This window comes from Gopherus evgoodei, chromosome 3 (genome assembly GCF_007399415.2).
Source record: "Gopherus evgoodei ecotype Sinaloan lineage chromosome 3, rGopEvg1_v1.p, whole genome shotgun sequence".
Taxonomy (NCBI): domain Eukaryota; kingdom Metazoa; phylum Chordata; order Testudines; family Testudinidae; genus Gopherus; species Gopherus evgoodei.
The window spans coordinates 6,466,321-6,530,364 of NC_044324.1; the positions used below are offsets into that span (position 1 = coordinate 6,466,321).

The window sequence follows — 64,044 nt, forward strand, 5'->3', positions numbered from 1 at the left end:
CCCTGGGCCAGCACGGATGCTCATGGGATCTCTCTGGCCCGGTCCTTTTTTGGGCATGTTGCTGCCGAGTTATTTGGAGTGAATTCCAGTTTATTTTTACCGGCTCCATCTCTGTCTCCTCTCAGGAGCTGTCCTGCCTCTTTGGCGTCTCTTTCCCTGTGGGAGCAGGCGGGGGGCTCCCAGCAGGGGGCGCTGTGGGAGGCAGGGCAGGAGTGCTGGCTGGGAGCTCCCAGCAGGGGGTGCTGTGGGGGAGTAGTGTGCACGGGACTGCCACAGGCCTCTGCAGGAGAGAGGAAGGCTGCCGTGCTGGTGCGAGCGTGTGCTGGTGCACGAGGGAGCAATGTGCACGTTCAGGACCAGCCTCTGTGTGCCCAGGATCCAATGCAGCTGTTGCCCCAGGCTTGGGCAAACCCTTCCCATGGGGGGCTGGGGGCTCCTCCCCTGGTGCTGGGCGGGTGCCCGTTGGCGAGGGGCCCAATCCCCAGCCCTGGCTCCGGGTCAATCCAGTGTGGCAGCCCTGAGACTGCAGCGTGACCCCCCGCGGCTGAGTCCTGATCCCAGCCAAGAGCAGAGACCCCCCCCCGCTCCATCGCCCCCTCCTCTAATCCTGCCTCTGCCCCTGGCACTCGCCTGGGTATTAATTACCCGGTAACTAAGCAGCAGCTTCTGGTCCTGGTTATTTATCGTATGTGGTGATTGGCTCCTGGCGCAGCTCCAGGCTGTTCCCATCAGAATCTGCCCCCTCCCCCCCGAATCCAGCCCCCCTCCATCCCAGTCTGCAGAGGCAGGGTGGCCTTGCCCATTTCTGTGGTCAGTTTCACCTTGTCTGTGTCCCTGCTCCGGGTGCAGCCTGGTGTGTGTGGAGGGTCACAGCTGCTCCCCCCAGCCAGCTCTGTGGGTGTGAGGGTCCCCTCTTCTCCCGGCCCTGGCCGTACACCCCCCCCCCCCTCATCGCCTGGGTTCCAGCGGAGGAGGGGAGCAGAGGGGTGGCGCTGCGCTCCAGGGGCCTTGTTTGCACGGGGCTGGATCTTGAATTGGGCCAGGCTGGGTCCAAGGAGCTTCCCGTGGGGACTGGTGGGGATGAGGCTGGGGGCAGCTGCTGGGCCTGGAATGGGGGTTGGGGCCACCCTGGCCTCTTCTCGCCCCCCAGATGTTAGATCACACCTTGGGTGTCGCCTCAGTCAAGGGCAAACTCAGTGGTTTGCTCTGGGGAGGGGCACTGTGTGTGTGTGCGCGCGTGCGCGCGCATGCACGCGGGCTGGTGGGTGGTTTTGTGTGTGTCTCTCAGTGGCTGGTTGTGCAGAGTGTTGCATGGGGCTCTGGGTGTGTGTGTGTCTCAGTGGGTGTTTGTGCAGGGTGTTGCATGGAGCTGTGTGTGTGTGCATGCAGGCTGGTGGGTGGTTTTGTGCATGTGTTTTGGGTGGTTGTGCAGGGTGTTGCGTGGGGCTCTGGGTGTGTGGTTGTGCAGGGTGTTGCGTGGGGCTGTGACTGTGTCTCAGTGGGTGGTTGCATGGGGCTGTGGGTGTGTGTGTCTCTTGGTGGGTGGTTGTGCAGGGTGTTGCGTGGGGCTTTGGGTATGTGTGTGTGTCTCTGGGTGGTTGTGCAGGGTGTTGCGTGGAGCCGTGTTTGTGTGTGTCTCTCAGTGGGTGGTTGTGCAGGGTGTTGCATGGGGCTCTGGGTGTGTCTCTCTCCGTGGATGGTTGTGCAGGGTGTTGCATGGGGCTCTGGGTGTGTCTCTCTCCGTGGATGGTTGTGCAGGGTGTTGCGTGGGGTTCTGGGTGTGTCTCTCTCCGTGGGTGGTTGTGCAGGGTGCTGTGTAGTTCTGCAGGGTGTTGCGTGGGGCTCTGGGTGTGTGTGTGTCTCAGTGGGTGATTGTGCAGGGTGTTGCATGGAGCTGTGTGTCTCTCTCTCCGTGGGTGGTTGTGCAGGGTGTTGCGTGGGGCTGTGTGTGTCTCAGTGGGTGGTTATGCAGGGTTCTGTGTGGCTGTGCAGGGTGTTGCGTGGGGCTGTGACTGTGTCTCAGTGGGTGGTTGCATGGGGCTCTGGGTGTGTCTCTCTCCGTGGGTGGTTGTGCAGGGTGTTGCGTGGGGCTCTGGGTGTGTCTCTCTCCGTGGATGGTTGTGCAGGGTGCTGTGTAGTTCTGCAGGGTGTTGCGTGGGGCTCTGGGTGTGTGTGTGTCTCAGTGGGTGATTGTGCAGGGTGTTGCATGGAGCTGTGTGTGTCTCTCTCCGTGGGTGGTTGTGCAGGGTGTTGTGTGGGGCTGTGTGTGTCTCAGTGGGTGGTTATGCAGGGTTCTGTGTGGCTGTGCAGGGTGTTGTGTGGGGCTCTGGGTGTGTGTGTGTGTGTGTCTCAGTGGGTGGTTGTGCAGGGCTGTGTGTTGTGCACACGCCCATCATCGCCTAGGCTCCGCCCATCACCTGCAGTTCGGGGTCCTGCTATTTCCGGCTCTCGGCCCCACTTGGTTGGCGCCAGCCCGGCCTAGCCCCGTCTGTCTGTCTCTGTCTCTTGGCTGGGACCCGCAGCTGGTGCTGGGGGCGTGAGGCAGGCTAACATCTGGGGCGGGGGGATCCAGCTGGGGTTTGCCCCCTCCCAACAAGTGGCCAGGGCGGTTGAGAGCAGCTGGCACCGGGGCTGGTGACTCAGGCGGGAGCGGGGCCCCCTCCGAGGCTGCAGCTGTTGGACACGGCTGATCAGCGTGGGGCGGAGCCCCCTGCCCCCCGGGAAATCCCTGCCTTGAGCCATGGGCCCCCTCCCCACTGTTCAGTGGGGGACAGCCGGTGCCAGTCACCACCCCACCCCATTGCACCCACTCCTCCCTCCCTCCCAGGGCAGGACCCCCCTTGCCCCGATCCCAGAGCACTGGTACCAGCCTGCAGCCTGGTTCCTCCCGCGCCCCCCAGGAGAGCCGCCTGCCCCAGCTCCAGCCCCACCCACCTGCGGCCTTGGCCACCACGAGGGAAAAATCCCTGTCCAGATGTCATGGTTGGGGGACGAACATCCGAGGGGACAGTGATGGGGGGGGGCTGTCCAAACCCCTCCCCCATGGCTCCTCCATCCAGGTGTTTGATTCTTTAGTTCTTTGAGTTTTGAAGGCGGGAATGGCTGGGGGGCGGGGGGCAGGGAATGGGTCTCGGGGTTGCTCCCCTCTAGGGGGTGCCAGCTTGGACTCCGCCGTGGGGCAGGAATGACCCCAGGTCGCTCCCATCTGCCGACGGCACGAGCTCATGGATTGACGGTGCTGGGCGTCTCTGGGGCAGGCCTCCGGCACCATGGGGTGCACAGGGCGCCCCTGTCACTGCCCCACTCCTGGGGGTCACTGCAGCGCTGCTGTCCCGGGGCTGGCAGCTCCTTTCGGCCACGCAGCAGGCATTGACCCAGGTGGCGGGGGGTGTCACCTGGCAATTGTCCATGGGCCCCTTGTACCCCTCACCCCCCCAGCCCGAGGGGCGTCTGTGGCTGATCCCATCTCCCCCCTTCCACTGACACTCGCCCGTCCCCCCCCCAGGATGCTGGTGGGAGCCCCACAGGCGCTGGCCCTCCCAGGCCAGAAGGCAAACCGGACCGGCGGCCTCTACGCCTGCCCCCTGACGCGCGAGATCGACGACTGCTGGCGCGTGCCCATCGACGAGGGAGGTACGGGCACTGTGGGGCGGGCGCCGGGACCTGCTCTTGGTGGCATCAGCATAAATCCGCAGTGGGAGCTGGGGTGACCCTGCCCTCAGCGATGCCAGGGTAAATCCAGGGTGGCTCCATTGAAATGGGGGAGGGGTTACTCCTGATTTACACTGCTGCAGCCGGAAGCAGGATCTGGTCCCATTTCCTTTCACGTGGCCCTTGGCCGAGCTGACTCTGGGCTAGTGCCCGGTGCTGCCCATGGGGGAGTGGGTGGGAATCCTGGGCCAAGGATCTGCTGGGGGGGCACTCAAGGGGAGAGGTTGGGGGGCTGGCAGTGGGTCTAGGAGGGGGGGCTGACTGCGTGGCAGCTGATTGCGCCTCCCCCCAGTGGACCTGCACAAGGAGAGCAAGGAGAACCAGTGGCTGGGCGTGAGCGTAAAGAGCCAAGGTGCCGGCGGCAAGATTGTGGTGAGTGGCACTGCCGGGGGGGAGACGCCCTCTGCTCTGCCCTCGTGGGTGGGGATGGGGGTCTAGTGGGTTAGAGCCGGGAGGGGGTAGGCTGGGGCTGGGCCAGGACACCTGGGTTTGCTCTCTGGCTGTGAAGGGAGTGGGGGGCCAGTGGTTAGACCTGGGGGGTTCCATTCCCAGCTCTACTGCTGACTCGCTGTGTGGCCTGAGGTGAGTTGCTCCCCAGAGCCAGCAGCCGAGAAGCCAGGACCCCCTCGCCGAGCAGCGGGGCCCTCGTGTTTCACAAGTGATGGGGGTGAGCCTGGGAGAGGCGTTGGGCACCGGGGGGAGGGGACGGGAGCCTCTCTAACCCGCCCCACTTGTCATCCCCCGGCTCAATCCCAGACCTGCGCCCACCTCTACGAGTCGCGGAACCGGGTGAACCAGCCGCTGGAGACGCGGGACGTCATTGGGCGCTGCTACGTGCTGAGCCAGGACCTGACGGTGAGCGAGGAGCTGGACGGGGGCGAGTGGAAGTTCTGCGAGGGGCGCCCCCAGGGCCACGACCGCTTCGGCTTCTGCCAGCAGGGCGTGTCAGCCGGCTTCACCGCAGACAAGCACTACATCCTCTTCGGGGCGCCCGGCACCTACAACTGGAAGGGTGAGCCGCCTCGGGGTCCGTGGGCCTGGGGGCGGGGGGGCAGGGGCAATGGGGGGATGGCGTGGGAGGGCAGGGGAACGAGGGGAAGGCATGCGGGGGCAGGGATGGCATGGGGGGATGGGGGTGGGGATGGGGTGCAGGGCAGGGATGGCATAGGGCTGGGGCAATGGGGGTGGGGATGGCGTAGGGGGTGGGGAGCAGAGGAACAGGGGTGTTCTCTCCTCTCCCCCCGTGCCCACAGACGCTGGGGACTGGGCACCCCCCAGATCAGAGCATGGGCCCAGCTATCCTAGGACTGGTGGTAACTCATGGGGGTGGGGAACAGTGCATGGCGGACGGGGGGCAGGATGGGGGAAGGGGCCCGTGGCTGATGGGGGGCAGGATGGAGGAAGGGGCCCGTGGCTGATGGGGGGGCAGGATGGAGGAAGGGGCCCGTGGCTGATGGGGGGCAGGATGGAGGAAGGGGCCCATGGCGAGGGGGCAGGGGGGGGCAGGGGAGAACCATTTCTCTCCTTAGGGAGTGCGCCCACCTTCAGTTCAGACCCAACGCTGGAAGCTCCGACCTCTGTGCCAGGCAGAGGAGGAGCCAGGACTGTCCTCACCCCCCCTTGCATCATCCCTGTCCCCCCCATGCCCTCCCGCCCCCACTAACCCCTCTCTGGTTTGGCAGGGGACCTGCGCGTGGAGCTCGTTAACCAGAGCTCCCTGGAGCTGGTTACGTACGACGACGGGCCCTACGAAGCCGGGGGGGAGAAGGACCAGGACCCCTCCCTCATCCCCGTGCCCGCCAACAGCTACTTCGGTAGGGAGCGCTGCCAGGCGGCGGGCAGCTGGGCACAGGGGCCAAAGCCGCCCCCCGGCCGTTGGCAGCGGCCGCTCGAGTCTTTCGCCCCCAGGGCCTGCGGGGAAGGAACCAGCGAGGGAAATGGGGCCATCGGAGAGTCTCCGTCGAGCCTCTGCTGCTCGGGTGGGGAGGGGTCTCCATCCTTTAACTCTCTCTCTCTCTCTCCCCCCCCCGGCCTGGCGCGGCCCCGCAGGTCTGTTGTTTATGACCAATGTTCATAGCGCAGACCCCGATCAGCTGGTGTATAAAACGGCAGAGCCCAGCGAGCGGCTGCCCGGCACCGTCGGCGACGTGGCCCAGAATAGCAACTTAGGTGTGTAACCGCGGCGGCGTGTGGCGCCCGCCTGTCAGCGGCCGGCCAGCCGGGACCCCGGCTGCCCCCCACCCCGAGCTCGTTCTCCTCTTGGCCTTTGGAGCTGAGGGGAAGTGAAAACTCCATTCTGCTACTGGGCCAGCGGGGGGCGCCATGCCCAGGTCCTGCCCCATAGCGTGGGGGGGGTGTAGGGTACGGGGGGAGAGGGGTGACTGATGCCCCTCCCTGAACACAGCCCCACACACCCGTTCGCACTTACCCCTGCCCCTCCCTAGGCACGTCCCCATGTGCGAGCACAAACCATCCTTGCACAGACACTTGCTGCCCTGCCCGTGCACAGACACACAAACCCTGCCACCTTTCCTCTCTCCATTTCAGAGCCGTCTCTGCGCGGTTTTCCCCCTGCAGTCCCCCACCCACCCTGCTCTGCGGCTGCGCGTGCCAGGCTGGATGCTAGTGCCCAGGGATTTACACGTCCTGGTGCTCATTGCCCGGGGAACATGGCTTCTGCTGGCCATGGCACCAGGGAGGGGATGTGTACCCTTCCCCACTCAGAGGGCATCCCAGTGTCCCAAGGCCCCGAGCAAGGGGGAGGATCCACGGGGACACCTGCTCAGGGCAGCCCCTGCCCCTCACATCTCCAAGTGCTAGCACTGTCCCTTGCCCCCCTGGGTGCCCGGGGGGAGGCCGTGAGCAGGGGCAGCCCAGCACCGGCGAGGCCCACTCTGCTGCCAGGTGTGAGCGTCTTGTGCCCGTGCTGCCAGGGAACATTCCAGGCTCCGGGGACGGGCGCTTGGCCCCATCCGGGCTGGCTGCAGCACTGGGGTGACCTGGGCGGGGGGGTGTTGTGGGGGGCTGCAGACAAGGGGGGGTCAGCACTGCTCCGTCAGCAGCCGTGGGGGGCTGGGGATCCCTGCTGGGAGAGGGACGTGGAGCCTGGAAGGGTCCCAGAGGTGCTGCCGGGGCTGTGTGTTGCATGCGGTGTGGGATGTGAGGGGGTGTCGCTCGGTTCGGGGTGCATGGCTCTCCCCAGTGCTTGCCAGCAGGACGTGCCCCCCTCGCTGAGACCTGGCTGCTGCCCCCACATCGTCCCCACTCCTGCCTGCGGGGAGCCCCCACGCACTGACCCGCTGCCGGCCTAGGCCCCAGAGATGGATTGCACAGAGCAGCACCTGGGTGATTTGGCCGTCGCACGGGCACGCCCTGCCTGGCATCATCCCGGGGGGGGGGCTGCTGGCTTGGCAGCATCCCTGGAGCTGCTGGAATAGAACCCAGGAGTCCTGACTCCTACCTCCACCCCCACCTCCTTCAGTTCTAACCACCAGACACCCCCCACTCTCCTGGAGAGTCCTGGGTGGTCCAATGTGCTATTAGAGAGCACTGCAGGGAAACTGAGGCATGAAGAGGGGCAGCCGGAGGCCCGGACAAAGCAGAGACATGTTAGTGTGGAGGGGGCTCATCCAGCTTCTCTTTTTGAGCAATCCTCCCCCCACCCATTGAGCACTGCAGGGGACTCCCCCCTTTCCAGCACCATCACCCCGCCCTGCCGGGTGTTTGCTAGCTGGGCCTTGCCCCCCGATGCTGGGACCTGGGGACCGGGCGGGGACTCTGGTATCTGAAATATGAGGCGTGTCCAGCTTCCTGGTTGCTCCCCTTGGCCCCCGCATTCTCCCGCCCCCAAGGCTGTATCCTGACTGGCGAGGTCCTCAGGCCCAATGTCTGGGGGGCTGAGCAGAGAGAGATGGACAGACAGACACACGGAGCAGCAGAGGGGCCAGGCGCTGGGGATCGCTGCTCTGGGCCCCCCAGATATGGAGCAGGGGGCCTGGCTTTAGGCCACCCTGTGGGGTTGAGGATGAGTGGGTGGAGTTCACATCTGGTGCCTCCCAGACCCCCACCCCAGCTCTGTCCAGCCCCCGGGAGCCTGTGTGTGGGCTTGGTGTGTGTTAGCCAAACCTCTCCTCTCCCCAGCGGGTGGGGGGTGGGTCTGTGGCTGGAAGAGGCTCCATCCGGCCTCAAGGAACCCCAGGTGTGGGATCCTGCCCTGGCCTCCTGCGGCCACATGCTGGCTCAGTGTGGGATGGGTTAGGTGCCAGGTCCTTCCAGCCTACCTTATGGTGCGGCACCTCCATGGGAATCCCCACTAGCTCTGCGCAGTACAGAGCCTCTGGCACACGCAGGAGCTATGCTGATTGCATCCAGCAGGGGGCAGTGATCTCGGTGCCTTTGGCTGGTGTGGGGCCCACGTCTATTCCCCCCCCCCCCGCCCCCGGGATCTAGCAGCAGGGGGCTCAGCGAGTGTTGGGGGGGGCCTCTCCCCACCCGAGCTGAGAGTAGGGCCAGGGCAGTCCCTGCCTCCCTGCTCCTGAGGAGCCCTGGGGGCCCCCCCCCCCCAACTCCCCAGCAGCACCAACCCTGCCTGTCGCTCTGCCCCCCGCTCCAGGCTTCTCCATCGACTCGGGGAAGGGCCTGACCCGGCAGGACCAGCTCAGCTTCGTAACAGGGGCACCGCGGGCCAACCACACGGGGGCCGTGGTGATCCTGCGACGGGACAACGTCAACCGCCTGGTGCCCGAGGTTGTCCTGCCCGGGGAGCAGCTCACCTCCTCCTTCGGCTACGCCGTGGCCGTGGTGGATCTGAACAGTGACGGGTGAGCCGGGGTCTGGGGTGTCGGGACGTGGCGCCTCGCTGAGCCCCGCAGTGCTGGGGCGGGCTGGGCTGGCGGGAGCTGGCAGAGGCTGAGCCTGACTCTGGTGCCCTCTGCCCTGCCCAGCTGGATGGACCTGGTGGTGGGGGCACCCCACTTCTTCGATCGGCAGGAGGAGATTGGCGGGGCAGCCTACGTGTACATCAACCAAGCGGGGCGCTGGGCGGACATCCGCCCCATCCGCCTCAACGGCACCTCCCACTCCATGTTCGGCATCGGCCTCACCGCCCTTGGCGACCTCAACCAGGACGGCTTCCAGGGTGAGGGGGGATCGGGGGAGCCTGGCTGGGTCTGACCTGGGGTCCTGGGTTCTGGGGAGTCGGTGCCGTCCCTTGGGGGGCTCCCCCTGCGGGTATGGGCTGGGGGCAGGCGATGGGGCTGGTTGCTCAGCTGGGTTACGGGGTCTGGGGAACGGAGCTGCCCCTGCAGGAGGGAGGGAACCCTCCTCCCTGTGGCAAGTATCCAGCCCTGGGCAGGGGAATGGCTGTGGCCCTAGTGGCCCAGGGGGGCACAACCCCCTTCCAGCCTGCTCCAGCCATAACCCTCCCCCCCCGCAGACATCGCCGTGGGAGCCCCCTTTGATGGAGCCGGCAAGGTCTTTATCTACCACGGCAGCAGCCTGGGCATCGTCACCAAACCGGCCCAGGTGAGAGGGCACGAGGGGGGCACCGGGGCAGGGGAGGGGATCACTGAACTGCGGGGTCCACAGGCTCCTAAGCCCCTCCCCTGCTGCCCCCTTCACTTCCTGTCCTAAACGCTGGCGGCTCCACTCTCTGTCCGTCTGTCCCCCTGCAGGTCCTGGACGGGGAAGGTGTCGGGGTGAGGACCTTCGGCTACTCCCTGTCTGGGGGCCTGGACGTGGACGGGAATCTCTACCCGGATCTGCTCGTTGGCTCGCTCTCGGACAGTGTGGTGCTGTACAGGTGGGCACTGCCCGCCGCGCCACCTGCCCCCAGGCCCGAGGGAGGGAGGGAGCCAGGTGGGGCGCGGCCTGGTGGGACTCTGGCCCCTCCAGCCCTGGGCATTGCACCGTGTCCGGCTGGATCAGCCACCTGGGTGACTCTCACAGCCGGTGGCTCTCACCGTGCCCAGTGTGTGGGAGGGCCTGGGCTGCCTGGCACACTGTGGGGCGGGAGGCCTGGTGCAACCGGGGCGCGGGCCAGCTGGGTGCCTTTGCCAGCGGTTTCCCCTCTTGCTTTGCAGAGCCCGGCCCGTCATCCACGTCTCCAAGAACGTCTCCCTCTCCCCCCAGAACATCGACCTGGAGAGCAGGAACTGCCCCCACCACCTGGGCATCTGGTGAGAACGGCCTTGCCCCCACCCCCAGGCTCCCTGGGATCCAGAGCTGTGCCTAGAAACCCCCTGACTCCCACCAGCCAAGCACACTTTCCACACGCAGGGAGAGAGGGAGGTCTAGTGGTTAGAGCTGATAGGGCATGGGGCTGGGAGCCAGGACTCCTGGGTTCTCTCTCTGGCTCTGGGAGAGGAGTGGGGGCTGGTGGGTTGGAGCCTGGGGGGTGGAGGGGAAGGAGCCAGGACTCCTGGGTTCTCTCCTCGACTCTGGGAGGGAAGTGGATCTGGTGGTTAGAGCAGGGGGGCTGGGAACTAGGACTCCTGGGTTCTGTCCCCAGCTCTGCTACTGACCTGTTGTTGGGCCTTGGGCCAATCCCTGCCTCAGTTTCCCCAGGGGTACAACCGGGTTAGCGCTGCCCTCTCGAGGGCAGCAGTGCACTCTGACCCGAATGAAAGGGACAAATGCTTGTTTCCAGTGGCTGCTCAGAGCTGGGTTATGCAGGGAACCTCCTCCCCGGAGAGTGGGATGCTGAGCCCCCTTAGCCGGGAGGCGGCTGGTTTGACGTTGGCCTTGTCTCAGGCCGAGCCTTTCTGTGGTTTCCCTGTGCAGCGTGGAAGTACGAGCCTGCTTCAGCTACACGGCCAGTCCTGCCAGCTACAGCCCCCGTGTCAGTGAGTACTGCTGGGCTGGGCCCCGCACTCCCCCGGGCCTGGCCGTGCCACGCTGCTGCGGGGCGGGGGGAATACCACCTGAGAATATCCCCCCGCGTCAGCCCTGCTCCCACACCCAGCACAGGGAGATGCCCAGAGCACGCTGCCCCACGGCTGTTCTCTGGGTCCCAGAGCCCAGAGGATGCTAAAGGAAGCAGGACACAATCCAGAGCAACCCTGAGGGTGCTCTAAGCTACCTGGGGAGCCCTACCCCAGAGGTGGCTGCATCTCAGCACTGGATGACAGATTCCGTATAAACAGCTGCCGTGCCCACCCCAGAGGTGGATGCATTTCGCTGATGGGTGAGCAATCCCCCTAGGCATGGAAGGCACAGCAGAGCCCATGCTCACCCGCCTTCCCTCCCTCCCTCCTCCAGCGCTCACGTACACCTTGGACGCTGACGTGGACCGGCAGAAACTGGGCCAGGCCCCCAGAGTCGCCTTCCTGGACCGGAAGCCCACGGACCCCGAACACCAGTTCTCGGACGTGGTGGAGCTGCCCCACCAGCGCGCCCCCTCCTGCGTCAAGGCCACCTTCCAGCTGCAGGTGGGTCCTGCTGCCCCAGCCCTGCCCTGCCCTACCCCCGGCCTGCCACAGGCTCACCCCCTGCTCCCTCATTGCAGGAGAGCATCCGGGACAAGCTCCGCCCCATCGTCGTGATGCTGACGTACAGCATCAAGCACGCCCAGAGCAAGAGCCAGGTCCAGGCCGCTGCACTGCCCCCGCTGATGCCGGTGCTGAACGCCCAGCTGCCCAACAGCCAGAGGGCAGAGGTGAGGCGGGTTCCTGGGTGACGGCCCCTGGGGACGTGGGCTCCCGCTCAGCAGGGTCAGGCCTGCTCAGCACATGGGCGGGAGCCCCGCCAGGAACAGGCTCCAGCAGGAGGCTCTCTGCCTACTCCACCAGTGCTACCGCCGGCGCCCGGCCCCTTGCCCTGCGAGCAGCTCGTCCTGTGGGATCAGAGCTCCTGGCGGTGCCGATCCCCTGGCGCCTTTCGTCAGAGTGCCCTGGCCAGGGCCCAGCATGGGGGACTCTTCTGCTCCTCCAGGCGGTGTCAGCCTTTCGGGGGATTGCTGCGTCCTGCTGACCAGCTGCTGGGCCCCGCCCCAGAGGGGGCTGCATGTCGGTGCTGGATGAGTGAACCCTGTGCGGTGTCACCAGCGGCCGGGCCCTGCCCCAGAGGGGGCTGCATGTTGATGCTGTGGGCATAGCTGGGCTGCTGGAGCACACGCAGAGTCCGCGGGAATGTTTTGGGGGACGGCTCTGAGCTGGCGGGTGAGCCTTGCAGAGCCCTAGCTGGGGGGCAGGCGCTGTGCAGAGGTGGAGTAGCGGCCTGGGGGCCATCCCAGCTAAGCCCCGCCCCGGGGCGTTTGTCCCCAGGTGAATTTTTTGAAGCAGGGCTGTGGGGAGGACAAGATCTGCCAGAGCAACCTCCAGCTGCGCTACCAGTTCTGCTCCCGCGTGGGCGACGCCGACTTCCTGCCCCTGCCCAGGTGAGGGGGGGCTGGGGCTAAGCCCTGGGGGGCCCAGGATGGGGGGAGGGGTAATAGACACATACTGGCCCCTCTCAGATCTGCTCTCCCGCCCCCACTGGCAGGGTGGGGCCGGTCACTCCTGGCGGGGGCCCGGGATCTATCCAAGGGGCGGGTCTGGGGGCAGATCCCACCCTCTGGGGCAGCGGCTCCCTGCATGGTGCCCCCCTGCTGTGTCCAGGAGGAGGTGGGGCCTGGGTAGCCGGGGATCTGCCCCCTCTGGGGGTGTGTCTGTGCTGATGCCCGCAGGGGCCCCTCACCGTGGTGCCGGGCCTGCCTCTCTCCGCCGCAGGGACGCCGATGGCACGGCCGTCTTCGCCATGAGCGACCAGAAGGACGTGGCCTTGGAGATCCAGGTCACCAACCTGCCCTCGGACCCTGCGGCGCCGCAGCGGGACGGGGACGACGCCCACGAGGCCCTGCTCACGGCCACCTTCCCCGAGGCCCTGCCCTACTCCGGGGTCCGGGCCCATGACATGTGGGCCGGGCCCGGCCTGGTACGGGGCAGAGGGAGGGGGAGGGGAAGGGGGGCCGGGGACGAGTTGTAAGCCCCGGTCTCTGACTTCTCATCCTTTCCAGGAGAAGCAGCCCTGCCTGCCCAACCTGAACGGCTCCCAAGTGCAGTGTGAACTGGGGAACCCCATGAAGCGCGGAGCTCAGGTGGGGATCAGCCCCCCAAATTCCTGGCCCCAGCCCCCGCACTGCGCCCAGAGCTCGCTGCCCCTCGCTGCCCCCCACACCGCGCCCAGACCTCGCTGCCCCTCACTGCCCCCGCACTGCGCCCAGAGCTCGCTGCCCCTCACTGCCCCCTGAACTGTGCCCAGAGCTCACTGCCCCCCGCATTGTGCCAAACCTTGCTGCCCCCCGCACTGTGCCCAGAGCTCACTGCCCCTCGCTGCCCCCCACACCGCGCCCAGACCTCGCTGCCCCCCAATACCGCCCACACTGCTCCCAGAGCTCGCTGCCCCTCACTGCCCCCCCAATACCGCCCACACTGCGCCCAGAGCTCGCTGCCCCTCACTGCCCCCGCACTGCGCCCAGACCTCACCACCTCCCTCTTGCTCCCGCTGGCCTCTGCCCTCCCATGGCCCTGATCGCTCTGCTTCCCCCCCAGGTGCGGTTTTATCTCATCGTCAGCACCTCGGGCATCACCCTCGAGACCCGGGAGCTGGAGCTGGAGCTGGAGCTGAGCACGTGAGCACCCCCTGCAGGGGCTGGGTGATGTTCAGGGGGGTGGGGGGTTGGCTGTGGAGGGGGTCGGAGGAACTGCAGCTGGCCACTGGGGGGTTGCAGTGGGGGGAGCCCCCATGACGCCCCCCCGTCTCTCTCTCCCAGGATCAGTGAGCAGCCAGGGCTGCGGCCTGTGACGGCGCGAGCACGTGTGGTCATTGAGCTGCCCCTGTCCGTGACGGGGTGAGTGCCCCAATGGGATGGCTGGAGGGGGCACGGTGGGGACAGGGGGAGATGTCTGGGGGCCACGGGTGGGGAGGACCAAGGTGAGGATGGGGACGCGGCGAGCTGTCTGGGGCCTGGGGGTGGGATGGGCCAGGGTGGGGCCGGCAGCAGGCTGAGATGTCTTGGGGGTGGGGCAGGGGCTGGGTGCGGGGCGAGCCATCTGGGGCCAGGAGTGGGGCTGGGGGTGAGGCAAGCTGGGGGTGGGTCAAGATGTCTGAGGGCCAGGGGTGGGGCTGGGGGTGAGGCAAGCTGGGGGTGGGGCAAGATGTCTGAGGGCCAGGGGTGGGGCTGGGGGTGAGGCAAGCTGGGGGTGGGGCAAGATGTCTGAGGGCCAGGGGTGGGTCTGGGGTTGGGGCAAGATGGCTGGGGGTGGGGCGGGCCAGGGGTGGGTCTGAGGGCGGGGTGAGATGTCTGGGGCCAGGAGTGGGGCTGGGGGTGAGGCGAGCTGGGGGCGGGACGAGATGTCTGGGGCCAGGGGTGGGGCAGGCCGAGGTGGGGTGAGCCATCTAGGGGTGGGACTCTGCAGGGCTCCCAGTCGCCCTCTCTGACTCCGTTCCCCCCCCCCGCAGCGTGGCCATCCCGCAGCGGTTGTTCTTCGGCGGCCGGGTACAGGGCGAGAGCGCCATTCGCACCGAGGGCCAGGTGGGCAGCGCCGTGCGCTACGAGGTGACGGTGAGTACCCCGCAGGGGCAGGGGCGGGGGCGGCACCCGGGCCAGTAACCCTTCCCCCTGCCCCGCCCCGCCCCCCCTGCCAGATGTCACCCTGAGCCTCCCCTGCGACCACCCTGAGCATGGCTGCGGGAGGGTTGAGGATCATGGGGCGGGGGGCTGAGTTCAGGACGCCGGGGACCATTCCCAGCTGGGACAGGGGAGCTGGGTCTAGTGCTTAGAGTAGTGGGGGCTGGGAGTCAGGACGTCTCTTCCCCCTTTGGTGCTTCAGTTTCCCCATCTGGGCGGGGGGTGAGGTGTGTGTGTGGCATTTGACCCTGCCCCACAGACTCAGACTGGTGAGTGCCTCCCCCCGCAGGTCTCCAACCGGGGCCAGTCGCTCAACACCCTGGGCTCAGCCTTCCTCAACCTCATGTGGCCCCACGAGATCGCCAACGGCAAGTGGCTGCTCTACCCGCTGCGGCTGGAGTTGGCGGCCCGGCCCGGGCAGCGCGTGGCCTGCAGCCCGGCAGCCAACCCCCTACGGCTGGCACTGGTACGTGGCGTGGGGGGCGAGGAGCTGGGGGTTGCTGCTCAGCTCGGGGGGGTCTCTGGCTCTCAGGCCTCGGGGGGGGAACGAGACCCCCAGAGCTGAGTGAGCTATGGGGATTGGGACCCTGCCCTAAACTGTGCCCAGCCTTTTTCCCCCACAGGGCCGGGGGGGAGGGGGCATCCAGGGGCACAGCTCGTACTGCAGCATCACAGAGGAGCTGGGGGGGGCCCAGCACACGGAGGGAGCCACCCTAACACCTCTCCTGCCGCCCCCAGGAGAGCCACGGGCAGGACAGGAGCAGGAGGGAGGCCGAGCGCCCGGAGGTGCCCAGCACGGGGCCCTGGTGGCACCGTGCCCACTCTGAGAGGAAGAATGTCACGTTGGTGAGTGGCTCTGGGGGGTGGAGATCCCGGCTGGGGCTGTGGGTGAGCCCTGCGGTGACCCTGGCTGGGGTGGAGGTTTGGGGGTCGCTCGTGTGTGTGGGGGTGGGAATCTCTCTCCTCTCTGCACACCATGAAGCACTCTGCAGCCTGGATACCCATGGCTCACCCCTGCAACCCCTCTGGGGTGGAGCAGCCTGGCCACGTCTCCCTCCCCCCGCCCCCCTCCCTGCCTGGAGCCCGCTGACCTGCTCTCTCCCCCTCCAGGACTGTGCCCAGGGCACTGCCCGCTGCCTCGTCTTCCGGTGCCCGCTTCACAGCTTCGACCGCTCGGCCGTGCTCACTGCCTGGGGGCGCCTGTGGAACAGCACCTTCCTGGAGGTGAGCCGGCGCCTGGGGCAGCCAGCTCTGGGGTGGGCTGCGGGGCCGAGTCGCTGCTGCACTGCGCGTTAGGACAGGAAGTGGTGCAGAATCCTGCCCCCGCCTGGGATAGCTTGTGGGGGGGCCGGGCGTGGGCACCACGCTGAGCCATCTCCCTGCCCCCAGGAGTACCCGTCCGTGACCTCCGTGGAACTGCTTGTCCACGCCAACATCACCGTCAAATCCACCATCCAGAACCTGGTGCTGAAGGATGCTGCCACGCAGGTACCTGATTGGCTGCTCCCCCCGCCCCGCCCCCTGCCCCGCCTCGTGGTCCTGATCCTGATCCTGCTGATCCCTTCCCCCCTCAGATCCCCGTCACCATCTACCTGGACCCAAGCGCGGTGGTGGCCCGGGGCGTCCCCTGGTGGATCATCCTGATTGCGGTGCTGGCCGGGGTCCTGGTGCTGGGGCTGCTGGTCTCCATCCTATGGAAGGTGAGAGCCGGGGGAAGGGGGGAGCCGGCTACCCTGGTCCTGGCAGTGGGGCTCTGCTCCAGGACAGACGTGCGCCCAGGGATTGGGCCCCTGCCCCCTACTGCCCCCAGCAACACCCCCTCCCCATGCACCCCCTGGGGGAGTGAGCCCCAAGCAGGGACTCTCTTTCCCCAGCCTCCTCCAGCTCCCCTGCCCCCTCCTGGCACCTAGCCCTGCTCCCCCCCCCCGGGAATTCCTGCCCCATCCGTAACCCGGCATCCCCTGGGTCTGGCTCTCTGGCCCAGGCCTGATGCTCTCGCCTCGGCCTCACTTCCTCCCCAGTGTGGCTTCTTCCAGCGGAGCAGCCAAGCGGCCCCGTACGCCACCAACTATTACCGGGCCCGGCTGGCCGTGCAGCCCTCCGAGGTGGAGAAACAAGCCGGGGAGGCCTAGCGGTAACAGCCAGCCCTGCCGCTCGTTCACGGAGGGCAAGGGGCATGCATGTGTGTGCAAGATCATCTGCAGCAACAGTGCATGAGTGTGCGGGTGGGCCAGGCCCCTTGGGGGAGCAGGGTGTCTGCCAGGCCAGCGCCTGGGTGTGCTGGGGCGGGTGCCCATGGTGAGTGTGCCTGCAGGTGCCAGGCCAGCATCTGCGTGTGCCGGGGCGGGTGCCAGGCCAGTGCCTGGGTGTGCCGGGGTGGGTGCCCATGGTGAGTGTGCCTGCGGGTGCCAGGCCAATGCCTGCGTGTGCCGGGGCGGGTGCCAGGCCAGTGCCTGGGTGTGCCGGGGTGGGTGCTGCTGGTGAGTGTGCCTGCATGTGCCAGGCCAGTGTCTGCAGGTGCCAGGCCAGTGCCTGGGTGTGCCGGGGTGGGTGCCGCTGGTGAGTGTGCCTGTGTGTGCCAGGCCAGTGTCTGCAGGTGCCAGGCCAGTGCCTGGGTGTGCTGGGGCGGGTGCTGCTGGTGAGTGTGCCTGCGGGTGCCAGGCCAGTGTCTGGGTTTGCCAGGCTACATGCCCGTGTGCCATGCGCCCCGACCCAGGGCCGTCAGGCTGGGAGTTGCCAGGGGCGTTGAATGAGCTGGCCCGTCCCTGACGCGTGGGGATCAGCCTGGCGCAGACCTGCAGGGGAGGTGACGCTGTCTCTGGCCTTGGCTTCCCATCGCCACCTTTGATGCACGTGGCCGCCACTTGGGGGCGCCCCTGCTCCAGCAAATGCAGCCTCCGTCTGCCAGGGCCCAGGCTCCTCCCGTGGGGTGGGGGCATCTGGGCCTCTGCCAGGGGGCCGGGCGCCGACTCCGTTTCTCTGGCTTCTTTCCAGGTGGGCTTCTTCAAGCGCCCCCGGCACCAGCAGGCCGCGGTGCCGCGGTACCACGCCATCAAGATCCCGCGGGAGGAGCGCCAGCTCTTCCGCCAGGAGAAGACGGGCGCCATGCAGAAGAAGGAGTGGGTGACGAACTGGAGCGAGGGCAGCGACGGCCACGTGCCCGTCTCGGGCTAGGCACCTGCCGACCCATGCGGGATCCCACTGGCCGGTGCTGGTTCAGACCTCGGGGGGGGGGCGGTCTCTGGGGAGCACACAGAGACGGGGTGACTCTGCCGTGGTGGCCGGGGGCTGCTCTGCCAGGCGGCTGCTGGACTCTGGCCTGGAGATGTGGGACCTGCCCACAGGACAAGGGCATGTCGCGCTGCCTCCTGCTGGCTGGGGCCGGAGCTGCTCAAGTCTGTCAAACCCCGCTGCTCCGGGGGGATCCCAGCCCCACGGGGCCCCAGCCTGGTTCAGGTGGTAAAGCAATCTACAGGGGGCTGACTCCGCCCCCTTGTGCAGTGACCCCGCTTTTCTCCCAGCAGACCCTGCCCCCTACCCCAGGCCCCCCATGTGACTGACTCCATGGTCCGGCTGAGGGGCTGCTGGCCCCTCCGGCTGGGGGTCTCTGTTTATTGTTATTAAAGGGACACTGTTGGGAGAACAATGGCGTAGTGCCCGTGCCTTGCCCCCCCCTGCACCGTGCTTTGCCCCACAAGGGCCCCCTCACAACAGGCCCGAGACACTAACCAGGAACCCACAGAGAATTTTTCAGCGTCTGTGTCCAACCCCTGCCCCAGGAGCTGAGCTCTGCAGAGTCCTGGGGTGAAGGGGCTGGATTTACCCACCCCACCCCCCCACACACGCTGAGCTGAGTCCAGCAAAGGATTCCCCAGCCTGGCACCCTGGTCCCAACTCATTTATTCACTGCACGGCCCTGGGCACAGAAGAGAGGAGATTCCACATGGTAGAGTTGGGGGCAGGGGGAGCTGGGGGCCAGGACTCCTGGGTTCTCCCCCTGGCAGGGGAGTGGGGGCTAGTGGATAGAGCAGGGGAGCTGGGATCCAGGACTCCTGGATACTGTTCTCTAGGCGCTGCCACTGGCTTGCTTTGTGCTGTGGGGGCAGTGCAGCCCCTCTCTGTTCCTCAGTTTCCCCAGCAGTGAAATGGCTTTGTCTGGGCTCACCCACCTCCTGGTTAATTGGGGTCTACAAAGATTGTTTCTCTAGACCCCAGGACTGCCCCCCACACCCACACTCAGGCTTCTGCATGAAGAATGTGCTGCAGGCTGCGGTCACTGTGGTGCCCAGCATGGCACATTCCTGGAAGTCGAGCCGGAGGTCGCCGTTGGGGTCCAGGTCCCTGAAGAGCTGCTCCAGGGGCTCGGGGTCGTGGATCTCCTGCAGCCCCGGGAGAGGGAGTTTATGGGCCCCAGACCTTTCCCCTTGAGGGTGTGCTGACTTTGGGGGGGGGGTAAGGAATGGGGCACACTTCCCCAGCAGGACAGTCTCAGCCTGGGGGCTCCATCAGCTGCCCCCAGCCACTCCCCCCTCCCCTTCCTGCCCCATTGGCACCTGTGCCAGGCCAGGTGCCCCTCGGCGGGGCTGGCGCTCACCTGGCTGAACAGCCAGAGGAGGTGTGGAGCACTGCCAGGCCCTTGGCTGCCCTAGAGCACTTCCGCCCAGCCCAGTGCCCCCAGGTCGCTCTCAGTGACCTGCCCTGCACCCCCCCCATGGGCATTATTAACCCTTTATGGCCCGGGGGGGGGCCTCACCCTGATGCTGCTTGTCCCATGGCCCCTTTCCCCCCCACCAGCCCCTCCACCATGATAGCCTCATCTGCAGGTGCCAGGGGGGTCCTTACACGGTGGGGGTGGGATTGCAGTGGAAGCCCCCCACTGTCCTTTGCCCTGCCCTGGGGGCCCTGGCACTCAGCTGGGGCTGCCAGCCCAGGGCTCCGATTCACAGCTAGTGCTTTGGGGGACGTGGACGTCCATCCCCCTCCCCAAGACCCACCAGGCTCGTCTCACCCAGGAGCCCTTGGTTCCCAATGACCCAGCCCAACTCCTGTCTGCTCCGGCCCCCTGGGGATCCTGCCTGCCCCTGCCTGTCTCTCCAGCATGCTCTCTCCTCCCCAGAGGTGGCTGCATTTCGGTGGGACCAGGCATATAGGGTTCTTTGCAGTGAAAGGGGGGCATATTATGGGATGCACAAAGCCCTTGGTTCCATGCAGCTCCCAGGTGCTGTCCCTATCACTTGAGTCACCCAGGGAGGTGGACGCAGCTCCCCAGCCCCACACACCAGCCAGCCTTGGCGGAGGCTGGAAGCCATGTCCAACAGGCAGCTGGAGCGCTGCATAGAGACTCTTGGAGCTGCCTGTGCTCCGCAGCTCGGCTCCCTCGGCATGTCTGTGACTCTGCGGAGGAGGGATCGCGGCTGCTCCACAATCTCCCTGCGCACTAACAACTGGCCGTGCTGCTGCTGGGGCCTCGCCTCAATTATTCAGCATCCGCCCAGACATTAAAAAGCTCTTAACTGACTCTAATGGAGCCCTGGCCGCTGCCGAGCCATTAGCGGCTGGGAGAGGGGCTGGATCGGGCCCGGCTTTCAGCTAGCGCTGCGCACTGAGGAACCTGAGGCTCGGGGTGTCTTGGGGCAGGAAATAGGTGGGAGGCTCGTCATCCTAATCAGGGAGAGTGGCGGGGAGGTCAGATCACAGAAGTGTAGGGCCAGGCAGCTCCCCAAGAGGTTCTAGTCCGTCCCCCTAGGTCACCGTGACCTGGCTAGCAGCCAAAGGCCCCTGAGCAGGCCCCATGGGGTTAAGGTGTCCCAGGAGTGTGGCTGGAGGGGTGGGAATTGAGGTCAGGCCTGGAAGAGGCAGCATGCTGCAGCAGAGGGGGCTGGGGCTCAGGACTCCTGGGTTCTCTGGTGACGGGGGCGCGTGTGATTGTGGGGTGTCACAGTAAGGCCAGGGAAGGGCCTGTCCGTCCGTCTGTGCGCTGGCTCCCGGCTGGCCGGGGGCGCGCTGTGACGGGCCGGGCCGGGTACCGCAGCAGAGGGGGCTGGGGCTCAGGACTCCTGGGTTCTCTGGTGACGGGGGCGCGTGTGATTGTGGGGTGTCACAGTAAGGCCAGGGAAGGGCCTGTCCGTCCGTCCGTCTGTGCGGCGGCTCCCGGCTGGCCGGGGGCTTTACTGTGACACCCCACAATCACACGGGATGGGCCGGGTACCGCAGCAGGGGCTCGTGCCTGTTGACTGATGGGTGACGTCCCAGCGCCCAGCGGGGTGGGCAGGTCCCCGGGGAGCCGGGGGGGGGGAGCGCCTGCTGACGGCTGCCGCGCTGGGGTGGGCAGGGGGATGCTGAGCCTGCCATGGCAACGGGAGCGAGGCTGATGGGATTGGGTGCCCCATTGCTATGGCGATGTCACCAGGGCACAGCCCCTATGGCCATGTGGGTGGGGTGTGCGCTGCCATGGCAACGGGGTGCCCCATGTTGCGGCCTGTGCGCTGAGCTGGTGCCAGGGGTGGGGGGGGGCCCCATTCCCTGGTAGCCAAGGAGGGGGTGCAGCACAGGCCATGGTCGCACCCTTCACCAAGATGGCGCCGCCCACTCAGCCGCCAGAGCGCGATGGCGGCGCCCACAGGCAGGGTCACGCAGTTTGAACCGGAAGCAATCGCTCTCTTCCGCTCAGGGCCCCGGAAGTTACCGAATTCTTCCGGAAGTGCGCAGCCTCTGCGGATGGCGGCTCCTGCCTGACGGCCGCCACTGGAGCAGACGGAGCCGCCGCACCGGGGAATGGTGAGATCGCGGGGCTGCCGCGTCCCGGTGAGAGGGCGCCTGGCCGGCGGGGTGACTGCGCATGCGCGGCCTGCAGCGGGGAGTCAGACTCAATGTCCGAGCGCGCATGCGCCTGATCAATGTCAGGGAGAGGATGGGGTTGCTATGGAGACCCCCCCCGGGAGAGACCCCTGCCCCCAGACCCAGCCAGGACGCCTGGGTCCCCCCGAGCTGCGCTGCTGACTCCTTGCGCGATCGGGGTGGGGGGGGGCGAGCGGGGAGCGGCTTGTCTCATCGTGCCTCAGTTTCCCTACCCGTGGCTCCCCGGGCGGCGGCTGGGACTGGGGGGAGGGGTCTGTCCCGGGGGGGGGTCTCCATAGCAGCCCAGCCTGGCGCCGCAGAGCCGGCCGGTGCTGGGGGTCTCTGCGGGCTCCGTGGGGGCGGCTGGCGAATCCGCTCCCACCTGCCCGGCGTCCGCAGCGGCCCCGGGGCAGCGTGTGAGCCCTTGACCGGCCCTGTCTGTGCGCCCTGGGGAGCCCCTTCCCCCTTGGGTTCCCCCTTGGGCCCCGGGGCAGCGTGTGAGCCCTTGACCGGCCCTGTCTGTGCGCCCTGGGGAGCCCCTTCCCCCTTGGGTTCCCACCCCGCAGGGCCGGGGGTCTCCTCGCGGGGCTCAGGTCAGGCGGGGGCGGACGGGCGCCCGCCCTGCTGGAGGTGCCGCATTCCCGTTCAGAGGAGCCCTGAGCGTCCTGGCCCCGCTCCCCTGGGAGTTACTTCTGCTCTGCCAGCCACGTCTCCTGCAGTTCCACTGGGTCTGGGCACCTCTGTCGCTTCCTGGCCTGGATCGCGAGATCTTCCGGGCAGGGACCGTGTGCCCAGGGCCCAGTCCGGCGGGGCCCTGATTGAGTCTTTGGGTGCTGCCACAGTGCAGATGATAAATCGCTGTGCAGTGTTGTTGTGAGCTGTTAGCCAGCGCCGCGTTCCTCTGCAGAGTGGGCTGCATTTGAGTGGAATGTCACGTGATCTCTCTATCAGATCCATGCTGTGGGGGTCTCCCTCTCTGGAGCTGTGGGGAGCTTTGCATTCTGGGATCTCTGGTCTCTAGGGCGTTCTGCCATATAACGTAAGGTTTGCCCACAGCCAGCTGCTCCCTGGCGTTGGGCAGGCTGGCGCAAGGGAGCGCAGGTTCTCTGTGGCCGAGCGCAGTGTGATGCCTGGCGTCTGATTCCTTTGATGTGGAGGGGTGAGGCTCTGTCCCCGTGCAGACGTGCTGGACTCCGGACTGATGGCGTCAGGCACGGCGAGCCGCTCTGAAGACGAGGAGTCGCTGGCGGGACAGAAGAGGAGCGCGTCACAGGTCTTGGGCACCATCCCCAAACGGCGGAGCTCCTCCAGGTACCCAGGAAGGGCCAAGGGCCGTGAGGAGGGGGTGCAGGGACCCCCTCTGCCGGTAAGGATGGATTAGTCCAGGGCAGTCCCAGAGAGGGGGGTGGGAAGGTGGGACTTGGGGCTCCCTGATGTCCTGTGATGAACCAGGTGCTGCTAACTCAACACCATTCCTGTAAAGCAGCATCAGGCCTGGAGCCCGGCTCACCGGCCGCAACCAGGGAAACGCCTTGGCTGCAGTGATGGTTGGACTCGGAGCCAGCAGAGGGCGCCCCAGACCCAGCATGCAGCTGTTTGGGGAGTGGGGAGCTGGCTCCAGGGGTGCAGCGGGGCCGGCACCGGCAGGTGGGTGGAGGGGCCTGACCTGGGGCTGCGTTTGTCCCACTAGGTTCATCAAAAGAAAGAAGTTCGATGATGAGCTGGTAGAGAGCAGCCTCGCCAAGTCGTCCAGCCGGGCCAAGGGGCCCAGTGGGGTGGAGCCAGGCCGCTGCTCAGGCAGCGAGCCCTCCTCCAGCGAGAAGAAGAAGGTGAGGGAGGAAGGAGGATGGGCAGCACCCTGCAGGGCCTGGTGCCCTGTCCGATCCGGAGCATGGCCCTAGTCCCTCTTCTCTAACAGTGCCTAAGGCTGGGTGTGTCGGGGAGGAGACACTATGCTGTGGGGAGGAGGGTTCTTCCTGACCTCTGGCTGGAGATTAGCCCTGAAGCATGGAGAGCCTGGGTGGCTTTATCCCTGAGAGGTGGGGGGAACAGAGAGAGCCGTCGGCCAGTAGATCCTGCAGCTCCCTGGGGGGAAGAACACACACGCCTGGCTCAGCAGAGACACCTCCCCCTGGCAAGATTTGAAGGGGCACAGGGTGGGAGGCTCCTGCATCCAGCTTGGGACAGAACTTGGGAGCCACAGAGCCCCTCAGCGACCATGCCAAAGGGACACCATCACCATGGCAGTCAGCAGCCTTTCCTACCATGCCGTGACTTGCTGGGCAGAGCCTCTGGTAGCTCCTGTTCTCCCTTGTGGGGCCTGGTTCCTCTGCTGGTGGGCGGTGGAGCCAGACCCAGTCAGTTTCATTCTCTGCCTGCAGCCAGTTCGCTTCCTGGCTCCGGCCCCGCTGTCTGGGCTTTGGACGGGTAAGCGTGAAGCATCATCGATGCTCAAACGCCTGCGTTCTCTGGGCATGTCCTGCTCAGGAGCTGGGGCCACGTGCTGCCCCCTGGACGAGGGCTGGCTGGGTTGGGTGAGGGGGTGTGATGTGCAGCCCCCGTCCGCCCATCATGGCCTGCAGCAGTGGACCCCGCTGGCCAGACACAAGATCGCTTTGAGCTCCATTCCCGGCTCGTGCAGGTCTCCAAATCCGTCTCTGCACCCGTCACCCCAAGCCTGGTCCCGAACCCCAGCCTCCCCAAGCGGATGAAGAAAAGCAAACAGCCCCTGCAGGTAACGAAGGACTTGGGCCGCTGGAAGCCTGCGGATGACCTGCTGCTCATCAATGCTGTGCTGCAGGTAATGCTGCCATCCTGCTAAGCAGGGCCTGGCCAGGCTGGCGTGCATGGGAAAGGTCCCAGCAGGGAGTGGGAGGTCAGCAGAGTTCCTGGTGTGGGGCCCGTGGTGCTGGGGGGCTGTTCTGTCAAGGTCTGGCCACCTGCCCAGCACCTTGTACCAAGACCTGGGGTGCTAGGCCCGGTGCCCTAAACCTCAGCCCTGGCTGGTTCCCAGACCCCTCAGCTCAGTCCTCGCTCTGGTGCCTGAGGCTGAGAAGCGTTGCCCGTGGTGGCTGTTTCAGTGACAATGGCCGTGAGAGGCGCTCTGGGTCGGGGGACACAGCCCTGAGTCTGGCCTCTCTTCGGGCCCCTGCAGACCAACGACCTGACCTCGGTCCACCTGGGCGTGAAGTTCAGCTGCCGCTTCACTCTGCGGGAGATCCAGGAGAGGTGGTACGCGCTGCTCTACGACCCAGTCATCTCCAAGTGAGTGCCAGGCCACTGGGCCCGGGAGCTGGGCTCTGCCGGACCGGCCACCCATGGGGCAGGCCCTGCTGCTGCAGGCAAGGCTGGTCACTCACCCAGAGGGGTGGCTGGGGAGTGGTATGAGGAGTCCCCCACCCCCCTGTGATGATGCTGCCTGCGGGAGCCAGCAGAGGTCACTCAATCAGGATGAACTGCAAACAGAACGGGGCAGACAAACCCCCGATGCTGGTGGATCTGCCAATCCTTAGATTTACCAAACCAGCACAAAACAGCTTCCGTGGTATCTTGCTGGTTACTCAGAAGTCCAGTCAACTCAGTTCCCTTAAAATGCCCAGCCTCAGGCCTCCATCCAGACACGTGTCAAATAGGATTTTCAGGAATCATCATCCTATCTCATCGTATAAAAGAAAAGGTTCTTCCAATCCCAAAGGATCAGCCACACACCCAGGTCTAATTATAACTTAGATCTCACCCAAAATACACACTACAGCCAATTCTTGTTAACTAAACTGAAATTTATTAAAAAAGAAAAGAGAGAGAGCGCGCGTTGGTTAAAAGATCAATCTACAGACAGACTTGAATTCAGTTCCTGAGGTTCAGGTACGTAGCAGAGGTGAGTTTGTAGCTGCTAAAAGTCCTTTCAGAAATAGTCCAGAGGTTACAGTCCAGTGTCCATATTCAGGGTGACTCCAGTCAGTGACTGGGGATCTCAGTCCTTGTGGCTTAAGGTTTCCCCCTCTTGAAACCCAAAGCGGATCTGAGATGAAGCAGGATCCTGTCCCAGGGTTTTTATACATTTCCAGCAGCCTCTTGGCCTGAGAAAACAATCGGCTGAACTCTCCTTCTCCCAAACATCCTGGCAATTAGCCCAGGGGAATTTACCCATTAACAGTTCAGATCCAGGTGACCAAAACCTTCAAAGAGACACGGAGACAATGATACGATTTCACTCAAGTATCTTCCTAAATGTTAATATTCCCTTTTTGATCTTGGAATCAGAGCTATAGCAGTAGACAAGGCTTGTTTGGTTACATCTCATGCCCTGAGCAAACACCTCCCCTTCTACCTCTAACAGTGCCGGCTGCATTTCAAAGCTCTGCTCACTTCCATACCTTCCTAGCTTTTGGCCTTGGGTCAGGTGGGTCTTTGAGTTAATTAACTCTGGTCCTGTCCCATGTCAATGAGCTATTATATCACACTCATAATGTCACAGCCCCCCGCTGCGGCTCTGGGGAGCAGTGAATCTGAGGGGAAGAGCCCCTCCCTTTGCTTGGCATCAGAGACATGAAATCTGAGTCGGTAGCTGACGACGTCCCATCCCCTCCCCAGGCTGGCCTGTCAGGCCATGCGACAGCTGCACCCCGAAGCCATCACAGCCATCCAGAGCAAGGTGCTGTTCAGCAAAGCCGAGGAGCAGCTGCTGAGCAAGGTGGGATCGGTAAGGCTCAGCCCTCCCCTTATGCGCAGGGCGCGGTGACACCCGGACGCTGGGCCAGGTGGGATCGGAACAGCCCGGGCAGCCGGTACCCACTCGGCCCTCCCCCTGCGCTCAGGGCGCGGTGACACCCGGATGCTGGGCCAAGTGGATCAGAACAGCCTGGGCAGCCGGTGCCCGCTCGGCCCTCCCCCTGCGCTCAGGGCGTGGTGACACCCGGACGCTGGGCCAGGTGGATCAGAACAGCCTGGGCAGCCGGTGCCCGCTCGGCCCTCCCCCTGTGCTCAGGGCGCGGTGATACCCGGACGCTGGGCCAGTTGGGATCGGAACAGCCCCCCGGTACCCCTCAGCCCTCCCTGTGCGCGCAGGGCGCAGTGCCACTCGGACTCATGCTCCTGGCAAAAGGGAATTAACAAGGGACCCCGGAGTCCCCTCCCTGCCAGCTGGGGGTGAGAGTCTGGACCCGGGAGGCACTCGGCTCCCTCTGCCCCGGGGAGGAAGGGTCGTCTCTGCAGAGCATCCTGCCGGGTGTCCTTTGCCAAAGCGCCCTGCAGCCAAACGGTTCCAGTGCCCCCCAGGGAGCCCCATCGTGTGGGAGCTGCACTGGCCTGGCCTGGATGGTTCCTGGCTCCTCATCCACAGCACAGACACCCCGATTGCCCAGCGCTCGCGCCCCAGCTCTGGGTGCTGCCCGCACACAAATCCCAAGGGGTCGATGCCATAGGAAAGCGTTGAGAGAGTCACCAGGCCATGCTCCGGCCCCATGGCCCTGCCCAGCGGAGCCTCCTGGGCCGAGCCCTGGCATGTTCCCGGGCCTTGACCTCGAACCCCCAGGCTCCCCCTGCCGGCTTGGGGTCCAGCCGTGTCCCGGAGCTGGGGGCTAGTGGTGGTTTATGGAAGCTGCAGTGCCCCGTCTCCCACAGACCAGCCAGCCCACGCTGGACACCTTCCAGGGCCTGCTGCACAAGCACCCCGAGACATTCTACCCGGCGCGCACGGCCAAGGCCCTGCAGGTCTACTGGCAGCTCATGAAGCAGTACTACCTCCTGGACGACCAGACAGGTACGGCCTGGCCAGACCGCCAGCCCCCCGCTCCCTGCGGCTGCCCCGCCTGGCCCCAGAGCAGGGGGCTAGGGCTGCGACTGTGCTAACCCTCCCTCCACCCTCTGCTTCCATTCAGTGCAGCCGCTCCCCAAGGGGGACCAGGTGCTGAACTTCTCCGACGCGGAGGACATGATCGATGACAGCAAGCTGAAGTGAGTGTCCGTGGGGGGGCTTGCTGGGGGCTCTTTCCCGCCAGGGCCAGACCCCCTGGGCAGCCTGGTGCCACCCAGTCTGACCCGCACCAGCTGCTGCCTGGCGCTTCCTGGCCCCTGGAGCCCAGCTCCGGCTGGCTGCAGCTTGGCCCGCTGCCTGGGGCCGAGCAGGCCCAGCTGCCCCTGGCGCCCTGCGGGGCAGACATGGCAGCAGGTGGCCGCAGAGGGCCCGTGCTGGGGCTGGGTCCAGGGGCTGGCGTGTTGGGGATCCGGCCTGTGCGGCATCCCGTGGGTGTGGGTACGAGGGCAGTTACCTGACCCCTCCCTTGTCCCTTCCCCGCAGGGACGTGAGGGATGATGTGCTAGAGCATGGTGAGTCTGGTGGGGCCTTCGCTCCGCTCCCTGCCCCGGGGCGCTGGGTAGGGGAGCCGAGGGGCTCCTGGGAGGGTGGGGGGATACCCCGACCCCTGGCAGGTTTGGTTAGGGCTGTGCCTCAGACCCGTTACCACAGCCCCATCCAGCCCTTCTGCCCTGACATTGGGTCAGCGCCCCCTGGAGGGGACAGGCCCCAGCCCCATTCCCCTCCCAAGCCAGCCAGTCCCCCACCCTGGGGCCGGATCAGAGCTGGTGCCCCCTAGAGGGGACAGGCCCCATGCCCCATTCCCCACCCCCTGAGCCAGCCAGTCTCCCGCCCTGAGGCCAGATCAGAGCCAGTGCCCCTGGAGGGGACAGGCCCCAGCCCCATTCCCCCACCCAAGCCAGCCAGTCCCCTGCCCTGGGGCTGGATCAGAGCCGGTGCCCCCTGAAGGGGACAGGCCCCAGCTCCATTCGCCCACACGAGCCAGCCAGTCCCCCGCCCTGGGGCCGGATCAGAGCCGGTGCCCCTGGAGGGGACAGGCCCCATGCCCCATTCCCACCCAAGCCAGCCAGTCCCCTGCCCTGGGGCTGGATCAGAGCTGGTGCCCCCTGGAGGGGACAGGCCCCAGCCCCATTCGCCCACCCGAGCCAGCCAGTCCCCTGCCCTGGGGCTGGATCAGAGCCGGTGCCCCCTGGAGGGGACAGGCCCCAGCCCCATTCCCCTCCCAAGCCAGCCAGTCCCCCACCCTGGGGCCGGATCAGAGCTGGTGCCCCCTAGAGGGGACAGGCCCCATGCCCCATTCCCCACCCCCTGAGCCAGCCAGTCTCCCGCCCTGAGGCCAGATCAGAGCCAGTGCCCCTGGAGGGGACAGGCCCCAGCCCCATTCCCACCCAAGCCAGCCAGTCCCCTGCCCTGGGGCTGGATCAGAGCTGGTGCCCCCTGGAGGGGACAGGCCCCAGCCCCATTCGCCCACCCGAGCCAGCCAGTCCCCTGCCCTGGGGCTGGATCAGAGCCGGTGCTCCCTACAGGGGAAAGGCCCCATTCCTTGCCCCCCGAGCCAGCCAGTCCCCCGCCCTGGGGCCGGATCAGAGCCGGTGCTCCCTACAGGGGAAAGGCCCCATTCCTTGCCCCCCGAGCCAGCCAAATCCCTGCCCTCAGGCCAGGTGGGAGCCAGTGCCCCCTGGAGGGGAGAGGCTGCATATCACCTTCCCGAGCCAGCCCTTTCTCCCCAGGACCCCGTCACCCTCGTAGGGCCTGTGCCAGGTGCCTGGGCTGGCCCAAGCTGCCCCTGCACTTCCCTCCTTGCAGAACTGACCGTGGCCGACAGGCGCCAGAAACGGGAGATCCGACAGCTGGAGCAGGAGCTCCACAAGTGGCAGGTGCTGGTGGACAGCATCACGGGTGAGGCGTGGAGGGGCTTTGCTGGCCGGGGGGGGATCGAGGGGCTGAGCCGTTGCTGAGCTCAGGGTGTGGGACAAAGTCCCAGCATCCCCTAGGGCCGTGAGCTGTCATCTAGGCTGCAGGGTTCCCTGGGACTCCTGATGCTGGGGAGGGGGTGCGAGGGGTCTCTCCAGCCAGGGCCCATGGGGGGAGGTGGGGGTGGTTCTCTGTGGGACCTGGGGGGGAGGTGGGGGGGTTCTCCCTGGGACTTAGGGAGGGGGAGGTGAGGGTGGTTCTCGGTGTGACCTGGGGGGGGGGGGTGAGTGTCTGATCTCTCCCTCCCTCGCCCAGGAATGAGCTCCCCAGACTTTGACAACCAGACGCTGGCTGTGCTGCGGGGGAGGATGGTGCGTTACCTCATGCGCTCCCGAGAGGTGAGTCGTGGTCGCCCGGCTCGGCTGGGGCAGGGGGTTCCCAGCTAGACGCCCTGAGATGCAGGCCCCCGAGGGGGCTGTGGTGCAGGCTCCGAGCCTGCTCCTGCACACGAGGGGGGGCTGCTCTTGTGGGTGGAGCAGAGGGGACTCACTGGGGGCTGGGCTGGCTGGTGCTTAGAGCCGCCCTGGGGGAGCAGGGCACCTTGCTAACAGACCCCCGACCCGCCCTCCCCGCAGATCACACTGGGCAGAGCCACGAAGGACAATCAGATCGATGTGGACTTGGCGCTGGAGGGGCCCGCCTGGAAAATCTCCCGCAAGCAAGGTACAGGGGCGGGGCTGATAGCTCTGTCCATGGAGGGGCGGGGCCGACATGCCTATCGGGGGCGGGGCTGATAGCTCTGTCCATAGAGGGGCGGGGCCGACATGCTCATCAGGGGCGGGGCTGATAGCTCTGTCCATGGAGGGGCGGGGTCGACATGCCCATTGGGGGCGGGGCTGATAGCTCTGTCCATAGAGGGGCGGGGCCGACATGCCTATCGGGGGCGAGGCTGATAGCTCTGTCCATGGAGGGGAGGGGCCGACATGCCTATCGGGGGCGGGGCTGATAGCTCTGTCCATGGAGGGGCGGGACCGACATGCTCATCAGGGGCGGGGCTGATAGCTCTGTCCATGGAGGGGTGGGGCCGACATGCTCATCAGGGGCGGGGCTGATAGCTCTGTCCATGGAGGGGAGGGGCTGACATGCCTATTGGGGGCGTGGCTGATAGCTCTGTCCATGGAGGGGCGGGGCCGACATGCCTATTGGGGGTGGGGCTGATAGCTCTGTCCATGGAGGGGCGGGGCCGACATGCCCATCAGGGGCGGGGCTGATAGCTCTGTCCATGGAGGGGCGGGGCCGACATGCTCATCAGGGGCGGGGCTGATAGCTCTGTCCATGGAGGGGAGGGGCTGACATGCCTATTGGGGGCGGGGCTGATAGCTCTGTCCATGGAGGGGAGGGGCTGACATGCCTATTGGGGGCGGGGCTGATAGCTCTGTCCATGGAGGGGCGGGGCCGACATGCCTATCGGGGGCAGGGCTGATAGCTCTGTCCATGGAGGGGCGGGGCCGACATGCCCATCAGGGGCGGGGCTGATAGCTCTGTCCATGGAGGGGCGGGGCCGACATGCTCATCGGGGGCGGGGCTGATAGCTCTGTCCAGGGAGGGGCGGGGCCGACATGCCTATCGGGGGTGGGGCTGATAGCTCTGTCCATGGAGGGGAGGGGCTGACATGCCTATTGGGGGCGGGGCTGATAGCTCTGTCCATGGAGGGGCGGGGCCGACATGCCCATCAGGGGCGGGGCTGATAGCTCTGTCCAGGGAGGGGCGGGGCCGACATGCTCATCAGGGGTGGGGCTGACATGCCCATCGGGGGCGGGGCTGATAGCTCTGTCCATGGAGGGGCGGGGCCGACATGCCCATCGGGGGCGGGGCTGTTGAAGGCCAGAGGCGGGGCTAAGCCCCCGGGGCTGCAGGCTGTGGGGCTCCATCCGAAGGAGCCATGGGGTGTGATACGGGCAGCGCCCTGCCTGGTAGCTGGGCTGTGCCTTCCTCACCGCCCCCCGCTGCACCTTGCAGGCGTCATCAAGCTGAAGAACAATGGGGATTTCTTCATCGCGAACGAGGGCCGGCGCCCCATCTACGTGGACGGGCGCCCCGTGCTGGGCGCCACCAAGTGGAAGCTCAACAACAACTCGGTGGTCGAGGTGAGGGGATGGGCCTTCCTGCCGCTAGCCGTGGGGGGGCAGACCCTGCTGCTCCCCTGGGTCAGACGCCCCCTGACTGGGTGCCCCAGGGAGCCCCTGGTGGTGGGGCTGAGCGCCCGGCCCGCTGCCTGAGGGGAGGGGATTGGCCTTCCTGCCGCTAGCCGAGGGGGGGCAGACCCTGCTGCTCCCCTGGGTCGGACGCCCCCGGACCGGGTGCCCCAGGGAGCCCCTGGTGGTGGAGGTGAGCACCCGGCCCGCTGCCTGAGGGGAGGGGATGGGCCTTCCTGCCGCTAGCCGTGGGGGGGCAGAGCGTGCTGCTCCCCTGGGGTTGGACGCCCCCGGACTGGGTGCCCCAGGGAGCCCCTGGTGGTGGCGCTGCGGGGGCTCCCCCGAGCTCAGCTGGGCCGTGCCCAGGCCCTGCCAGCGCTGACCTCCCTGTCCCCTACAGATCGCCAGCCTGCGCTTCGTCTTCCTCATCAACCAGGACCTGATCGCCCTCATCAAGGCCGAAGCTGCCAAGATCCCCCAGCAGTGAGGGGCCCTGCTACCATCCGGCGTCTGCTGGCGTCACCCACTGCAGGCTTCCCTGGGGCTGCCCCCTCCCCTCTGGCTGGGGGCAGGGCCTGGGGCCGACCTGCACAATGTTCCCTTCCAAATAAACGTGTCCAACCTGCTGCTGGTGTCCAGGGGCTGCTGGCATCAGGGAGTGGCTGGCAGCGAGTCCAGCCCTTTGCCCCAGCCCAGAGAGAGGGCACCAGGCTCTGTCCTGCTGCAGTGAGTTCCCCTGGTTAACAGGGCAGGCTCCGCCCCCTCCGTGCCTGGGACCCACCCTGCCTTGCCAAAAGGGGGCCTGTGGCTGGGCCCACCACGGCTGCTCTGCCACACGTCGCCAGGGCAGGGGCCTAAATAGACACAAGACCAGAGATCCAAAGGCAGCTGTTTTACTGTAAAAAGGGAGGGGGAGGGGAAGCCCTATGGACTGGAAGCCCTTCTGCCCCCCAGTGCCTCCCCCCAGCTCCACAGGCCAGGCGGGGCCCTGCCACTGTGCCCTCGGGGGCCCACAAGCTCCAGGGGGCAGCTCTGCTCTCTCCCCCCGCGGCACTGCTGGCTTGGGAACAAGGCCCGAGCCCTGTGGGGGCTCCCTACAGGGGCTGTGCGGCCAGGCCAGGCCCCCTGCAGAAAAATCCCAGTGTGTGTGTGTGGGGTGCAGCCTTCACATGCCTGTGCCCTCCTCCCGGGGCCAGCAGGGGGCACCCACGGCACCGTGGCAGCCCAGCAGCACCATCTCCAGGCCGGGCGGGTCCCAGGGCAGAGGCAAAGCGGCCGGAGCTGGAGGTCCCTGGGGGTCCGTCTCAGCGGCTGGCGGAGCCTGTGGGGGGTGCATGGCCCCATGGTGTCCACCCGGTGCTGCCGTTGGGCCGGCCGTTGGCCGCGTGCTGCTGAGCTCCGCCGGGGCAGGGGCTGTGTTAGCTGTGAGCTCCGCGTCCGTCCCCCCGGCCGAGGTCCACGGGGTGCCAGGCCAGGGGGAGCTGTGGGAGGCGGGCAGGGCACAGGCCCACGGGGACGCAGGCCGGGCGTGGGGGCAGGCTGCGTTGAGACACGGGCCGGGTGCGGAGCTGTGCAGGAAGAAGGCCGAGATGCCCGTCTCCACGCGCAGCGGCTGCAGCAGGGCGGCGCTGGGGAAGGTGCCCTCGGGGCGGGTGAGCGGAGCCGGTGGCTGGGACAGCAGGAAGAGCTGCAGCCCCTCGCGCATCTGCAGGACCTGCCCCGACAGCTCGGCCACCTGGGGGCAGGGAGAGGGGGTGAGTGCCAGGGGCAGAGCTGCCCACCCTGTGCCAGGCAGGGGCTCACAAGCTGGGTGGGAGAACCACGCCCAGGCAGGGCCTTCTGCCCCCTCCCCTGGCCTGGGGCTCCCTGCACCCAGTACCAATGCTCTGCCCCACTTGCTGGGCCCCACCCAGGGCCCAGTGCCAGGGGCACTGGCTGCCTACGTGCTGAGCCCCCCACACGCTTACCGCCTGCCGCAGCTTCTCGATGGCGTCAGCGCCCGTCAGCTCCGCGGGGCCCAGGGGGATAGCGAGCAGCCCGCTCTCTGGGGCAAGGGGAGATGGCAGGTTAGCGCCTAGCCCTCCTGGAGGGGGGAGAGAACCCAGGAGTCCTAGCCCCCAACCCCACCCACAGCAGGGGACAGAACCCAGGAGTCCTGGCCCCCAACCCCACCTAGAGCGGGGGAGAGAACCCAGGAGTCCTAGCCCTCAGCCCCACCCACAGCAGGGGAGAGAACCCAGGAGTCCTGGCCCCCAACCCCACCCAGAGCGGGGGAGAGAACCCAGGAGTCCTAGCCCCCAACCCCACCTAGAGCGGAGGAGAGAACCCAGGAGTCCTAGCCCCCAACCCCACCCAGAGCGGGGGAGAGAACCCAGGAGTCTTGGCCCCCAACCCCACCCAGAGCGGGGGAGAGAACGTGGGAGGACCACTGCCCCCGCACTCCCAGGGAGAGAACCCAAGAGTCCTAGCGCCCAACCCCACCCAGAGCAGGGGAGAGTCCTGGCCCCCAGCCCTCCTGGAGTAGAGGAGAGAACCTGGGAGGACCACTGCCCCCCCAAGCCCAGGGAGAGAACCCAGGAGTCCTAGCCCCCAGCCCCACCCAGAGCAGGGGAGAGAACCCAGGAGTCCTAGCCCCCAACCCCACCCGGAGCGGGGGAGAGAACCCAGGAGTCCTAGCCCCCAGCCCCACCCGGAGCGGGGGAGAGAACGTGGGAGGACCACTGGCCCCGCACTCCCAGGGAGAGAACCCAGGAGTCCTAGTGCCCAGTCCCTGGCGGGGCGCTGACAGTACCTGGCCCGGTGGAGGGGCTGCTGCAGTCCGGGCCTGAGGGGCCAACCTGGAAGCTGAACGTGAACTTATCCGAGCCGCAGGCGTCTTCCTCGATGCCATCCACCACCCTGCAGTGCAGAGTGACACCGTCATGGGGGGTACAGAGGCTCCAATCCCCCCCCCCGGCCATCATCCCCAGGTTCGCCCAGCACAGGGCAGGGGGAGCCGGCTGGGAACCCCCCCACATACACATCAGCCCTGGGATGGCCAGCCTGGTGGGTGGGGGTGCCAGGGGGCCCTGGGACACCAGAGCTACCCAGCAGAGGGGCTCCATCCCTCCCCCCCGCCCCATTAGCCCAGGGCCACCCGGCTAGGTGTCCCCAAAGGGCTCAGGCCCATGGCCACCTTGCCCCCAAACTGCCCCGGGGGGGGTGTCATTGCCTAAAGCCGCATAGCGAGATCTGAGCCACGTGCCCAGCCCCCGGGGTAACCAGCAGGAAACACCTCGACCCCCCATCACCACCTTACCTGGGGCTGAGGTCGGGGGGCCCCATGCAGGGCAGGCCGTGGAGCTGCGGGGCCTGGGGGCCGGCAGCGGGTGGCAGGTGCTGCGTCCGGGGCAGGATGCCCCTCCTGGGCGACAGCAGCTTGGTTCCCATAGCTGAGGGGGGGCAGCCAGGGGGCGGCTGGGGGCTGGACGAGGGCTCCAGGGCTGGGCTGGCTGGCGAGCGGGGTGGGGGCACCGGGGAGTCCTGTGCGGCCTCGGCTGCCTTGTCCTCCAGCAGAGTATTGTCACCATTCAGCGAGCTGGTGTCGGCCTGGGGGGGGCAGGAGGGGTCAGTGCGGGGGAGGGGATCCCTGGCCCTGCATCTGCTCCACACGCCTGGCACCAGCTCACCACCCCCTGCCCCAGGGATTCTCGAGTGATGCCTGTGCCCAGCCTGAGGGGCCTTTTCTCGCTGACATAAGAATGGTCAGACCAAGGGTCCATCCAGCCCAGTGTCCTGTCGGCTGACAGCAGCCAGTGCCGGGGGGCCGTCGAGGGAGTGACCCTAACAGGGAATCATCCAGTGACCCATCCCGTCGCCCATTCCCAGCTTCTGGCAGACACGAGACTAGGGACCCCGTCCCTGCCCAGCCTGGCTAGTAGCCACTGATGGACCCCTGGCCTCCAGGAACTTCTCTAGTTCTTTTCTGACCCTTGTTAGAGTCTTGGCCTTCACAACATCCCTTGGCGAGGAGTTCCACCGGTGACTCTGCGCTGTGTGAAGAAATACTGCCTTTTCTTTGTCTTAAACCTGCTGCCTTTTAATTTCATTTGGTGACCCCTCGTTCTAGTGTTACGAGGAGTAAATAACACGTCCTTATTCACTTTCTCCTCACCAGGCATGATTTTTTAGACCACATCTGCACTCGGGGGGAGTCGTCCCATGGATTTATATAGAGGCAACATGATATTTTCTGTCTTATTATCCAGCTGTTTAACTAACGTCCTCATTTGTGTGTAGTTCCCCTTTCTGAAATGAAATACTACCGGGTTGGGCTGCTGTGGTGTTTTCCCCACCACAGGGATGGTAAATTTAATTATATTATGGTCACTATTGCCAAGCAGTGCAGCTCCATTCACCTCTTGGACCAGATCCTGTGCTCCACTATGGACTAAATCAAGAATTGACTCCCCCCTTGTGGGTTCCAGCAGGACTAGCTGCTCCAAGCAGCAGCCATTTAAGGTGTCATGAAACTTTCTCTCTGCAGCCTGTCCCGAGGTGACATGGACCCAGTCAATCTGGAGCTAGTTGAAATCCCCCGTTACTATTGAGTGTTTTAGTTTAATGGCCTCTCTGATCTCCCTGAGCATTTCACAGCCACTATCCCCATCCTGGTCAGGCGGTCGGTGAGGTACCCCTACCGCTATGTTCTTATGGGTCCAGCCTGGAATTACTGTCCAGAGAGAGTCTGTGGTGCAGTTTGATTCATTTACTATTTTTATTTAATTGATCGGACGGTTTCTTTCACATCTAGCGCCCTCGCCAGCATGACCTGCTCTGTCCTTCCGAGAGATTTTGTACCCTGGTGTGACTGCGTCCCATTGATTATCCTCTTTCCACCAAGCGTCCGTGGTGCCCGTTATATCAATCTCCTCGCGTTCACCCAGCTCAGTATTCAGACTCCCAGCACTGGGACATCAGCACTTTAACCACTTGTCACTTTTCAGCTGTCTGCCATTACATGATGTAACTGAATGGGATTTCTTTTCATTTGACCCTTTCTCATCAGATTCTACCTGTATTTTTCCATCTTCCATCCTCTCCTCCTTACTAGGCCCTAGACAATCTCCATGAAGAGATCCTCCCCTAAGGGATGTCCCTGTTCGAACCACGTGCTCCTTCGCACCTCTCGGCTTTCCCCCAGCCCTTACGTTTCCCCCGTTCCTAATAAATCTAAACCCTTCCTCCCTACACCATCGTCTCAGCCACGCAGTGAGACCCTGCAGTTCTGCCTGTCTAACTGCCCTGCGCGTGGAACTGGAAGCATCTCAGAGAAGGCCACTATGGAGTCCTGGCCTTCAATCTCTTACCTAGAAGCCTGAATTTGGCCTCCAGGATGTCTCTCCTACCCTTCCCTATGTCACTGGTAGCTACATGTACCACGACCACTGGCTCCTCCCCAGCACTACACATAAGTCTGTCTAGATGCCTCGAGAGATCCGCAACCTTCGCACCAGGCAGGCAAGTCACCATACGGTTCTCCCGGTCATCACAAACCCAGCTAATACCTGTCTCAGTGTCTCTTCCTAACAACCAGAGTTCCCTCCCCGGGAGAGGTGTCCTCAGTGCGAGAGGCGCCCACAACATCACCTGGAAGGAGGGTTCCAACTATGGGATCTTCTCCCCTCTGCTCCAGTCGGATGTTCTCCTTCCCTGGGACTTTCATCCGCCCCACCAGCACACAGGCCGTCAGACCAGGGGTGGGACCTTCTCCTGTGTCCCAGAAAGTCTCCTCTATGTACCTGTCTGTCCCCTTCAGCTCCGCCACCCTGGACTCCAAAGCCCGGATTCGGTCTGTGTGGCCCCGTGCCCCAAACGCACATGGATGCCACCCGCCCACAGGGCAGGTAACCAGACGTCCTACATTGGATGCAATAAACTCGGTAGCCCCTGCGCTGCTGCTGGATTCTGCCTGGTCGCCCATTCACTCCTGCAGCCCCTTCCTTGGGTGTTGATTCATTTTTATTGTGGGGGTATTTGACTAAGTTTAAGGAATGTTAAGTGATGGTTGGGACAGGAAGGGAGGGGGCCCCCGGCAGGGGCCCCCCCCATGGGCTCGGGGGAGGGGGGTGTCAGGGAGGCACCAACGCCAACCCCTGCCCTGGAGTGGGGTGAGACCAGGGTGACGTTATGAGTGTGAGACACAGGGCCAGAAAGAGTTAATTACCTCCCAGGTGCCCTGACCTATGGACGTGAGCAGAGCTTTGAAATGTGAGAGGTAGAAGGGGAGACTTTGCTCTGGGCTTGGGATGTCAGCAAACAACCCTTGTCTATGGCTACAGCTCTGATTCGAAGATCAACAAAGGAATATTAACATTTAGGAAGACACTTGAGTGAAATCGTATCATTGTCTCTGTGAAGGTTTTGGTCACCTGGATCTGAACTGTTAATGGGTAAATTCCCCTGGGCTAATTGCCAGGATGTTTGGGAGAAGGAGAGTTAAGCCGATTGTTTTCTCAGGCCAAGAGGCTGCTGGAAATGTATAAAAACCTGGGACACGATCCTGCTTCATCTCAGATCCGCTCTGGGTTTCAAGAGGGGGGGACCTTAAGCCACAAGGACTGGGATCCCCAGTCATTGACTGGAGTCACCCTGAATATGGACATTGGACTGTAACCTCTGGACTATTTCTGAAAGGACTTTTGGCAGCTACAAACTCATAGACTTTAAGGTCAGAAGGGACCATTATGATCATTTCGTCTGACCTCCTGCACAACGCAGGCCACAGAATCTCACCCACCCCGTCCTGTAACAACCCCCTAACCTATGTCTGAGTTACTGAAGTTCTCAAATCGTGGTTTGAAGACCTCAAGCTGCAGAGAATCCTCCAGCAAGTGAAGGACAAACTTTTCACAGGTGGCCAGTTAACTCCCACCCCAACGAGGAGATTTATCTTCCTTTGTCTCCTTCAGCCACTGCCACCTTCTTTCCCACCACCTGCCTCTGCTACGTACCCGAACCTCAGGAACCGAATTCAAGTCTGTCTGTAGATTGATCTTTTAACCAACGCTCTCTCTCTCTTCTTTTTTAATAAATTTCAGTTTAGTTAACAAGAATTGGCTGTAGTGTGTATTTTGGGTAGGATCTACATTATCCCTGGACCTGGGTCTGGGGCTTGGTCATTTGGGACCAGGAGAATTTTCAGAATTCATCATCACGTTTGTCGTGTGTCTGGACGAAGGTCTGAGGCTGGGCATTGTTTGGAGTCTGAGTAACCAGCGAGATACCCCAGAAGCTGGTTGGTAAATCTGAGTATTGGAAGCTCCACCAGTGTTTGGAGTTTGTCTGCAGGTCACCCTGATTGACCTCAGCTGGCTCCCACAGGCAGCACCCTCACAACCAGCCTGCACTGGGCCTGCACGACTGGTCAGGGCGAGCCCCCCCCCCTCCGGCACTGGGGCTGGAGCAGGTCGCCCCAGGTGAACCCCCCACCCCAGGAGCCCAGCCAAGCACTAGGCCCTGCCCCTCACCTGGGCCCCAGCGCTGCCCAGGTTGTAGCTGAGCTCGGCGCAGATCTCCTGGCGGAACTTGCGGGCGAACTCGGGGTACAGCACCAGGCTCTCGCCCAGCCCCCGCAGGCTCAGGCACTGCAGATCACAGTAGGTCAGACCCTTGACGTCCGCGTTGGCCTTGATCACGCGCTCCTGGCCCGAGAGGTCGCAGCCCAGCAGGTCGCCCTTCCCTAGGAGCAAACAGCGGTTTGCTGACACCCAGGGGTGTAGCAGGCCCATAGCCCCCCCCCCGCCCCGCCAGGCGTTACAGCCCATCTGGGGCCCTGGGGGGAACAGCCTCTGCCGCTGTGCCCGTTGAGGTGGGGGGGGTCCCATCCCCATCCCTATACCACAAAACCAGCAGAGACCCCCAGGGCTGGGCTAGCAGGGGGCTGCGGGTCGGGAGTGGGGGGCACCAGCAGAGCTGGGGTGGGGGGAGCCCAGGGCTGGGCTAGCAGGGGGCTGCGGGTCAGGAGTGAGGGGCACTGGCAGAGCTGGGGTGGGGGGAGCCCAGGGCTGGGCTAGCAGGGGGCTGCGGGTCAGGAGTGGGGGGCACCAGCAGAGCTGGGGTTGGGGGAGCCCAGGGCTGGGCTAGCAGGGGGCTGCGGGTCAGGAGTGGGGGGCACCGGCAGAACTGGGGTGGGGGGAGCCCAGGGCTGGCTAGCAGGGGCTGCGGGTCAGGAGTGAGGGGCACCAGCATAGCTGGGGTGGGGGGAGCCCAGGGCTGGGCTAGCAGGGGGCTGCGGGTCGGGAGTGAGGGGCACCAGCAGAGCAGGGGTGGGGGGAGCCCAGGGCTGGGCTAGCAGGGGGCTGCGGGTCAGAATTGAGGGACACTGGCAGAGCTGGGGGTGGGGGGAGCCCAGGGCTGGGAGAGCAGGGGGCTGCGGGTCAGGAGTGAGGGGCACCAGCAGAGCAGGGGTGGGGGGAGCCCAGGGCTGGGCTAGCAGGGGGCTGCGGGTCAGAATTGAGGGACACTGGCAGAGCTGGGGGTGGGGGGAGCCCAGGGCTGGGAGAGCAGGGGGCTGCGGGTCAGGAGTGAGGGGCACCAGCAGAGCAGGGGTGGGGGGAGCCCGGGGCTGGGCTAGCAGGGGCTGCGGGTCAGGAGTGGGGGGCACCAGCAGAGCAGGGGTGGGGGGAGCCCAGGGCTGGGAGAGCAGGGGGCTGCGGGTCAGGAGTGAGGGGCACCAGCAGAGCAGGGGTGGGGGGAGCCCAGGGCTGGGCTAGCAGGGGGCTGCGGGTCGGGAGTGAGGGGCACCAGCAGAGCAGGGGTGGGGGGAGCCCAGGGCTGGGCTAGCAGGGGGCTGTGGGTCAGGAGTGGGGGGCACCAGCAGAGCTGGGGGTGGGGGGAGCCCAGGGCTGGGCTAGCAGGGGGCTGCGGGTCGGGAGTGAGGGGCACCAGCAGAGCAGGGGTGGGGGGAGCCCAGGGCTGGGCTAATCAGGGGGCTGTGGGTCAGGAGTGGGGGGCACCAGCAGAGCAGGGGTGGGGGGAGCCCAGGGCTGGGCTAGCAGGGGCTGCGGGTCGGGAGTGAGGGGCACCAGCAGAGCAGGGGTGGGGGGAGCCCAGGGCTGGGCTAGCAGGGGGCTGCGGGTCGGGAGTGAGGGACACATCCACAGTGAAGCCACTGGCTTAGCCAGCACCGTGACTAAGCAGTGTGCGTGTGGGGCGGGGTGGAAGTGGCCCCGTCCGTGCCTGATTCCCCCCTGCCCCGGCATGCCTCAGACCTAGGATGGCCAGGACGGTGTCATCCCTCAGCACTTCCATGGAGCCCGAGCCCAGGAAGTAGAGGGCCTGCAGGGCGTCGCCCTGGCGGATGAGGAACTCGCCCGGGGTGCAGAACGCCGGCTTGATGCTGAGCGAGAGGGCGCGGAGGCAGCCCCGGCTCGCCGCCTCGAACACCGGCAGCTGCAGCAGCTCCTTGTTCAGGTGCATGGCGATGTCGGCCCGCAGCTCGTCCGGCAGGGTCCGCAGCAGCTGGGTGGGGGCCAGGGAGGACGCAGAATTAACGAACCCAGCTCCTGTTCGGGTGGCCTAGCCCCTCCCGCACACGCTAGCCCCAGCCCTGCCCAGAGACGGCACACACGAACCCAACCCCAGTAGAGACAAAACAGGCTGCTCCCTGGGGGCCCGACTTCCCCCCTGGCTGTAGGCCACCCCCCTGTGGAGCCCCCAGCCTGCCAGCAGGCCAAGGAACACCCCCCCCCGCTCTTAGAGTGAGCGCTTGTCATTTGAACACAGTTTTCAATGCACCTAGGCCCCACCCCCACCCCAGTCCATGAGCCCCCGCCAACTCGCTTCGTTCCCCTAGGAGTCCGGCAGAGGGTGATGCATGGGCCCTGCCCGCCACCCGGGGGGGGGGGTGAGACAGCCGATGGGGCGGGCAGGGGAGGGGTAGGAAAACAAGGGGGCTGGCAGGGCAGCGGGCTCACCTCGTGGGTGTCGATGCCGTTGTGCAGGGCCCAGCTGGTCTGGAAGAACTCCAGCATGCGCTGTCTGAGTGCCTTGGGGCTGCGGTGGATGCGGATGAAGTCCCGCAGGTCGCGGGTGCGGCTGTGGTAGAGGAAACGCCGGGCGTACATGCGCTGGATAATGGCCGTCACGTTCCCGAACACCACGGCGTGCATCAGCGCTGCGGGGAGAGCGGCACCGGGGTCGGGCCTGGCCGGGGAGCCCGGACGCCTGGGTTCGCTTTGGAAGGACAGGGCCCAGGCAGGCGCCGTGTAACGTGGCACCAGAGCAGAGCCAGACTGAACTGATCACTCCCCCCAAGCGCTTGGTAGAGACCCACTGGGGGGCTGCAGGTTGGGAGTGAGGGGCACCGGCAGAGCAGGGGGGGGCAGGTCTGGGCTAGCAGGGGCTGTGGGTGGGGAGTGAGGGGCATCGGCAGAGCAGGGGGGAGCCCAGGTCTGGGCAAGCAGGGGCTGCGGGTCGGGAGTGAGGGGCACCGGCAGAGCTGGGGGGGGCAGGTCTGGGCTAGCAGGGGCTGCGGGTCGGGAGTGAGGGGCACCGGCAGAGCTGGGGGGGGCAGGTCTGGGCTAGCAGGGGCTGTGGGTGGGGAGTGAGGGGCACCGGCAGAGCAGGGGGGAGCCCAGGTCTGGGCTAGCAGGGGCTGCGGGTCAGGAGTGAGGGGCACCGGCAGAGCTGGAGAAGGGGGGAGCCCGGGGCTGGGCTAGCAGGGGCTGCGGGTCGGGAGTGAGGGGCACCGGCAGAGCAGGGGGGAGCCCAGGTCTGGGCTAGCAGGGGCTGCAGGTCAGGAGTGAGGGGCACCGGCAGAGCTGGAGAAGGGGGGAGCCCGGGGCTGGGCTAGCAGGGGCTGTGGGTGGGGAGTGAGGGGCACTGGCAGAGCAGGGGGGAGCCCAGGGCTGGGCTAGCAGGGGCTGCGGGTCAGGAGTGAGGGGCACCGGCAGAGCTGGGGGGGGCAGGGCTGGGCTAGCAGGGGCTGCGGGTCGGGAGTGAGGGGCACTGGCAGAGCAGGGGGGAGCGCAGGTCTGGGCTAGCAGGGGCTGCGGGTCGGGAGTGAGGGGCATTAGCCACCCATGGGGGGGGCAGAGCAGGGGGCGCCTGGGTGCTGGGTGGGGGAGTGATCCCCCTTGGCAGCGTCTGTGGGTGAAGCCCCCGCCCACCCGCCCACTCACACGACAGGCGCTCACCCGTCTCCATGGCAACTGCCCGTTGCCGTATCCAGAGCCCGGGTGAGACTGTGGGGACGGGGTGGGCACAGGCGGTTGGGGGTGGGCACTGCTACATCCCCCCGAGGGCCCCCCGAGTCCATCCCTTGTCAGGAGGCCGGGATGCAAAGTGCCCAGGAGATGAGGTCACTGGGGTCCTGGTACAGAGATCGGGGGGCAGCCTGATCCCCCCCTGCCAGTCACCCCCTGTAACCCCCACACCTCTCCCGCCTCGCCCAGCACCTAACCCCCCCAGGCACCCTCCATGCCCTGCTTCCCCTCCCCGCCAGGCCACCCTCTGCCCACTCACGCCTCTGTCAGCCCCCCCCGCCCCCCGGTGCCCCTCACCCTGGCCTCAGAGCCCTGCAGTCCCCCCCTCAGTGCCCTGCCCCCCGGCCCTGTGTCTGCCTCCCCCCGAGGCTCTGCTCCCCTGGTGCCCCGCACCCAATGTCCTGCAGCCCCCCCGCGTGCCCCCTGCCCGGTGCCCTGCCCCCCGGCCCTGTGTCTGCCTCCCCCCAAGGCTCTGGTCCCCTGGTGCCCTGCCCCCCCAGCCCTGTGTCCTGCAGCCCCCCTTAGCGCCCGCTGCCCAGTGCCCTGCTCCCCGGCCCTGTGTCCTGCAGCCCCCCTTAGTGCCCCTGCCCGGTGCCCTGCCCCCCGGCCCTGTGTCTGCCTCCCCCCGAGGCTCTACTCCCCTGGTGCCCCGCACCCACTGTCCTGCAGCCCCCCCTTAGTGCCCCCTGCCCGGTGCCCTGCCCCCCGGCCCTGTGTCTGCCTCCCCCCGAGGCTCTGCTCCCCTGGTGCCCTGCACCCACTGTCCTGCAGCCCCCCCTTAGTGCCCCCTGCCCGGTGCCCTGCCCCCCGGCCCTGTGTCTGCCTCCCCCTGAGGCTCTGCTCCCCTGGTGCCCCGCACCCAATGTCCTGCAGCCCCCCCGCGTGCCCCCTGCCCGGTGCCCTGCCCCCCGGCCCTGTGTCTGCCTCCCCCCAAGGCTCTGGTCCCCTGGTGCCCTGCCCCCCCAGCCCTGTGTCCTGCAGCCCCCCTTAGTGCCCCTGCCCGGTGCCCTGCCCCCCGGCCCTGTGTCTGCCTCCCCCCGAGGCTCTACTCCCCTGGTGCCCCGCACCCACTGTCCTGCAGCCCCCCCTTAGTGCCCCCTGCCCGGTGCCCTGCCCCCCGGCCCTGTGTCTGCCTCCCCCCGAGGCTCTGCTCCCCTGGTGCCCTGCACCCACTGTCCTGCAGCCCCCCCTTAGTGCCCCCTGCCCGGTGCCCTGCCCCCCGGCCCTGTGTCTGCCTCCCCCTGAGGCTCTGCTCCCCTGGTGCCCCGCACCCACTGTCCTGCAGCCCCCCCCCGAGTGCCCCCTGCCCGGTGCCCTGCCCCCCAGCCCTGTGTCTGCCTCCCCCTGAGGCTCTGCTCCCCTGGTGCCCCGCACCCAATGTCCTGCAGCCCCCCCTTAGTGCTCTCGCCTGGTGCCCTGTCCCTTGGCCCTGTGTCCTGCAGCCCCCCTTAGTGCCCCCTGCCCGGTGCCCTGCCCCCCCAGCCCTGTGTCCTGCAGCCCCCCCTTAGTGCCCCCTGCCCAGTGCCCTACCCCCGGCCCTGTGTCCTGCAGCCCCCCCTTAGTGCCCCCTGCCCGGTACCCTGCCCCTGGCCCTGTGTCCTGCAGCCCCCCCTTAGTGCCCCCTGCCCGGTGCCCTGCCACCCCAGCCCTGTGTCCTGCAGCCCCCCCTTAGTGCCCCCTGCCCGGTGCCCTGCCCCCGGCCCTGTGTCCTGCAGCCCCCCTTAGTGCCCCCTGCCCAGTGCCCTGCCCCCCAGCCCTGTGTCCTACAGCCCCCCCCTTAGTGCCCCTGCCCGGTGCCCTGCTCCCCAGCCCTGTGTTCTGCAGCCCCCCCTTAGTGCCCCTGCCCAGTGCCCTGCCCCACAGCCCTGTGTCCTGCAGCCCCCCACTCCCTTAGTGCCCTGCCCCCCCTCACCCCCAATGAGCATGGTGCAGATGGAGAAGATTTTCTCAGTGTTGGTGTTGGCCGAGACGTTGCCGAAGCCGACGCTGGTCAGGCTGCTGAGGGCGAAGTAGAGGGAGGTGAGGTAGGAGCTGCGCAGAGACGGGCCCCCCAGCAGCTCCCAGCTGCTCCCGTTGAGGCTGCAGTTGGCCCCGGGGGGCCCCCCCAGGCCCGTCCCATTGGCCGGGGATCTGCAGCTCTTCTTCGCCAGGTAGTAGGGGCTCTCGAGACGCCGCGCCAGCTCCTGGAGCCAACCTGGGGGGGAGAGACAGGTCAAAGCCCCCCTGGGGCAGAGCATGAGCAGCCCCCCAGGCTGGGACGAGCTGGGTCAGGGGCCCAGCCCCCGGTGTGAGTGAGCCCAGGGCAGGGGCAGGCTGGCTGGCGGGGGACGGGCTTAGTAGGGGCACCTCAGCCTGTGTGCTGGGGGGGTATGTATGTGCACACACGTATGTCCGTAGCTATGCATGCTCCCCCCACGTTGTACATGGTTCACAGAGGCAGGTGCACACGATTTGTGAGTGAGTGTGTGATCACACGTGTCATGCAGAGCAGCGGGTGTGCGCCTATTGTGACTGAGCATGCGATTGCACCTGCGTGGTGCAGAGTGGCAGATGCGCATGTTGGGGTGTGCCCTTTGTACGCACACATGGTGCAGGTGTATGCCTGTTGTGACTAGGTGTGCAATCGATCACATGTGGTGCAGAGCTATGAGTGCACGCCTATTGTGATTGGCTGTGCAATCGCACACATGTGGTGCAGCACAGCAGGTGCACCTGTTGTGACTGGGCATGCAATCGCACGTGTGGTGTGGAGTGGCAGGTGTCCGCCTGTTGTGATTGGCTGTGCAATCGCACACACGTGGTGCAGCACGGCGGGTGCACCAGTTGTGACTAGGTGTGCAATTGATCACATGTGATGCAGAGCAGTGGGTGTCTGCCTGTTGTGATTGGCTGTGCAATCACACACATGTGGTGCAGCACGGTGGGTGCAACTGTTGTAACTGGGCGTGCAATCGCATGTGTGTGGTGCAGTGCAGCGGGGGTGCCCCGTGCACATGCGTGTGCCCCACATACCGATCTCCGGCAGCTCCGAGCGGCTGCTCTCGATCTCCAGCTGGCCGATGAAGAACCAGACGCAGGCGACCCAGTGGGCCAGCAGGGCGAAGACGATCATGAGCAGCGTCAGCACCACGGCGCTGTACTGCGAGTACCGGTCCAGGTTCGGCAGCAGCCGCAGCAGCCGCAGCAGCCGCACCGTCTTCAGCAGGTGAGCCCCGAAATACTGCGGGCAGAGAGCACAGGGGTGGGGAAGGGCACTTCAGGGGCTCCCCCACCAGGAGGGCTGAGCCTGGCAGAGGCCGGTATGGGGCTGGAGCTGCTGAGGCCCAAGGGGGAGGCTGGCTGGGGGCTGGAGTGGGGCTGGCTCAGTCCCAGGGCCCTCCCCTCCACTCCAGCTGGGGCCGACTCACCACGTTGACCTTGAAGGCGTAGAGCAGGTCGAAGGGCAGGGCAGCGAGCAGGTCCAGCAGGAACCAGCTGGTGAGGTAGTGCAGGAAGATGGAGTGCGGGTCGAACACCACCTGGCCCGACTTGCTGACGAAGGTGGTGCGGAAATTGAGCACGATGTCTGCGGGGAGCACAGCGCCCGCGGGGTTAACATGGGGGGGAGTCACCAGTGAACTGAGCTCAACAGCCTCAGCGCAGCCCCTGGGGGGAGGAGGGGTCCTGCCCTGCGAGCAGTGCCAAGCAAAGAGCCAAGGCTGGGACGGCAGAGGGCTGCAGGTCGGGAGTGAGGGGCACTGGCAGAGCCGGCGGTGGGGTAGCCGGGCAAGGGACTGCGGATTGGGAATGAGGGGCACCAGCAGAGCTGGCAGTGGGGTAGCTGGACAGTGGGCTGTGGGTTGGGAGTGAGGGGATGTGAGGAAGTGGGACTGTTCTTAATGTTTCCTCTGAATACTGTGTGGCTGCCTCAGTTTCCCCAATGCAGTTCTTAAGTCTCTAGGTGGTGGGATTGTGACATTATTGACATAATCTTGGACCATATAGAAGATGGTTGCAACCAAGGTCCTGTAGTGGAACTGAATCTTGTATAAAGGGGGTCAAAAGACCAGGTTCTGGGTTGCTGGTTATAATTATGGTGTCTGTATGTCTGTATCATTTTGTAGTAGAAATTATGAATATTGGCTCTATACTGTCTGTATTTCAAACTTGTGCTGTGCTTCCGGGAGACACCCCAGATAGTGTTTGCTCTGCCTGGCTGCCTGATGGCCCATTAAGGACCATCAGTTACAACTGACCCATTGAGAGGAGGCAGACACGCCTTGTAACTCAGCAAAGTGCCGGGACTGACCCATGTGACCCCAGACTCCATTTTGCGGTAATTTTCCACAGGAAGAACAAAGAGGTTCTTACACCTGGAAAAGCCGATATAAGGCTGATGCCTCATCTCCATCTGGTCTTCAATCCTGCTTCCTACCTCTGGAGGGACTTTGCTACAAACTGAAGCTCTGAACAAAGGACTGTTGACCCATCCCGGCGGGGGATGTTCCAGAGATGTGATTTGAACCTGCAGTTTATTCCATCACTGCTACAAGCCTGACCCAAGACCTTTGCTATTACTGGATGTCATTGATTCCATTTAACCAATTTTAACTCTCACCTCTGTTTTGTTCTTTTTATGAATAAACCTTTAGATTTTAGATTCTAGAGGGTTGGCAACAGCGTGATTTGTGGGTAAGATCTGATGTGTATATTGACCTGGGTCTGGGGCTTGGTCCTTTGGGATCGAGAGAACCATTTTCCTTTACTGGGGTGTTGGTTTTCGTAACCATTCATCCCCAGGACGGGTGGCACCGGTGGTGATACTGGGAGACTGGAGTGTCTGAGGAAATTGCTTGTGTGACCTGTGGTTAGCCAGGGGGGTGAGACCAAAGTCCTCTGTCAGGCTGGTTTGGTGCCTTAGAGGTGGAGAAACCCCAGTCCTGTTTTAAGCAATTTGTCCTGAACTGGCACCTCAGTTAGGTCCTGCCAGAACCGCATCGTTACAGGGATAAAGGCCAGTGCCCATAAACGAGGGACACTCTGTCTCCTGGCAACAAATGGCCGGGGCCCTTCCGCACTGCCAGGGGATGGGTAAAGGTGAACAAAGATCAGGTGACCTCCTGGCCCGGGAAAGAGGCAAAGGCCAGAGAGGAGGGGCTGGAGGGGGTTTCAGTTTGGGGCTGGCTGGGGACGAGGAGTGAAGTGCAGACGTGGGGGTCTGGCTCACTGCCCCCAGAATGGATCCGACTGAGGGGTCCCGTTCTCTGTACCTACAAGCTCTGTTTTAGACCCTGTTCCTGTCATCGAATAAACCTCTGTGTTACTGGCTGGCTGAGAGTCATGTCTGACTGCGCAGTGGGGGTGCAGGACCCTGTGGCCCCCCCAGGACCCCGCTGGGGGGACTCACTGTGGGAAGCGCACGGAGGGGCAGAGGATGCTGAATGCTCCAAGGAGAGACCCAGGAGGTGAAGCTGTGTGAGCTTCTTGCCCTGAACAAGTCTGCTCCAAGGGAGAGGAGGCTCCCCAAAGTCCTGACTGGCTTGGTGGGGAGCAGTTCCAGAGTATCGCCCGGGGACTCCGTGACACAGGGGCACCAGCAGATCCGGCAGCAGGGTAGCTGGGCAGGGGGCTGTGGGTCAGGAGTGAGGGGCACTGGCAGAGCTGGCAGTGGGGTAGCCGGGCAGGGGCCTGCGGGTTGGGAGTGAGGGGCACCAGCAGAGCTGGCAGTGGGGTAGCCAGGCAGGAGTGAGGGGTGCTGGCAGCACGGTAGCTGGGCAGGGGGCTGCGGGTCGGGAGTGAGGGGCACCAGCAGAGCTGGCAGTGGGGTAGCCAGGCAGGAGTGAGGGGTGCTGGCAGCACGGTAGCTGGGCAGAGGGCTGCGGGTCGGGAGTGAGGGGCACCGGCAGCGCGGTAGCTGGGCAGGGGGCTGCGGGTTGGCAGTGAGGGGCACCGGCAACGCGGTAGCTGGGCAGGGGGCTGCAGGTCGGGAGTGAGGGGCACCGGCAGCGCGGTAGCTGGGCAGGAAGCTGCGGGTCGGGAGTGAGGGGCACCGGCAGCGCGGTAGCTGGGCAGGGGGCTGCGGGTCGGGAGTGAGGGGCACCGGCAGCGCGGTAGCTGGGCAGGGGGCTGCGGGTCGGGAGTGAGGGGCACCGGCAGCGCGGTAGCTGGGCAGGGGGCTGCGGGTCGGGCGTGAGGGGCACCGGCAGCGCGGTAGCTGGGCAGGAGGCTGCGGGTCGGGAGTGAGGGGCACCGGCAGCGCGGTAGCTGGGCAGGGGGCTGCGGGTCGGGAGTGAGGGGCACCGGCAGCGCGGTAGCTGGGCAGGGGGCTGCGGGTCGGGAGTGAGGGGCACCAGCAGCGCGGTAGCTGGGCAGGGGGCTGCGGGTCGGGAGTGAGGGGCACCGGCAGCGCGGTAGCTGGGCAGGGGGCTGCGGGTCGGGAGTGAGGGGCACCGGCAGTGCGGTAGCTGGGCAGGGGGCTGCGGGTCAGCAGTGAGGGGCACAGACAGAGTCGGCTCCTTACCCAGGATGAAGAGGATCTCCACGCACAGGTCGCAGACGCTGGGGGGGGCCGCGGCCGGCCGTGAGCCCCTCGTCGGAGCCGGCGCTGACACAGACGCTGTAGGGCACCGTCACGGCCACATAGAGCGTGGCCAGCAGGATGAGCCCGTCCCAGCCGGCCTTGAAGGCGCCGTAATGCAGCAGGATGAAGGGCGACTTCCGGATCGCGGCCACCTTGTACTCGGGGAGCGAGGGTTTGTCCCCGAACACGCCCTGGGCGAGGGGCCAGGGTCAGTGCCGGGGTCAGCCCCTCCCCCAGGGAACCCCCCAGCCTGCCCCAGGCCCCGTCTGACCTAGGCAGCCCCCCACCCTCCTCCAGATGCCATCCGATCCAGGCAGCCCCCCACCCCCCTCAGAGAACCCCCCCAGCCTCCCCTGGGACCTGTCTGATCCAGGCAGCCCGCCCAGGGAACCCCTCCCAGCCTGCCCCCTGAACCCCTCCAACCCAGGCAGCCGCTCACCCTGCCCCAGGTCTCGTCTGACCCAGACAGCCCCCCGCCTTCCCCCAGGGAACCCCACCAGCCTGCCACCCGGACCCCTCTGACCCAGGCAGCTCCCTCCCTCGGGGGCCCCCACCGCCAGCCCCAACTCAGTGTCTTGTCCCCAACCCCCCCCCGCAACCCCCCCCCCCGCACCTTGCTGAGCTTGTGGTTGCTCCTGCCCTGTTTCTGCAGGTGCCCGGAGAGGTGGTAGAGCACAGCCCGGCTCCGGCGCCGGCTGGCATGGATCCCTCTGGCGCCGGCCCGGCCGATCCGGCGCTTCCCACCTGCCCGGGGGGGCAATGGGACGGGGCGTCAGCATCCACGGTCCCTCTAAGCTGCATGGTCGCCCCTCCCCCCAGTCCAGGGGCTGCTGTGGGGAGAACCCGACCCCCTGCCATGAGCCCCCCCACATCCCAAACCCTCATCCCCGGCCCCACCCTAGAGCCCGTCCCCCTGCCCTGAGCCCCCTCCCACACCCCAAAACCCTCATCCCCAGCCCCACCCCAGAGCCCGTCCCCCTGCCCTGAGCCCCCTCCCACACCCCAAACCCCTCATCCCCAGCCCCACCCCAGAGCCCGTCCCCCTGCCCTGAGCCCCCTCCCACACCCCAAACCCTCATCCCCGTCCCCACCCCAGAGCCCGTCCCCCCGCCCCGAGCCCCCTCCCACACCCCAAACCCTCATCCCCGTCCCCACCCCAGAGCCCGTCCCCCTGCCCCGAGCCCCCTCCCACACCGCAAGCCCCTCATCCCCGACCCCACCCTAGAGCCCGTCCCCCTGCCCTGAGCCCCCTCCCACACCCCAAACCCCTCATCCCTAGCCCCACCCCAGAGCCCGTCCCCCTGCCCCGAGCCCCCTCCCACACCCCAAACGCTCATCCCTGTCCCCATCCCAGAGCCCGTCCCCCCGCCCTGAGCCCCCCCCACACCCCAAACCCCTCATCCCCGGCCCCACCCTAGAGCCCATCCCCTGCCCTGAGCCCCCCCCCACACCCCAAACCCCTCATCTCCGGCCCCACCCCAGAGCTCATCCCCCCGCCCGGAGCCCCCTCCCACACCGCAAACCCTCATCCCCGTCCCCATCCCAGAGCCCGTCCCCCCGCCCTGAGCCCCCCCACACCCCAAACCCCTCAGCCCTATCCCAGAGCTCGTCCCCCCCGCCCTGAGCCCCCTCCCACACCCCAAACTCCTCATCCTCAGCCCCACCCCAGAGCCCATCCCCCCGCCCCCTCCCACACTCCAAACCCCTCGGCCCCACCCCCGCCACTTGAATTTTGTGATGTGTCACGTCACCTCTATATTGGTGCATGTAATGAAATCCATTCCACACGCATGTCGTGTGCATCTGTGTAACATGCAACCCCTGCATCCAACCTGGGCCCTTCTCCACTCACGGACTGGGCCCCTGCAGCTCGAGCGAGAGGAGTCGCTCCAGCAGACGGCAGCAGTAGCAGGCTGTTACCCAGCCTCTGAAGGGCCCACGATTTGCTTGGCCAGCGAGCGGGAGTGTCTGGGGCTCTCTCTAAGGCCCAGTTGCCATGGAGACTGCCTGCAGACACCCCCCCCGCAATGCCCCCAGACCCCCCCCCCACGCACCTTCCTTCCAGCTCTCGGCACCCGGCCGGCTCTTGCTGTCGGTAATGTCTTTGTGGGAGACCAGGAAAAGCGCCACCTCGCCCTTCTCGTTCTTAATGGGCACCACGTCCAGGAGGCACCAGAAGGGAGTACCTGGGGGACAGCGGGGAGCTGCTAACGGCCTGGAGCACTGTGCTCACACCCCCTACCCCCCAGGGTGCCGAGGGGATTAGCCCCCCTCACCCCCCTCCCACCAGAAGTGAAGGGGAAACTGAGGCACAGAGCAAGTGAGAGACTTGCCTCTGAGCATGTGCAGCAGGGCAGAGCTGGGGAGAGAACCCAGGAGTCCTGGCTCCCAGCCCCATCCCCCCTGCTCTAAGTAATAAACTCCCCTCCTCTCCCCGCCCAGAGCTGGGGAGAGAACCCAGGAGTCTGGGCTCCCAGCCCCATCCCCCCTGCTCTAAGTAATAAACTCCCCTCCTCTCCCCGCCCAGAGCTGGGGAGAGAACCCAGGAGTCCTGGCTCCCAGTTGCAGCCCCTGGTGGGCACCGAGTCCCCGCCCTGCCCTGTCCTGCTCGCTCACTCACCGCTCTTCCTGTAGAGGATCAGCTCAGCCTTGAACTCCTGGCGCTCGTCCAGCGCCTTGCGGATCTGCTGGCGGACGAGCTGGCGGGTGTCGGGCCCGTAGAGGAAGGTGCAGGCGCAGCAGCGCTGCATGACCTCGGCCCGCGAGAAGCCCGTCAAGTCGCAGAAGCCGTCGGAGCAGTAAACCACTGGGAAGCTGCTGCGCACCTGCGCATTGCCCAGCACAAAGTTACTGTCTGCAAGACACAAGGGGCCAGTGTGGGGACGGGCCCCCGGCCCTGGGGCAGGGCGTGGGGAAGGGCACCGGGGCAGGGCGTGGGGACGGGCACCCGGCCCCGGGCAGAGAGGACAGCACCAGGGCAGGGCGTGGGGATGGGCACCGGGGCAGGGCGTGGGGACGGGCACTCGGCCCCGGGCAGAGAGGACAGCACCAGGCCAGGGCGTGGGGACAGGCACCTGGCCCCGAGCAGAGTGGACAGCACCAGGGCAGGGCGTGGGGATGGGCACCGGGGCAGGGCGTGGGGACGGGCACTCGACCCCAGGCAGAGAGGCTAGTACTGGGACAGGGCGTGGGGACAGGCACCGGGACAGGGCGTAGTGGAAGGCGTCGGGGCAGGGCGTGGGGACGGGCACCCAGCCCCAGGCAGAGTGGACAGCACCAGGGCAGGGCGTGGGGACGGGCACCGGGACAGGGCGTGGGGACGGGCACTCGACCCCAGGCAGAGAGGCTAGTACTGGGACAGGGCGTGGGGACAGGCACCGGGACAGGGCGTAGTGGAAGGCGTCGGGGCAGGGCGTGGGGACGGGCACCCAGCCCCAGGCAGAGTGGACAGCACCAGGGCAGGGCGTGGGGACAGGGCGTAGTGGAAGGCATCGGGGCAGGGCGTGGGGAGCGCCAGGCCGGTGGGTCTTGCTGTGGTTGGTGGGGGGTGCAGGCGGGACTGGAAGGTTGGGATGTGGGGAGGGGCAGCCCAGGGGCCCAGCCCCCATCTTCCAGGGGCCCGGGGGTGTCTGCACCCACAGGCCCCACTCGGGCTATTTTCACCCCACGGCTCCTGGCGCGGTTACTCATCTCTGCGCCATTTGGACAGAACCTGCCTCGTTCGCACCAGCTGAGAGCCGGAGCCCACTTCCAGCCCGGCCTCATTTGCATATATTTGCATTTGAACAGCAGCAAGGGGGGGACACAAGCAGAGGTGGGGGAAGTGGAGAGAACGGCTGTTCCCAGCCTGACCCCCCCCAGGGAGTTTTCAAACCAGGAGGCCCCCCCGCCCTGCCCGCCATCCTGCGACCTTGCTCCACGTGGGAGCCAGGCCGGGGGGAGCCTGGGGGTGGCCCTGTCCTGCTGTGGAATGTAACACGGGTTCCCAAAAGTAAAAGGGATTGCGGGGAAGGGGGCATCGCCCCCCCATCTGATCAGACCAGCCCTGCCCAGCGCTCCGTTCCTGGGCTGCGGCTGTAAATCAGCCCAGGTAACGGCCCCCCTGGGGGCGGCTCCACCGGCTAATTGGGCTCAGCTGCAGGAGCGGCTCCCTCGAGAGGCAGCGTCGCTGCACCCCAGCCTGGCTCAGCTGCAAAGTGCCCCCCGGGGGGGTCCCACATTGGCCCGGTGCTGAAACAACAACACAACTCAGAGCCCTTGGCCTGGCCGCCTGCCCCAGCCAGCGACACCAGCTGGGCCTGGGCCGTGCTCAGACCCCAGTGCCAGGCTGGGCCTGATCCGCACTCAGACCCCGGCTGGGCCTCGGCCGCGCTCAGACCCCAGTGCCAGGCTGGGCCTGATCCGCACTCAGACCCCGGCTGGGCCTCGGCCGCGCTCAGACCCCAGTGCCAGGCGGGCCTGGTCCGCACTCAGACCCCGGGGGGGCTTCGGCCACGCTCAGACCTGGGAGCAGACAGATGATGTGATCCCCTTGGGGCCAAACACCCACAGGGAGCCGGGCCAGCCCGGCTGGCTGCATCTCCTCCCCCAGCTCCAAGCCAGCAGCCAGCCACAGAGGGAATAACCCAGCCCAAGGCTCCGGTGTTCAGAGCCCGGGGCCTGGACCAACACCCTGCTGGGTTACACGCTGCTCAACAGCTGCTGCATCCCACCCCAGAGGCAGCTGCATTTCAGCGCGAGCAATCCCAGGCAGCGTTGCCATGTGCCACTAAACTGCTGCTGCGTCAGTGCCAAGTGCCCCCTTTGCACCCAGGCTGGGGGCTGAGAAGGGCGCAGGGAAAAGCATCACGCCAAGCGGGTCCCCTCCCGCCGCATCGCGCCAGGGCCGCCTGTGCGAACCCCGTCAGCTCTGGAGCCACAAGTTCAGTCTCTGCTGTTTACAGTCAGGCCCCTGGGCCTCCCCGAGGAACCTGGCTCTGGGGATCAGACCCCAGCCCGAGGGCCCCCCCGCATTCCCACCAAGGCTCGTCTTGGGACTTGGCACCCTGCACCCCCTGGCAATTCCAGCTCCTGGCTACACCCCTGCTCACCCAGGCTGACAGCGCTGCGTGTGCCACAGGCGCCCAGGCCCTGCTCTGTAATTTGCCTGCTGATGTTACTTACTGCAAGCTGGAGAGGGGGAAGGGGGCTCGGGAATTTATAGCAATCAACTCCTGGAGCAAGAATCCTCCGTTCCCCAGCCAGTCGGGCAGTGAACGGAGCACAGGGAAACTGAGGCAGAGAGAAGCTGGGAACTGTCCAAAGTCACCCAGTGGGTCAGTGCTAGAGCTGGGAAGGGACCCCACATCTCCAGCTCCAAGGGCTCTGAACGCCCCCCTCCCTGCCCGAGCAGAGCTTCGAAATCCGCAGACTGGGGCAGGCGTCTGGGCATCACCCCTCCCCCCAGGCCCATTTCCCACCTGTCTCCCCTACATCCCACCCCCAACAGAGGCCAGGCCTCCCACAGGCCCCCAGCCAGGCTCAGATTAACCCGCTCGGGCTCCCGGGAGAGGCCCTGGCCCGTGGCACGTGACAGCTGGCATGTGCAGGGGGCGCAGGGCTGGGGGACAGTCACGTAGCTGCTCCCGCCCCCCAGCTCCTGCTTCCCCAGTGCCCGGCCCCAGCACAGGTGGCAGAGCCATTGTTCTGTTCTCAGCGAAGGCTATTTATACCCAGGGACACCACGTGCTGCTGTCTATAACCGTATCCTTCCGCCTACTCAGGGAAAGTAGTGAGTCTGTAGAACAAACTTGGGGCGAGCGCTCGCTGGTCCCCCTCAGCCAGGCGTCCTGCAGCGGAGAGCGGGTGCTGGGGGGGGGTGTACGACCCATCTGCCCCAGCCTGGGGAAATAGCTCTGCCTGGGCACCTGGAACCACCTGACCTCGGGCTAGGGGCTGGCACCTCCGTGAAACACAGTTCATCTGCGAGTTGGCACCCCTAGCGCTGGGGGCGGGTGGGGTCAGCCCCCTCCTGAGCCCCCCTCCTGCAGTACAGGCCCCCTAGGGCCACACTGCCAGAGGAGAGCGCCCCCTGCTGAACCCTTGCCTGCTCCCTGCAGCACAGGGCCCCCTGCTGACCCCCTGCCCAGCTCCCTGCAGCACAGCGCCCCCTGCTGACCCCCCGCCCTGCAGCACAGACCCCCTAGCGCCGCACTGCCAGAGGAGAGCGCCCCCTGCTGAACCCTCGCCTGCTCCCTGCAGCACAGCGCCCCCTGCTGACCCCCTGCCCAGCTCCCTGCAGCACAGCGCCCCCTGCTGACCCCCTGCCCAGCTCCCTGCAGCACAGCGCCCCCTGCTGACCCCCCGCCCTGCAGCACAGACCCCCTAGCGCCGCACTGCCAGAGGAGAGCGCCCCCTGCTGAACCCTCGCCTGCTCCCTGCAGCACAGCGCACCCTGCTGCCCCCTGCCCTGCAGCACAGCGCCCCCTAGTGCCCAGCCCGGAGAACCGGGGAGAGCGCCCCCTACTGACCACCCACCCTGCAGCACAGCGCCCCCTACTGCTGCAGTGATGGAGTGACAAGCTCCCCCAGTGAGTCCCACCCTGCTCCCTGGGTGCCTTGGGGGTTTGCTTAGACGTCTCCCAGCCACAGAGCGACTGGGCTGAGCCTGGCGTCGCTTTGAGGCCTGACGCGCTCGTGGCACAAGGGGCAGCCAGTGCAGCCACAGGCCGGAAGCCTCTGCAGGATTCACCCCGGAGAAGGAGGGGTGGCAAAGCAGGAGAAGGCAGCCTCAGGCCAGGCCAGCTGTGGGGCTGGGGCCCAGGGGGATCCTCACTCCCCATCCATGCACCTCCTGCTGCAGCTGCGGCGCTGCTCGCGGGAGAGCGGGCAGCTGTGGGCAGTGGGCGGAGCAGGAGGACGGGGGAGCCGGCCACCTGCTGTGCAGCCAGATGGGAGGCACGTATGCCAGGCCGGTATTTGGGGCTGCTGCCCAGCTCAGGGCCATAAGCAGAGATGGTGTCGGAGATTTCTGCAGCTGAACATTCAGGACTGTGCCCCAGTGAGATGAGCTAGGCTGGCAGCTAACCCACAGGCCTCGGGAGCCCAGCGCCACCTTGGGCCTGTCTCAGCCCCTTCTTTTGCCTCAGTTTCCCCAGGGATAAGTCTATTGACCTAGCCTAGAGGGGGAGCTCCTGGCACCGCACCCCTGACCTCTCACTGCTGCCTACACGCCATGGGCGTCTGCTCGCTGGGGGTGGCAGGGGCCCCCGCTCTGGAGGACACTCACTCCCACGCTGCCCTCTTTGGTTTCAGGGAGATTGTTCGACGGGTTATGGTAGCACCTCGAAGCCCCACTGGGCACAGAGGAAGAGACCTAGAGAGGGGAAACTGAGGTACAGAGAGATGATGCATCTGTGGCAGAGCTGGGAACCAAACCCAGCGGCCGATTCAAATCTGAACCATGAGCCCAGCCCTCCCGACAGTGGGTGTTTGCTGGCCCCAGGAACTCCAAGCCCCACAGAGAAGCTAAGAACATAAGAACGGCCAGACTGGGTCAGACCAAGGGTCCATCCAGCCCAGTGTCCTGGCTGCTGACAGTGGCCAATGCCAGGGGCCCCAGAGGGAATGAAGAGAATAGGGAATCACCAAGTGATCCATCCCCTGTCGCCCATTCCCAGCTCTGGCAAAGAGAGGCCAGGGACCTCGTCCCTAGAAGCTCTGTTCCTAGTGGAGATTTGGGGAGTGCCTGACCCCAGCCAAGGCCTCCCGCAACACGGGTTGGCCCTGTGGGGCTGGAAGGACCTTGGGGACCTGGCCGAGGTGCTGAACTCATTTGCTGCTCTGCAGAGCAATTGGGGTGGGATCTTTGGGGCTGGGTTTGAATCCAGGGGGCCCTGGCCAAGCTCTGGCGGGTGAGGTGCCAATGCCCAGCAGAGATTGGCACAATCAAGGATCCATTGCAGGACTCTAACAGAAGGGGAAGGGCTGACTGCCGGGAGGACAGCTTGAAATTGCCCCCGAAGGACCCAGTCGCTGCTGTAAAACAGGCCTAAAACGTTCCCCCCAACCCGACCAGCCACCCACCCCAACCTGCAGCAAGGACACCGAAGAAATGAACATCGCATGCCCATCAACACAGGATTGTCCAACTCAGAGAGCACCCCAACTGTGGGATTATACCACATTCTCAGGCACCAGACCCCTCCAGCAGTGACCCTGGCCCGTCTGTGCCCACGTCACAGAGCCCAGTAGCCGGGATGGTGTGATCTCGCTCAGCCCCCCCCCCCACTATGAGGGAGCTGGACGTGACCCCTGTATTCAGTTTGCCTGACCCCCTCCATTAAAAAACCACCTCCATGGTTTGCAGCAGGCCGGTGAAGTGGAGCAGGAAGAGAGCCCTGGGGCCAGGGAAGTACCTTTTCTTTGGCCCATGAAATTCCAGCCAGGTTTGGCAGAGACAGCAACTTTTTAAGCCTCAGCTTGTCTCGCCAGCAGGGCAAAATCCTCATTGAGCGTGAACATTCCCCAGCGCTGGGCCCGTGTCCCGACCGAAGCAGCAGCAGCACTGCACGGGAAAGGCCTGAGAAACAGACGTTTTCTGCGAGGAGGAGGGAGACCCTAGCTGGGCTCTCTCCTGCCAAGCCCCCTGCCCAGCACACAGCCCTGGTGGGCCAGGCCATGGGCAGGGCCCAGAGAAGGAGGCAACTGGTCAGTATTTGTATCCTGCTCAATCAGCAGCTCCTGCCTTTGTTGCAAGGAACAGAAACGGGGTTTTCTCGGGTGCCCTTCTGCCCCCCCAACAGCCCCAACCCTGGCAGCACTGTGGTCCCCCCAGGAGAGCCAGGGAAACAGAGACTTGCCCCAGGCCACAAAGTGAATCAGGGCAGAAGCAGATTTGCCTTCAGGACCACTTGACTCCAAAGCCGGTGCTCACTCCGCCAGGCCAGGCCAACACTCAGCACCGCTGGCTTATGCTGGACACCCAGAACCTGAGACGCCTGCGGGGGCGGGTGGGGGCACCTACCACCAATTTTGCTGTCAGTGACACGCCCGGCACCGCACAGGGACTCGGTGGCAGAGGCCAGGATAGAATCCAGCTCTCCAGGGCAGCATTTGGTTGCCTTAACCCTGAGACCCTGGCTTCACTCCCGGCAGCTCTTCTGGCTCCAGAGCCAGTGACCTTACAGACAGCCCCATGCACTGCGCAGTGGCCCCAGGAGCAGGCCGTCCAGCACACGCAGTGAGCCAGGGCTCGGGCGGGGGGCGTGCACAGGCCTCTGGCATTTCCGGAATGCTTGGCTTTGCACCGACAATGTTCGTGCAATGCAGGTTTGTGTGTTGTTTATATCTCGACAATATACACATCAATCCTGTGTGTATCTGTGTACACACACACTCTCTATACACCACACAGGCACTCCAGTACGCCTGGAGTAGGAATCCGACTGTCCACACATTTGTGTGTGGAGATACGTAACTACTTACACCTCTCCCGGTGAACACTGCACACTCGACACAGAACCCGACGGCAGAAACAGAACCTACATGCACGAGTGTCCCTAAGTGTGCATCTGCCGATCACAGGAGTGGTGCTGCATTGTGTGTGTGGACACACAGACACTCACTCCGGTAGCTAAACGGGATGGTCCATATTCACACGTGCACAACAGCAGAGCTGTCGAATTATTCTTGAGTGTGAATATCACATATTGTGCACCCCCCCAGCCACAGGCTGTGTCTGTGCACACCCAAGAGTATAGCAGCTCGCTGTGTGCGTCGCTGTGTGTCTGTGTCACTGTGTGCGTCACTGTGTCGCTCTGTGTGTGTGTCTCTGTGTGTGTCACTGTGTGTGTGTATTGCTCTGTGTGTGTCGCTCTGTGTGTCACTGCGTCACTCTGTGTGTGTGTGTCACTGTGAGTGTGCATTGCTGTGTGTGTGGCTGTGTGTGTCACTTTGTGTGTGTCACTGTGTGCACATTGCTCTGTGTGTGTGTCGCTCTGTGTGTGCATGTCACTGTGTGTGAACATTGCTCTGTGTGTGGCTGTGTGTGTGTGTTGCTCTGTGTCTCTGTGTGTCACTGTGTGTGTGTATTGCTCTGTGTGTGTCGCTCTGTGTGTGCATGTCACTGTGTGTGAACATTGCTCTGTGTGTGGCTGTGTGTGTGTGTTGCTCTGTGTATGGCTGTGTGTGTGGCTGTGTGTATGTGGCTGTGTGTGTGTGTGTTTGTGTCACTGTGTGTGTGCATGTCACTGTGTCGCTCTGTGTGTGTGTCGCTCTGTGTGTGTCACTGCGTCACTGTGTGTGTGTCACTGTGTGTGTGCATTGCTCTGTGTGTGGCTGTGTGCGTGTCACTGTGTGTGTGTGTGGCTGTGTGTGTGTATGTGTATATATATATATGAGAGAGAGATCTGCCTGGGTTGGCTGGGATAATGCTCGAATTACCGATCAGCCCTGCTGCTGTGATGTTACCACGTATTACACAAGAGGACCATGTATTTATAGATTATCGCGGGTGGGTTTTTTGTGTCTCCAGTTTAAAAACCCCTTAAAAGACACAGGATCTAAAGACATTGTCACTCCGCTCAGCCAGGGGGTGAATTAAATTGCTCCTCTGGCCCCCCAGACTTGGCTACTCCAAACACTTGGGGGACAGACCCGAGACTGCGGCTGAGCTCTAAAAAAGCCAGGAAACCAGTCGCCACTGGGCTCCCTGAGGGGCCGGGCCTCAGGCCTGACCCTGGCCAGCAGAAGTGGCCATCAGGCCAAGGTGGTTTTAGATCCCGCAGAGCAAATAAAATTGGCCTGAAAGTTCCCCTGGCGTCAGCCACTGGGACCTGGGTTCTCCCCCCACCGCCCAGCAAGGGAAACCCCCCAGCGTGAGGCCAGCTCCCAGTCTGTGCTCTGCAGGGAGCGCCGGCTGTCCACACTCTGCGCTCGCTGGGTCGATGTAAGTTATGTTACTGGGTGTGAAGAGGAGAAGCTGGAAATAACCAGATGACTCCGGTGGGTTTCACCAGACTTTGGATCTGGCCCCAAATGTCACCTACGCACACCCCCCCTTCCCAGCCCAGCCCCGACAGCGGGAGCATTTGGGAGTTTGGGGGTCAGAGGGTCCCACTGAAAACAACCCCCCAGTTGAACCCAACGAGCCCCGTGGCCCAGGGGCCAGCCGGCTCCCCCAGCACGACCCAGGGGCTGTGGGTGGAAGATCAGCCCCGGGCCAGTGCCCGGCCGGACCCCGCCCCAAGCCCGGAGCTCGGTTCCCTGCCCGAGCCCGGCGAGCGGGCCATTCGGGGCGCCGCCCGGACGCGCGGGTGATGGGCGCAGGGGCTCACTCACGTGTCCCATTGAAGCGGGTGGCGATGGTGTCCAGGAAGGTGTTCTGGGGCGCCAGCAGCCCCCGCATGGCCGCCGGCATGTCAGGACGCGGGGAAGGCTCCCTCCATCCTGCCGCGGAGCCGCCCCCCCGGGGGGGGTCGGATTAAATCTGCAGCTAACCCGACCCCCCCTCGGCCAAGCGGCGGAGCCCGAGCCCCAGGCTCCCCCAGTGCCCCGGGCAGGGCGAGCGGAGAATCCCAGGCTCGCAGCCCCGGCCCCAGCGAGCTCTTCCCGAGCCCCCGGCCAGGGCGCAGCGCAGCGCAGCCCGCCCCCGCCGAGCTTCCGAGCCCGCCCTGCGCCCGCTCCCGGCTCCTGCCCCGCGCAGGTCGGTCCCCCGCGCCGTCCTGGCTCCGGAGCCGCGTGGAAACGCTCCCGGGCGGGGCGCGCCGCCCAAGCTGCTCCGCGTGGCGCCCCCGGGAGCCGGCCGGGCAGGGGCAGAGCCGCCCCCCGCTCAGCGGTTACCTGCGCCCGGCCAAGGGCTCCCGGGCTCCCGTCCCGGCTCGGGCTAGGAGATGGAGTCAGGACTCCTGGGTTCTTCCCCTGGCTTTGCCACAGACGGGAGTGTGGGGGGGTGACCCCAGGGGACCCCCCTTTGCCCGGGGCCCCCCAGCGGCAGGATGCAGGAGGGGCCAGCCCCCCCGCGTCCAGCCGGGGAGCATCGGTCTGCCAGGGCCTTGGCCCCCACCCCCCAGCCGGGGCTTACTGCAAAGGGGGGGGGTCTGGGGTCTCCCCTCTGGTCCCATTGGGCGCTGGCAGGTTTCAAAAGCAACTTGGCCGGGAATTCTGTAAACACCAAACACCAGAGATCCAGGACCCCCAGCCCAGCCCCGGGAGCAGGGCCCCCCTGTGCCGGGCGCACAGACCCCAGGTGACAGCAGGGCCCGGGGTGCCGGATGCTGCCCAGAGCACTGCCACCGCCGTGCGGCAGGTGGAACGGGCAATGCCCAGGGCCAGTACCCCAGGGCCAGCCGGCCAAGGGCTGGAAATCCGGCACTGAGCCTGGGGAGCGCCCCCCCCGAACAGGCTTCTTCCTTCCCACCAGCCTCGGGCTCTGCTTTACTGACACTGCAAACGCCTGGGGCGGGAAGGGGTCACGCTGGGGCCAGGCAGGGTCAGGCCGTGCCAGGCCAGGCCCTCCTCGCAGCTGAGGCTGGGGTTCAGGCTGACTAAACTCCTGCGGGCAGGACCCTGCCTTCCCCACACAGCAGGGCGCTTGTGGGCTGCCAGCAGAATGTGCCCCCTGCGCTGGGCACTGCCCGGCAGGCTGGCTCCAAGCAGGGCCAGGAACGGGGGGGTTTGCCCAGGCTGAGCACCACGCAGGGTACGGCTCTGCCAAGGCTGCAGGGGGAAGTTGGCCTCCTGGGGTTTTGTGCTGGGAGCTCCCAGGCCCAGCGCTGAACCCTTGGGCCCTGGTGGTGAAAGGGGCTTGGGGGGAGCTGGTGGGAGGGCATTACACCATGGTGCTACCTGGGCCCGGGGAGCAGGCCCAGGGCTGCTCTAGCCCACCTGGGGGCCAGCCCCACCCTACAGGCAGCTTCCCCTAGAGAAGCTCAGAATCAAGCCCAAGGTGGTTTCCTGGCAACAAGTTACCCAGGTGATCCCAGGGAGAAAGGAGCCTCCTGCCCAAACTGGGCTCGGCGCCAAGCTCTGTGCCCCGGGGAGCTCCCCGCCCCTGGAGCTCCAGGGACGCTGCCCCCGCCCTGCACACCTGAACCTGCCCCCCACCCTGCACCGCCTCAGAGCTCCCCCCGAGGTAGCAGGGAGGCTGGGGGCTCAGTGGAGTGAGAACATCCACTGGGACAGCAGACAGGAGGGAACTGGCCAAGCATCTATCCCCTCGCACGTCACTCCTGGGGGTGGAGAGGAATAACTGCCCCGGGGCAGGTCAGCCCAGGGCTTCCCCCTGCAGGGGCTCTTGCACCCCCTCTGGAGCAGCTGAGCTGGGGGATACTGGGCTCGATGGGCCTGGCTGGGAGCTGCCTGGCAATTCCTGCTTTAGCAAAGATCTGTCTCCAGGCCAAAGTGCAGCCTCCACTGTTGCTATCCCTGGAATTGTAAAGGTGGCAGATTAGGGACCCTCACCGCTGTTACCCTGCAACCCCCCGTTTTCTTCTCCTTCAAACCTGCCCCCGCACCCTCCGTCCCCAGCATTCTCTTGGACCCCCAGCGGCCCTGACCCCAGCAAACCGATGGCTGCAGACCCTCCCGCCGGTAGGGCGACTCGGTCCAGATCCGTTTGCAGGATCAGGGCCTGGCAGGTGGTTAGAAGCCAAGGGCTGTAACGCGGGAGCCCGACCAAGGTAGGAGAAAACCCAGTGCCTGGGACTGGTGGCCATCAAAGCTCACACAGGAGAGCGGCCGCACAGAGCAGGAACTGCTGAGTGGTTTTCTGGCCACAGCTCAGGACAAGCTCCCAACGGCCCCTCCTGGCTTCCAGGGCCACCAGCTTTAGCAGTAACCGGGCTGAGCCCCATAGTTTGTACTCGACGCTGCGGGCACCAGCCCTGCGGGACTGAGCCAAGCCAGCTTGGATCGGTCATGGTGCCAGGACAGAGGGGTCGCCCTGCCTCCTGCTACCTGCTCCCCAAGCCCCCTGCTGGCATGGGTGGCACCCAGCCTTTGTCAGCCAACGCAGGATCCAATTCCCAGCGCGCTGCGTGGGCTGGACCGTGGGCGAGCCAGCTCGGCCGTGAAATGGGAGAGAAGAAAAGGCAGCTTAGGGAGCTCCTGGAATGAGGCAGCTGGTGTCAGAGGCAGCACAGCAGGGCTGGGGGCAAGAGGCCTCAGGCCCTCCCCTCAGGTGCTGACGGCCTTACCTGGCAGCCAAGGGGGTATCACAGCCCTCCAACGCATACCCAGCAAGCCCTCTGGCATCACCCAGAGTCCTGCGCAGCCCCGGGGAGATGCAGCTGCAGCCTGAGAGCTCGCAGCTCCATGCGCCCTGCGGGCTGGGTTTTGAGATTAAACATGCGGGGTTCACTTTTTGAGTGGGGGCCCCCGTCTCCCAGGTCAGGTGAAGCTCCCCAGCTGCTGTTCCCACTCGAGCAGAGAAAGCTGCAGGCACCTCGGAGTCCTGGGGAGGGTGCATCCTGGATTAGCCCCGGGTGCTGGAGGGAGAGGGGGGTAAGAACCTAGACAGGAGGGAGATTTCCACATTACCAAGACTGAGCCCAGTGTCCCAGGCACTAGACTCAGGAGCTGGGTGAGAACTGGTCCCGGGGTCTGGGCCTCGCTCCAGCGGCTTGTGCTGAATGTGAACGCAGGCAGGGATCTCCCTGGCTTAGACACGCAGCAGGCCAGCGGGCAGGGCACGGATTCTACAGCTGGCTCTGCCACCAAGCTGGCAGGTGACCTTAGACAAGTCATTTCCCCTCCTGTCCCGGAGCTATACCATGAAACCCTCGGGGCAGGGACTGTCTGTGCAGCCCTCGGCAGAGCGGGCACCAAGGTGGGTTGAGGCCATTGGCCATTAGCACAGGACCCGCCCCCAGCGCTTTGCACACCCAGCGCTGCACCCCACCCACCTTTTCTGGGGGCTAGGAGCAGAGATGCGGAATTTCTTTGGAAACCCGGAACACATGAAAGCCAGGAAGACACGCTGACAGGCCCAGTCTCACTGGCTGCAGCTGGTGCCTTGAGGGCAAACCCCAAAGCGACGCAGTGATGAAAAGTGAGATTTTGTACAGACCTTGCAGTTCCAGTAGCTGAAGGCGGGATTAGCTACAAGAAAGGCCAGTTTAAACTCCCTTAATAAGAGAATGGGGCGTTCACCTGGGACTCGGGAGTGCTCGGGGCTATTCCAG

The 64,044-nt window shown here is 65.5% G+C and overlaps 3 protein-coding genes across 10 annotated transcripts in view; 2 read left to right on the forward strand and 1 right to left on the reverse strand.

Moving 5' to 3' along the window:
- ITGA7 (integrin subunit alpha 7) overlaps positions 1-17,954 on the forward strand; it is a 21,594-nt gene extending 3,640 nt beyond the window's left edge. The window contains exons 2-27 of one of the 5 annotated variants that reach the window (XM_030554735.1): positions 3,506-3,633; positions 4,004-4,083; positions 4,468-4,723; positions 5,394-5,525; positions 5,761-5,880; positions 8,324-8,531; positions 8,655-8,848; positions 9,146-9,234; positions 9,384-9,511; positions 9,792-9,887; positions 10,492-10,553; positions 10,969-11,138; positions 11,216-11,365; positions 11,973-12,085; positions 12,417-12,621; positions 12,704-12,784; positions 13,239-13,318; positions 13,460-13,537; positions 14,149-14,251; positions 14,607-14,783; positions 15,056-15,163; positions 15,428-15,541; positions 15,707-15,805; positions 15,892-16,017; positions 16,339-16,451; positions 17,312-17,399. In XM_030554735.1, the coding sequence (XP_030410595.1) occupies positions 3,506-3,633; positions 4,004-4,083; positions 4,468-4,723; positions 5,394-5,525; positions 5,761-5,880; positions 8,324-8,531; positions 8,655-8,848; positions 9,146-9,234; positions 9,384-9,511; positions 9,792-9,887; positions 10,492-10,553; positions 10,969-11,138; positions 11,216-11,365; positions 11,973-12,085; positions 12,417-12,621; positions 12,704-12,784; positions 13,239-13,318; positions 13,460-13,537; positions 14,149-14,251; positions 14,607-14,783; positions 15,056-15,163; positions 15,428-15,541; positions 15,707-15,805; positions 15,892-16,017; positions 16,339-16,449 (3,208 nt within the window). In that variant the 3' untranslated portion in view covers positions 16,450-16,451; positions 17,312-17,399. Of the gene's footprint in view, positions 1-3,505; positions 3,634-4,003; positions 4,084-4,467; positions 4,724-5,393; positions 5,526-5,760; positions 5,881-8,323; positions 8,532-8,654; positions 8,849-9,145; positions 9,235-9,383; positions 9,512-9,791; positions 9,888-10,491; positions 10,554-10,968; positions 11,139-11,215; positions 11,366-11,972; positions 12,086-12,416; positions 12,622-12,703; positions 12,785-13,238; positions 13,319-13,459; positions 13,538-14,148; positions 14,252-14,606; positions 14,784-15,055; positions 15,164-15,427; positions 15,542-15,706; positions 15,806-15,891; positions 16,018-16,338; positions 16,452-17,311 lie in introns of all 5 variants that reach the window. The other 4 variants (XM_030554734.1, XM_030554739.1, XM_030554736.1 and 1 more) reach the window with 4 other exon arrangements.
- Positions 17,955-21,005: 3,051 nt separating this feature from the next.
- On the forward strand, positions 21,006-31,704 carry MCRS1 (microspherule protein 1). Of its 4 annotated transcripts, none has more exons than XM_030554793.1 (14): positions 21,006-21,094; positions 22,211-22,465; positions 22,845-22,983; positions 23,796-23,954; positions 24,309-24,418; positions 25,748-25,856; positions 26,777-26,915; positions 27,034-27,109; positions 27,453-27,481; positions 28,776-28,868; positions 29,199-29,281; positions 29,519-29,606; positions 30,903-31,030; positions 31,479-31,704. In XM_030554793.1, the coding sequence occupies exons 2-14, from the start codon at positions 22,356-22,358 to the stop codon at positions 31,563-31,565; spliced, it is 1,350 nt and encodes a 449-aa protein (XP_030410653.1). In that variant the 5' UTR covers positions 21,006-21,094; positions 22,211-22,355; the 3' UTR covers positions 31,566-31,704. The 4 variants fall into 4 exon arrangements, with proteins under 4 accessions (XP_030410653.1, XP_030410655.1, XP_030410654.1 ...); XM_030554795.1 differs by having other exon boundaries at positions 21,013-21,094; positions 22,336-22,465; XM_030554794.1 differs by having other exon boundaries at positions 21,035-21,094; positions 22,106-22,465.
- A 251-nt stretch (positions 31,705-31,955) lies between these two features.
- On the reverse strand, positions 31,956-60,475 carry KCNH3 (potassium voltage-gated channel subfamily H member 3). Its single transcript, XM_030554742.1, is given in 16 exon segments — positions 31,956-32,813; positions 33,046-33,122; positions 33,870-33,976; positions 34,377-34,666; positions 38,587-38,798; positions 40,330-40,579; positions 41,035-41,234; positions 44,237-44,518; positions 45,337-45,544; positions 45,732-45,889; positions 48,824-48,879; positions 48,881-49,074; positions 49,497-49,627; positions 50,938-51,069; positions 51,504-51,737; positions 60,203-60,475. Coding segments are annotated over 16 exon segments (3,180 nt in total). The 5' UTR covers positions 60,282-60,475; the 3' UTR covers positions 31,956-32,243.
- Between the last annotated feature and the right edge of the window lie 3,569 nt (positions 60,476-64,044).

Bases quoted from the DNA above. Each gene is read 5' to 3' on its own strand.
- MCRS1 (XM_030554793.1), top strand. From the start codon at position 22,356: ATGGCGTCAGGCACGGCGAGCCGCTCTGAAGACGAGGAGTCGCTGGCG. The intron at 22,984-23,795 runs GTGAGGGAGGAA...CGGCTCGTGCAG, and splicing joins CCTCCAGCGAGAAGAAGAAG to GTCTCCAAATCCGTCTCTGC. The intron at 26,916-27,033 runs GTACGGCCTGGC...GCTTCCATTCAG, and splicing joins CCTCCTGGACGACCAGACAG to TGCAGCCGCTCCCCAAGGGG.